Here is a 72,089-nt window from a genome sequence, read left to right as displayed (position 1 = left end):
CATTTTATTATGTTACTGAAGTGTGATTTGAAGCAAAAATAAAGAAAATCTGAGAATAGTTATGTTTTTGACATTAATGATTGGGTTTATGGTGGTGTAATTAATTATCAGAAAACTCAAGAAATAAGTTTCATTTGTGAAATGGGAAAAATAAGACTTACCTTTGAGTTTGTTCATTTTTAACATGCCTGTACAACAAGAAGTTTATAACCCCATAAGAAGAGTATAAACATAAAGCTGGGGAAAAGATTTCCCATGAGGAGAATATGATGAAAAAAAGAGAACTGGGCCAAGGTTTTGGGCACTTGGGGATTTTCAATTACAGGTGGAAGAACAGAAATTCTCCGTGGAGACATGAATAAGTGATTAGAAATGTAGGAGGAAAGTCAGAGTCAGAGACGACAAAAGAGTCATAGGACCTGGAGTGGGAAGGAGTTGATAAGTGAGTGAGCATTTCTGTCATTCATATGAACATCTTTGTACCAGAAACAAACTTATTTCAACTAGCATAGGCTCTAAATACAAAAACTGAACCTGAAATTCTTGAGGAAAATGCAGAATACTTCTCTGATATCAGGGTAAGAAAGTACCCCAGAAAGTATAAACAATAAAGAAAGACAAATGAAAAAATAGACTGAATTAAAACCTCTGTAAAGATCTGGCAGTGTGCTTACGAGGTATTTTTGTCAAATAAATTTCAGTGACTTTAGTAGAAACCAGAAGAGGACACAGATTTGAGCTAGGTATTTTTGAAAGGGAAATGTATGAACATATTAATAGGACAAGAGGAAAAGTTCAAGAAAGAGAATTTGGGGATGGACATATTTTGAAATACTGTTTAAACACTAGAACTTCTACAAAGTTGGAAGTCATATTTCTTAAAGAAGAATTTCATGTGGCTTTACAAAGGCTTTTACGATCGTGCAGGGTTTTGTGGAATAGCCTGTTGCCAGATCTTGAGTCTATTAAGAGGAGTGATGGTTTAGAGGACAGCATTTTAGTTGGAGATTCCCAGAAGCAGACCAATCTCAGCCTATGATTTATGCATGTGTTAATCCTAGGAAGTATTGGTCTTATGGTGGGGAAAGGTGACAGAGAGCGAAGGAACCTGAAAGAGACACATCAGCTAGCCAGCAACTATTGTTCAACTCTACCTGAGAACTTTGGCAAACAGTATAAAAAGAGCTGTCATCACCCAGGATAAAGCAGTGGGGGTATTTACTGACCAAATCCCTTTCTATGACGCATTGGGGACCTTTTTCAGGGCATTAACTTTCTGGCACTCTCTGTGTGCCTACCTTGTTTGAAGGCTGAGAGTGATTCTGCGATTGGAAACAAACCTCCATTCAGGCTTAAGTGTTAGTGCTACTGTGTAGAGGTGCATCTCAGCAGGGTATGGATGAGGCATTGACAACATCTCTGAGTAAATGGTCCATTATGACCCTACAGTACAGCAATGACTGACATACATATGTACCACTATGTGGCCTCAGGCACATTCCTTCATCCTTCAGAATTAATCGACCAATTGATGATATCTCTGTTTATAAGGCTAACATGGCAAAATGTCACAAACTGGGTGGTCTCAATAGCAAAAACATTTCAAAGGCCAGAATTTCAAGAGTTCAAGATCTAGATGCTGTAAGATTTGGCTTTCTCAGAAGCTTTTCTCCTTGTCTTACAGATGGCCACCCTTGTCTTACCTCTCTGCTTATTTTCCCTATGTGCAGCCACACTCTCAGTGACTCTATGTATAAGAAGTTCCTTTTCTTAGAAGAACACCAGTCTGATGGGATCAGGCCCCAGCCTGTGGCCTCATTTGGTCTAGCTCTCAATATAGTCACATTTTGAGGTACTGAGTTTTAGGGATTTGACATACAAATCTTTGTGGAATAGAATTCAGTTCATAACAGGCAGGTTAGTTTGGTGATTCCTAAGGCATATTCTAATGACATGTTTCACTTCTTTTGTGTCTCCTTTATTCATTGCCTGCAACTATCTGACAATTTTGATCTTTAGGACTCTTCTCTTCTCACAAATGCTGTTTTCTTCTTTGTGTGATTTAATTTTCTAGTTTAGACATGACACTTAACTCTTAAATGTACAATCCCCTTTGATCTCATTTGTAAGAGATATTTTCTATCCCTTTCAGATATTCATCAAGCACATAGCCCACTGTCAAAAGACAGACTTTTTTAGTATTCTGAAATAAGACATCTGGGTTCTGATTTATGAGGGGAAGTTAGGCTAAAGCACTTGCATGAGTGGAACAAATGATTCAGCAGTTGAATTCTTAGCTGCTTAGAGTGTTCACCTCTGTGAAACTTTAGCTGAAGGAAAAAAGCAAACTCTGCCTCCCTGATTCCTCCTTGCATAGCTTCAGCTGCCTTAGGGGGCAGTGCTTGTTGCATGTGTCACATGAAAACTGCCAGGCATCTCTTTGAAAGCCTGAAGCAAATCATTTAACCTCTCTGTATCTCTGTATCCACATTAGAAAATGAAGGTAAATATTATCTCTCTAAGAGAAGTGTGATAAGGACAAATCAAAAGATTCTGTATGAAGTTTGAGTATGTAAGTATTATGGTAAGAAAAGTGCTATATTATGACTTTTCAGCTAACACCCTGGTGGTTTCTAACTGACAAAAGACAATTTTTACACTTGGATCATATCATACATAAAAGTTGCTGTCAGTATGCAGTATTCAGCACCTGAGAAGTAGTAGGAAGAAATATTCAAAGTAGTCAGAGAATCTCTCGGTGGAATAAGAATAATTTTCAGATTGAATAGATATGCTTTCCTCTCACACATACCCACATGTTAATATACATTTTCCAAATATATGTAAATACCATAGAGTCAAATAAAACTTTAAAAAGGAGCTAATGCATTAATAACTTATTTTTTTTTGTATCTTATGTATCACCACAATTATTAGGGTCAGTCACATGTTGTTGGTGATAAGAAGGGGCATTTATACATGAAAATCATAGTTCTACAATTTCATTTTTTCCATGAGAAATTAGTTTTGTTTAGCAAGCTACTATTTGCAAATGAAATGTAAAAGTGATCATTTCCAAAAAGGTTTCGTGTTCATAGTTCTCTTGCAATCAGTTTCAAATTCTTATTACTTTGGAGATTCTTCTAGGGGAATTTTCTTAAACTAGATTTGAGTCTCTCCTGCCTCAAGGGATTCTGATTTAATAAATATAGCATATGGAATGATTCTGGTATGTACCTGTGTTCTGTAGCCACTGTGAAAGACTGCTTGCTTATCAGTGAATCATTAAGTATTCACTTTTTGTTATAAGTCAAATGATGTACAAAGAAGACTTCTTCTTGTTCTTAATATGCATATATTATCCTTAGTTACTGGGTTTCTGTTCTCACGACTAAAAGGCTCAGGGGTCACTCCAGGTAAACTGGGCTAACTGGGCTGCACAAAATAACCACACAAGAGACACAAATACCTTTTTTCTTTGGGGTCTCTGTGACGGCTCCTCTGACTTTAAGGGTTCACAGGGGGGAGAGAGAGAGAGAGAGAGAGAGAGAGAGCGCGAGCGAGCGAACGAACTAGGGAGCACATGCTGACCCCTTTTATTAAGGAAAAGCTATTCAAATGAGGCAAGGGGTCAGGTTTCAGGGGGCTGAGTCTATCTTCATGATGTCCACTGTGAGCAGGTTGACTGACATCTGGGTAGGCCAATCCCACGGGCACAGTAAGAGAAGGGGACACACACAAGGCACTTCCATGGAAGATCCTATCCTAAATGGGGCAAGGGATTATATTACAAAGGAACAGGTGAGCATAGCTTCACCTATAGGGCTGTAGCAAGACACACCCATGCAGGAGACACCATCCCTCGAACCCAAGAAGGGTGGGGAAAGCTCTGCCACATTTCTGTAACTGAGCGCCTCAGCACCCGGCCTGGGAGTGTGACTCAGTCACATGTGAGGTTGGTCTCCCACACTTAGTGAAATAAAATGTTTTCTGGTTTAATTTTATTACTTTAAGTAAAGATTTATTCGTACTTCTAATGGTAAAGTGTTGTTATGTACTATAGCAAATAAAGAGGGAACTAATTCATGCTTTTGGCATTAAAGAGCCAACAGGCATGTTCCAAAATTATTTAGTCAAGTAAGAGTTCAAGTTTATGAGAATCAATGCTGACTATGGTTGACAGTTGGCATGACTAACAATTTATGTCCTCTTCCAAGCGCACAGGTTGCTACCTGTAAGTAGTCTATCAACACAAATTCAAAAAAAAAAAATTGTAAAAAGGGAAAGAACTTTATTTGGCATTTTGGGAATTATAATTACAAAAAATAGAGATTCAGATAGCTCTAAATGGATTCTTTAAGGAAGTTCAGAATTTGCTGGACTTTCAAAGGAAAGGAGAAATTTCACAAAGCAAATTCCACGTTGCATGAAAAGAAAAGTGATTTGTACAAAGATGTTATCCTAGCATAAGGTTAGGCTATTCATGATTGATTGCTAGAACTGTCTCTAAGTGAGGAGTCCATCTGTGGCAGTTGTAGCTGCAACATTGATTAAAAGATGTTAGTGGATTATGCAAGCTTGGCCCTGTTCAAAAGATGACATTCCTGTGCCCAAGTTTATTTCCCAGGCAACAGCCTAACAGGTTCATAATTCCTGGCTAGTTAATGGTCTTCAAGATTTTGAAATGTTCTTCAAATATTACTTTATGTCATGATTTTTTTTCTGAATTTCACAGTATTCTTGGGAAGACAGAATTCATTGTGGAGGTCTTTCCACAATGAATCAAGTCAGACATATGAGTAACTTTGGCTGAGTCAAGAGTGGCAAGCATGGTTTTTGCTTTAAAAACGGGTAGTAAAGCAAGATGACTATTCTCTATAAATAAATTGGTCATGATTATTTTCTGCTTCAATGTTTACATTGTTAGGGTCAAACCTAGTACTGATTAAATAAATGTTCTCCATGATAATATGTGTATGGAATAGGTTCCCAAATTTTTTCACAGGATGCCTTTGGTATGGCAATCTGGTTTCAAGTATGGAATTTATCTTAAAGCAACTCTGAAGAACTGTAATGGGCCTGAGAATATATCCCACTTGCAACTGAACAAATTAGCTTACTTCAGTTTGATGGACACTGGAAGAAGCAGCAAGATACTTGCTACAAGATAGAGAGTTTTGTTGTTCATTATACAGCAAGTCACGTGAGATGCATATTTGTGTCATTTTCCCTTGTCACACAATCTCATGGGGTGATTGGAAAGGGCTAAGATGTATGATAGGTTTCATCATAATTGAGGAAATGCAAGTTTAAGGAACTCAGATATGTATCTTATAATGGATTTCAAGCAAACTTGCCCTTGTCCCAAAGGGGAACCTTCTCGTTAATATACTGGGCAGTAAACTAACCTGTTCTTTACTCTAGAGGAAGATACTATGTCTATCTTCCAAGGTTGTTTACTACACAAATATCTTTGGAAAGACAGATAAGAGCTGAGATTGTCAGTGTTCTCAGGAATGTAGAAAACCCCACTTCCCGTGGAGACCCATAGAGAAATTCAATAGCTATATTTTCTAAAACACATAATACTGATTCAATAATTTCGTTAACTTGGATTTTATTGTATATGAATCAATTTTCTAAAGAGACTTAGACATATGTAGCATTTTCTAAGGATTCCTTCATAGCAAAAAAAGTTAGACATTGCTAAAGTGCTTGGAGTTTCTTATATATTCATGTTCTGAAGGTCAGTTTGGGCAGTGTGATTGGTGCTGGAGGCATATACAGGGAAGAAAGAGGCCTTTTGTCAATTTGCTCTGCCTTAAATAAAGGAAACATAGTAAAATAGAATTTTTCTATGAAGTTTTGGAAAAGGATATCCAATTTAATGTCATATTTTAGGAAAGGCATGTTTGGGACAGATGCATTTTTAATGTCTTGAAGGATATATGTTGTCTAGGCAAGAGATGTGAAGAATAATAAAGGAAAAGGGGACTAATGTGTTCAGAGAAATGGGCAGAGAAGGAGGCAAATGGAAATTCAAGGCTTATCAAGCCATTCTGAACTGCTGACATGTAAGGTGTATGGGGGTGAGTGGGAGGTGGTGAGACTACACAGCTGGCACACCTGGGGATATATGGAGAACTGTGTGTAAAGAGAAGGAGTTTTGAAAATATAGTCAGGCTAGGTTATTTATAAGATTGGTCATCTAATATAATTTGAAATTTGAAATGGTTCTATTTATAGCTGTGGAGAGTAGGCTTTGCCCTGCTCTGAGTTATTCCATATTCCACGTTCTGTTATTCCATTACAGAACAGCCGTATCTAGCCCTAAGTTACTGCATTTTATAAAGTAGCAGTTTGCCATAAACTGTTAATCCATTTTGAGTAAAATACCAAGACAGAATGACTTGGTAACTTGTCTGGATAAACAGATAAGTATCAATGTTGCATATATTGAACTTATCAAAAAGAGGAACCCCCATTTGCACAGCACAATCATAAGGCAAAGGTGGATAAACAAATTGATTTTGCTAATAAAATTTGGCCACCAGTGAACTTATTAATCAAATTAAAAGCACTTGGATGTATGGGTAAATCAAACTCATATTAGAAAAACCAAGCATATTAGCTGATCAAACACATCAGATCATCTAATGAGCCAACCCACTAACATAAGTGTAGAGGCACCTAAGGTGTCGGCACACACCCGCTCATCATCTTATCAAACCTTCCAGTGAAGATGTAAAAGGTCAACAGGGGATGATGAACTTTAGACTCTTCCTTGGGACTTCAGCTCAGTTTGATCTCCTTGCTTAGCATGGCCTGCTTCTGCAACTCCCAGCTATTCAGACCTTGACCTTGAACAATTTCTGCTCTCAGAACAATCCTGTATCCTAAACAAGTTCTTGAGTTGTTCATATTCTTAACTTAACACCTGCAGTGACTTTCTTGCATCTGTATCAGCCTCTGCCTTTGCTTTCAGTTCTGCCTTTGGAATGTTTGTGGCAACTGTTAACACTTCCTTAACTTTTCTGTGATATATATTAATTGTTGCATGAAGTAAATTGTGCAACTTGAGTGCTGTAGATATTGGTAATTGAAATTGGGATGGAATAAAAGAATCTATGATTACCCTGCTCATGGCTACCAAGTAATCCATGAGTATTTGATGATATAATGCTGATAAAAGTATTTAGCTTGTGAATATATTGTTATTCAATAAATTCTGACATTGTAGAAAGACATGGATGTGTCTGGTCTATGTTAATGGCATAGCTCTCTCATGATAACAGCTTTAAGGAGAATTGATTAGGGGAGCACTAGAGATCAGAAGATTAGAAGAAAAGAAAAACCTTAGAATGTCATTTTAGCAATCAAGATCTAAATTAAGGGTGTTTCAAAGAGAATGGTGGAAAATGAGTTAAAGGGATATTTGAGGTACAGTATCAATAGGATTTGGTGACTGATTCAGTGTTGGGATTTAGAAAGTCTAACTTTCTGACTTTATTGTTTGTAATAGGTAACTGCTGAAGAAACAATATTGGGAGAAAAGCAAGTTTCTGTGTGCACATGGGGGGTGATAGGGAGATTGGGAGTTCATTTTGGACATATTGAGTTTGTGCTGGATGGAATTTAAATAAGGTCAGTGCAGAGTGATAGAAATAGAAGGTCAGGAATAGAATCTTGGATAACTCCAACACTTTAAGAAGAGCTGCTGCTGTTAAAAATTGGGTATATTTCTAATTCTTAAAATTTACATATTGTATCTATAAAAATATAATTTCTTTTAAAAATCAAAAGAATAAAACAAATAGTAAAGCTTTTGAACAACAAGGATAATTAAGGATTTTTTTTTCTCTTTATTTTTGAAGTGATACCCTTGAGATTGTGACATTATACATAGATAGCATTTTCAGTGTGTCATCTCCAACCTTGCCAAAACTGGATAAAGTCTTAGAAATTCATAAAATGGGGAATTAGATAGGTTTTTTAGAGGAAGCTATTAGAAAAGTATTTCCTTTTATGTAATGGCTATGTTAAAAAAATAGTGGTCTTTCAGAAAACCATATAATAGAACTGTTTGCTAAAAGGTTGTATTGAAAGCATTTATTTTGTGCCCCTATGAAAAAATGCAATTTCTTTTCAAAATATGGTTATGTGACCTTCAAAGAAATCTACTCTAATACTGATTATTTTACTATTTATTTTTATAGACATTCATTTAAAGGTTTTTCATTATTATGGTAAAATTGATTTAGTATGTAAGAAAAGCATTCTTTTAATAGAGCTATTCATCTGGATGGGTTAGCATTCCATTAGATTTTATCACGCTCTGTGACACATTCTTTTAGCTACATTATTTTAACCAGATTTTAATTTAAACAATTTAAGCAAATAATAAAGTAACTTCTTAAATTTGCAAAGAGAATTACTGTACTCTTTAGAGAATCCTAATATTAATGTTATCTCTTGGTCAATGAATTTAGAATAAGATGATGTCTTATGTTATTTCCAATCAATGGAATTAAAAATATCTATCATTCCTGTTGTATTCCACTCCTATAAGGAAATTGAAAACAAAATTGAGTGTAGTTCTGTATGGGTGTGGAAATCAACCCTCTTGCTTTTGGCTAATAGGAATGTGCATTCTTTCTGGAGTGTGATTAGCCAATAAGTATCAAAAGGTGAAATTAGAGTGTTACATTAGGTATATAAATTGTACTTCTAGAAAATAGTTCTAATAGAAACATTGGAAGACTATTACATTTTGTACATAAAAATTTTCACTGTATATACTTTTTGAAAATTGAAAACCACTTATAATGTGGCAAATTAATTCTTTATATGAATATAGTGGCACATGATGTAACTTTAAAATCCTGGTAAGTGTTATGCTCATGGATTCCTGATGTCAACATGGTATTGTGAGCTAGAGAAATGAAGGTTTCAGAATGATGTGTGATGTGAAAAGAAGGGCCTGATTCCTTCTATTTTTTGAGATCTGGTTGTTGAAAGTAAGAATTCCAATAGAAAAATTGTAATTTAATTCTAAATATTTAAGAGAGATATGGAATGCCTATTCTTAATGCACAGAAAATTGTCCTCAGGGCCTCTTCTTTATATCTTGCCACTCTTCAGCTAAATGGTACCTGGTCACTGGTCTTGGATGTTTACTCTTTCCAGTCTCAGATGCTTGGTCCTTCTCTGCAAGAAATCACTGTCTTTTTATTCCCGTGCTTCTCTCTACTCATTTCCTTAATTCTGTGTCATAAAAGTCCAGAAAAGATGTTATGTTTAACATCTGTGATAGCAAACAAAGACTTTGTCAGTTTTGGTAGCATGCAGAATAAAGAATGAGCTATGATTTCTCCGAAGTGAAGAAATATATACAAACATACGCTATTTAAAAACTATGTATATTGTTGAGAGCCACAGCCAGTCGGAATGGCCCCTGGCACTTTGCCAGAAGTAATGGTTGAGAGGCGAGCCATTAAGATGGTGCTGGATTGATTCAATTGTATATTAGACCTTTACTGTCCGGTAATAGGATGGCTCTTGCTGCCTCTGACACCCGCTACTTTGGAGTTCCCGTTGCGTTTTCGCGGGGTTCTGAGAGTGAGTGTGCGCGCAGCCCAGGGGAGGGATTTCCGGTTGGTGGTTCCTGGAGGAGCCCTGTGGCATCCGTGAGAGTTTCCAGGGAGCGTGTGTGGAGTGTGCTGGTGGAGTTAAGAAATAAAGTTTGTTCCTGCTTGAGTGGCTCGTGATTTGTGCCCATCCAGACTATGGCAGTATATGTAAACATACACTACACATATGGTCTGGAAAGATATGTGTCAAGACACTAAAAGTTGTATTGCAGAGGGGTAAGATTGTAAGTAGTCTCTATTTTCTATATGCTTTTCTGTAAGTTTTGAATTTCTTACACTAAACAGATATTGCTGTTTTAATCAAAAGATAAAATAATGTTGTTTCAAATGGCTTATTACAAATTCATGAAGGATTATTTATGTTGAAATTGGATTGATATTACCTTTTTGTTCAATACTGAGAGCATGTATCAGGTCTCAAATGTCAGATCAACACTTCTGTGATAGTTGTTATTACTGAAAATTGTCACTTTGAATTTGGACATTTGGCAGTTTCAGTAAAAAAAAAATGTATTAAGTATATCTTCCCTATTAAAAATGGTTTTGGCACAGGAAAACCCCACATAGTTTATTTTTTACCTGAAAATTTTACTTTGTACAATTTGATTTATTTGTCTTTCAGGAAAGGAGGTACAATAATGATTCTCAAAGAAAACAGAAAACAAATGAAAGCTTTAAATTTCTCTTTTTAGTGCAAAACAAGATGAATCCTACTGACTCCTCATTTTGTAATGACACAAATGTGACAGTTGTTTTTTAATCACATGGTGGAAATATTTAGTGATATGACTCATTTGAACTGAAATTGTCCCGTTTGAAACCAGTGAATGGATAACAAAAGAAAAAAAGTATGAGCAATGGAGATCTTTCATAGAAATACTTATTTTTACTCCCTCCCCCCAGTGGTCTGAATTGAACCCAGTACAGGTTCATGTTAGGCTATTCAAATCATTTTATTAGGCTGTGGAGAATCCAATGATAGATCCCCTGCCTCGCATACACACAGTACTGAGTTCAATACTGTGTACTGAAAAAAAAGTAAGTATTATTATGAAAGATTCCCATTACCCATACTTCTTTTGCAATACTAGAATAGAAAATTTACATTTCATCTGAAGACTAGAGGAGAAATAAATATGGTATATGCAAGCTATTTGTTTCTAAAACCTAGTTATTAAAACTTCTTTCAGGTCTAGGAGATGTTAAGGCAAGGATTCCCCCTTAGTTTAGGGGCAAAAAATTAAAAAAAAAAAAAACAGGAGTAAATTAAATGTTAAGCTGATCTTTGAATTTACATCCATTTTTTTTTTCAGACCCTGGGAAACTTAGCTCTTGTGTCAGTTCATGGCTTTGAAGAAATTTACATGAAATTCAGAGTTAGCCATTGTTTCACCTTATCCTGACTGACTAGTATCCTCAATGTAAGCTTATTCCTTGCATTGAAAGTGATACTATTTTTGAAAAACATTTATGTGCTTTATTTCCATTTCGTTGTTCCTGGTGTCCCCCTCTTTAGCTAACAGCATCAATTTAACTGGAAGCTAAATAGAATTATATTGCCAAGCATGCTAAATAAAGTCAATATTTTCAGCCTTTAACATCCAGAGTAATGTTTTGAATCCTCAAATCATTATAAAAATTAGCTGAGTTGGGGAGAAGAGTTTTTTCTAAATTAATTTAACTTCTCTGGATATATCAAGAATTACTGATATAATTCAAAAGAATCCCTGTATGGTTTCTTCATAAAATTCTGAAATAAACCAGCTGTGGCAAAAACTGAGAATATGACTCTGAGATTTTGGTCTCACAGGATAGATAAGAAACCCACCTGTTTTGCTCTGAGGGCATTGTTTGAGGCAATGTAGGGAGGCACAGTGAAGGGGTCAGGAGTTAATCTCTTTGCTTTCTTCTTCTCAGGAGAAAGTTGAAGGCATATTCCTTAGCATGTCTGGGAGAGATTTCAGAGGTCTAGGAGTGGATCAATGAGATGCACACTCCCATAAGGTGCAAGAGTGGGAACAAAACATCAGGGAGTGAAAATGATTTAGTTAGTTGAGGTTAAATGAATTCCAAGCAGGAGTTCTGCTTCTGCAGTGTGGCTGTATATGTCATGATGAGCTCAATTTTTCCTTGTGCCTTGGTGTGGCCACACAGAAGACCTGGGAGAATCTGCAGGTCATTTCTGCTAAGTATCAAGATAAAGAGGTCAAACTTCAACTCAAGAGGGTGGACTGCCAGAAGTATAGCCTCACATGATCAGAAGAGACCATCTACTCTGCAGCTGAGAACTGTCCATGATTCAGAAAACAAAACATGGACTAAATGAACACTTAATTCCTGTATCTATAATGACATGGTGTCTTACAGTCCAAGATACCAACTTATATCATTCAAGAGAATACAGGGAAAGAAGAAGACTAAAGGATTAATAATAAACTGTACAGTGGATGAAAAATGACTATTTAAACCTGAAAAGACTGAGATGCTGTGTTAGGCAACTTTTCATCATTGTGACCAAAATACTGACAAGAACAACTTTAGAGGAAGAAAAGTTTATTTAGGCTCATAGTTTTAGAGACCTCAGTCTATGGTTAGCCAATTCCATTATTTGGGGCCTGAAGTGAGGAACAACATCACACAGAAGGGCACGGCAGAGGAAAGCCGCTCAGCTCCTGGCAATCAGGAAAAATAGCAGTGAGGCTGCGTATAGTTCAAGGCCTACCCTCCTTTCTCACAGTTACCATCCAATAGTTCTTTCAACTATCAATGGAGAAATCCAGCAAAGGACCAATTCACTGATAAGGCCAGAGCCCTAATCACTGCCTAAACCCCCACCTCTCAACCTTGCTATATTGGGGACAATGTTTTTAACACATGGGGTCATTCTAGATTCAAGCCATATTATATGATATCCAGAAAATTAAGATTATACTTTCACGTGTGTTGTGTGTCCTCCTACTCCATTGTACATTAGTCCCAGGAAGAAAATTAGAGGAGTCAGTGAGAAACAAAGATTCTATATGTTCATCAAAAATCTGTGTGTAGTATATCCAAGTTTTTGGACCCTTACATTCGTCTCATGTATGGTTGTGCAGGGTGGAGGGTGTGCTCTGCAGTATCAAGCCTTGCATTGATTATTAGAGGAAGAGATATTAAGATCTATATGGACCCCTATAGTCAGAGGTAGGTTTTTTTTTCTTTTTTGTTAAGAAAGAGTGAGAGAGTGAGAGAGAGAGAGAGAGAGAGAGAGAGAGAGAGAGAGAGAGAGAGAGAATTTTTTTAAATATTTTTTTTTTTTAGTTTTCAGCGGACACAACATCTTTGTTTGTATGTGGTGCTGAGGATCGAACCCGGGCCACACGCATGCCAGGTGAGCGCGCTACCACTTGAGCCACATCCCTAGCCCGGTAGGTTTTGACTTTCTATATGATAAATCCACCTTCTAATACTGCAGCCAACTAGGAACTGCTAAAGATTATGTTAGAAACTTTAGGACCATTGGTGTATACCTGATTGCCATACTAGATGCATGTTGTTAATGTAGATAAATAAGACCCAGAGTAACTTAAGGATAATGATTGAACAAAATCGTCAGGAAGCTCTGAGTTCTAGATATTGGCAGCCATGGACTTGGTCTAGGAGACTGTAAAAAAATTTAACTTCTCTTTGAATATTTTCTCTTTGATATAATTGTTGTAAAATGGATGTCAGTGCGACTGGAGCAGATGATATCTGGAGTCTTTTTTATCATTTTATAATTCTTTGATCTGGATTTGTTATTTGAAAACACTTAGTTATGTCTCATAGTTTCCCATATGGAACATTACATCAGTTTAAGCAGTTGAGAGCAAAAGAACAGTCAAGGACAAGAAAATGATGTGGTGAAGGTTGTGGACTCTGGGGCATGGCTGCCTGATTCAGACTGCTACTTCATCCCTGAAAGCTATGTGACCTTACCTAACTGCCTCAAGCCTCAAGTCTTCATATGTAAATTAGAGATAATAATGGCACCTATCTTCTCATTATCCTCTTCCTATCCTTTAGGATGTCAATGAAATCTTTCTCTTAAGATTGATAATAAGTTAGAAAACCCGCAGTCAATTAATTTTTGATAAATGTTCTAAGACAACATAGTGGGAGAAAGGACATTCTCTTCAATAAGTGATATTGGGAAAATGAAAATATACCCAAGGGAGAATAAATATTAATCATTATCACATTCCTTATACAAAAATCAACTATGATATATTAAAGACTTAAACATAATGGAAACTATAAACCTACTAGAGGAAAGAGGGGAAAGCTCCATGAGCAGAGAATTCTTGAATATGACCCCAAAAGCATGGAAGGAAAGCAAAAATAAACAAATGGGAATATATCAAATTAAAAAGCCTCTGAATAACAACTGAAGCAATAAGAGAATGAGGAGGCAGCCCATATAGTTAAAGAAAATATTTACAAATCATGCATCAGATATTCCAAAATATAGAAAGATTTCCAACTAATCCAATAAGAAAACTATTTAAAAATAGACAAAAGTTTTGAATAGAGTTTTCTCAAAAATAATATACAAGTAGCCAACAGATATGTGACAAAACATGCTCAACATATCTAATCATTAGAGAAATGCAAATTAAAGTCATAATGACTGCTTAAAAATAAGCAAAATGGGACATCACCTCATACCCATTAGATTTGCCGTTATCAAACAGATGAAAGGTAACAAGTGTTGGTGAGAATGTGGAGAAATGAGAACACTCACACACTGTTGGTGGTATTATAGATTAGTATAACCATTTGGAAAACAGTATAAAAGCTCCTCAAAAAACAAAAGTAAAATTAACACATAATCTAGCAATTCTACTCTCAGGTATATAATTAAAGAAATTTAAATCAGTTTATCTAAGAGATGTTTTTTTCTCCCATGTTCATGAAGTATGACTGATAATAGCCAAGATATGGAAGAGCCTGTGTACATCAAAAGATGGATGGTTTTATACATGTGGTATATATACACTTACTGGAATATTATTTGGCCTTAACAAAGGAAATTCTATCTTTTTGATAACATGGATGAAATGGAGAACTTTGTATTAAGTGGAATAAACCAAGCACAGAAAGACAGATACTATACAATCTCACTTACATGCAGAATCTATGAAAGTCAACTCATAGAAGTAAAGATTAGAATGATGGTTACCAGAGGTGGAGGTTAGGGAGGGACAGGGAAAGGGAGGATGTTGGTCAACGGATACAAAGTTACAGTTGAGATAGGAAAAATAAGTTCTGATGATCTATGACACAGCAGTGAGTGTAGCTAATACACTCACTACAAAGAAATGATATATATTTGAGGTGATGGATATGCTAATTAGTCTGATTTAATCATTCTATAATGTATATGTCTATTGAAATATCATGTTTTACTCAATAAATATACATAATTATTGTCATTTAAAAATGTATAATGTAGAGATATGTATTTCAGAAAAGCATTCAAACCATACTTATCAGCACCTACTATGGGCCAAACATAGTTCGTCTTTTTTCCCCACTGAGAATGTAGGGGATGAAATTTTGGAGAGTAAAAATGCTTCCAGGATCATGTCCAAGTTTTTGAAGATGGGAGGATACTTGCAATGAGGAAGAGGGAACTCCTTTTCCTCTTAACAAACATAATTACAGTTATTGGCTTATTACAATTGTAATTTTATTCACTTATTTCTTATATCAAAGGTATAGCATTGAGCTAATTTTGTGGTAATTTTGTAAAGTGTTGGAGTCCAAACATGAAGGGGACATATAGGGCTATATCAGAGCAACCATATTCTACCTCATTGTGAATTGTATGCAGAAGAGTGATTAAGTTATCTTCAATTCCCAGCCCTCCTATCTGTATAATAATCTTTACTTCTAGTAAAGAAAATATGTCCCATTATGAAGTAACTTTATAATAAAAAATAACATCAAATTTTACATACATTATTTAAAAAGTAAATTATTCACAAATTATTTGTCTGATACGTTATTAGTGGTACATTATATGACTAAATTTAAGAAAAATTTTTTAGAGATTTTGAAAAATTTAATACCTTGAATTAATCTTTTGCTGAAAAATTTTAAGCTAGGAAATCTGGGATTCAATTTCCTATTCTTCTACTTACAAATTAGGTAATAATTTATTAATTCTGTGTCAATTTCTATAAGATCCAGTTTATTCATAGTATGAAATACAAATGTGTCTAACTTTAAAGAAATGTTGTAAGTCTCAAATAAGATCATATACAATAAGGCTTACTATACAAACATTATTTATAATTTAATTTTTTTGGAGATCTTTTTGGAATATTATTGCCCTTTTTGCATCTTTTAAGGCCACTATTATCTTCTGTTTTATTCTAATTTAACCTGGAAACTTCTTTTTCTTTAAGTGCCTTTTATAATTTATTAAAGAGAATTTGGTTAGTATAATTCATGGGAGGATTTTAATCTCAGATTTTCTTTAGTTCTTGAATCTACTTTTTTTCCCCAAATTATATCATCTTTTCTATTGAAAGAGGGTGCAGAATGATGGAAACCTTTCTAAAAGCTATATAATGTATATGATTACATTTACTTTTTCTGAATATGTTTTCAGGTTATTAATCAAATTGCTTATACTACTTTATTTAATATGACAAATTCAAAGCAAAACATTTTTTCATGAAGGAAAATAAAAATAACTATATGTAGATTATTGTGCAAGTTGGAATTTATTATTCCATATTCTCTAGTATGAAGGAGTTTGCTAGGACATACTGCAAAGTGGCTGTTGTGTTTATTTGCATTAAGTTCAGTATTGACACATAGCCAATGCCTGAGAGCTGCTCATCAGAAAATGGTTCTCAGTGTGTTTGTTATGAATACCTATTTAAAGAAAACTGCTTAAAAATGTTCCATGCCTGTACTTTAGACAACCAAATCAGAATCTCTGAATATGAAGTCAGCAAACTATATTCTTACTAGGGACCTTGTTGATTTTTATAGATACTAAGGTTTATAGAGGATTTGTCTTTCATTGAAATTCTTGTCAATTAGGTTAAGTCAATAGTTCACCAAGAAACAAGTATGAAAACATAGGTCAGAGGAAGATAGCAAAATCTAATCAGGTTTTAATAATATTTAATCCTCTGATTTAAAGGGGGAAATGATAAATAGTAAATTTGGGTCAAGGCTAAAACTAACATTTTGTTTCTATTAATGATCAGTAGATTACTGATTTTACTCTTTTTTTTTTCTTCAAACTGTTTTGTGACTCTAATTTATACAGCCAAATTTTGACTCTCAAGACAGATATTTTAACATTATCATTATAGGCAATCAATTTAATAACTCTTTGATTGTATCTATTTTTTCATTGAGTGAGGGCTTCTTTTATGAGATGAACAACAGTACTTTCACTGGAAATGTAGTCCCCAAATGGCTAGACTCCTTATTCTTCCTTGAGAAGAACACACTTAAGCAAATATTTAAGGGGCAAAGCACAGGGCTGGGTTTCTTAGGAGATGAATAAGATATGCTTTCTATCCTGTGGGAATTTAATAAATTAAAAAATCTATTCTTCATCAAATATCATTCAATTTCCTGACATTTGATGATCACCCACCTTGCATGATACTATCTGTCAATCAAAAGATTGGTAAGGGCATTTATGAGGCAATTTATATTCTGATGGATGATTTGATATGTCAAATTCCTATATATCTTACCTCTATTGAATGAAGACTAGAGCAGGACAAATTCCTAAAGAGAGAATGAACTATACATTGCTTCCTGACCACTAATAAAGATACTTCTTCATCCTTTAAAATATAAATGTGAAATAGCATGAAATTTTTTATGACTTTTAGTTAAAAAATGAATCAGTTTTATTTGGAAAATCATTGTGAGTGTTTCACAATAAAACTTGGAAAATTGCCTAAGTATAATTTTTCTTTACTCATTCACTGGATGTAATGACATTATTAATTCATACCTTTGGTGGTATTGCCATTTGAACTGATGGCATGAGTCCTACAAGTAACTTTGGCATGAGTCCTACAAGAAAAGTTAAGTGTTAATAAAATACTCTGGAAACTCAGATAAAGGAGATTAGTAAGAGAGAAGCTACAATTCTTTTATTACAGTCTTTTCAACTTGGGAGTATAATGTCTTTGCCTGTGATTGACATTTTATCAGAATCAAAAAGAAATATTTCCTAGCCACATCTAGTTAAGAGTGTTTTCAGTAGACTAATAAAAGTAAATTGATGGCTATGATCAAAGTTATGTCTATATCCATATAACCATCCATGTGTGTACTATTAAGTTGTATTAAAATGAAATCATATATGTAATCAATAATGTGGGCTAAATTCTGATTTATTAACCATTTGCTTGTTTATATAAAGTAAAGAGCCTTTCTGATTCCAGTAGGGTTTTTTTTTTACCTAGTAGAACTGACTAATATATATATTTTTAAAATCTTAGTGCTCATTCTGGACATAAGAAACAGAAAATAGTACCTCATAAGATGTTCCTTTCAGATATGGGGTCATTTTTACACTGATTGATTCTAAATGTCCAATTTCTAGTGATATCTTTACTCTGCTTTCACTTCCATGCCAATAAATTTTATCTCCAAATTAACTTTTCACACTTTGAGAAATTCCAGAAAATATTTTAAATGAAACTGTTTTAAAATTGCTCCTCTCCAAATCAGGCCTCTTGTCCCTTGTTAGGCTCTTGTTTCTTGTTCAGAAACATGTCCTTTTCTGTCATTACAGATCCCCTGTTCCTTAACTTTTTGTGATTCTTTGCACAGTGGTTGTAGATGGTATTGTGATTGCCTTCCTATAAGTGTTATGTATTTGTATTTCTGAAGACTCTGTCCATCCCTCTTCTGTCTGTTAACCAAATTATAAGGACCCTGGAGGGCAGAAATCAAGTCATGCCACTTCCATTTCTAACTCTGTGGAATGCCTGAACATGATAGAAATTGGATCAAAGGCAAATGTTAACCAGGTATTAAAGCCTTGTCTTTGATAGAACATAATATACAATTTGGGAAGTGTTTAATTTATTGCTACTGTCATTTCAGTAAATGGTTTGTTACTAGTGATGCTGAAGGGAAGCATGGCCTGTTTGGCGTTTCATAAGAGATTAAAATCCTAAGAATGATTTTGGCAGTAAGCCGGCAAAAAAGCATAAATTGGCTTCCCTAAATAAAAGGTGTGCTGAACAGATATCCTTGGTGAGTTAACTGAATAAAATTGATAGTGCTAACTCTCTTGTAGCTGGTTGTTTTCACTGAATTTGCTGGCAGACTAATCAGTTTCACTAATGTGGCCACATTTCTTGTGTAGGAATATATCACATACCAGACCCCAAGCAACGTGATGATACTGAGAGGTCTGTTTTATTATATGAGTAAGCCATAGCAATGAAAAATATAATAACTTCAACAATAGGATTCCTCCACACACCTCAAATTGCATTTATTGATCATACAGTGCAACAGAGAGAGTGATCTATGATGTTTAATTACATCTGTTAGAAGAGGCATCCTTAAGTTGGGGCTTATATCCATAGATGGGTTTCAGGAAATCTTCAAACTTCATGAAATTATGTTAACAAACTTGGATATGAGTGTGTCTTTCTGGGAAGAGAGAGAAAGATGACATCTCAACATTTTTAAAATGAGTATTAGTTGGATATACTGGTCCCCGATGCCACAGGTCAATGATTAATTTTACACCTTTCCTTCCCACCAATAAATAAATGAACTCTTTGGTAGGAAAAAAAAGAAAGTTGAAGGGTCCAGGCTGAGAGTTGCAGATTAGGATATAGTTTCCTAGCTACATTAATGATAGTGAGAGTTGGGCACCTAAATTGCTTGTGTTGAACACTTGTGTTGAACATACTCACCAAAGTGCCACAATGTTTATGTACTGGAAGATTTTTTGTTTGTTTTGTTGTTTGTTGGAGCTATTCTGAATATGTAAAGCCATCATTTATTCTCATTTTTCTTTACTGAAGGTCTGCACCCCTGAGGCTTGCCCCCTACCACTCCAGTTTCTTTGATGACTAAGTTCACCTGGTGCTTGGATACTCTCCAGGGGATGCATAGTAAGTGTGGGCTTCATTGTTTATTTATTGCTGAGTGCTGTGATGGCTTTTCTTTTGATATTTACAGAAGATCCCTTGCAGTCAGGAATACCGAAGGTGACCCGGCTCTCTCAATCCTTGCTGCCGAGCCTCAATAGGAAGAACATTTTTATTTTCACTGCAAATGGAATATTGGGGAAATAAATATGTGCTCCCAGCAGAATCTGTACTAGTAGACATGGCCTCCAAATACTATACAAGTGACTTGTTAAAAAAACAATTCACCTCAAGCAGGAAGAAAAAAAAATCAAAATTTCCCCCTGTACATATTTGTCTGTATTGATCTAAAATTTCCTGAATTGCATCCAAATATTCCTTTTTACCTTCATCTCTCTTTTCATCCCTTCCTCCCTTTCCATTTAACTATGCCCTTGCTTTTAAATGAGCTTTCATTTAAAATATGAAATATATGCAAGTGTGTTTAGTTTTTAAAGCACTCTGCCTTGAATATGGTGAGTTTTTGAAGACTATTAATATGATTTCTCCTCACAACTAACCTTTTTAAATTTCCTTCAAAATTATGCCTTTAAACACTTGAATTTAAGTTTACTCCACACTTGAAATTCTAATTATCTCAGTAATTAAGTAATTGTTTTAGCAAATAAACATTTCTCAGTATTACTTTAGGTTTTGGGTGCATTCATTAGTCATTCAGATTCCAATGTCAGCTGTACTTGCTCTAACAAAGAGCTTTGCGGTCAAGTATGTTGAAGCATATACTGGGAGAGCAGCAGAGGCTGGAGTCTGACTCTCAGCTTTATAGTTGGGAAACACTCTGACCTTAAGAGTAGGACTTGCTGAGGTTACAGATGAGAAAGTGAGAAAGGAGAGTTCAGTGAAGATATGAGATACCATTACCATAACGTGACCAAAGTAACAAGAAAACAAAATAATAGTTAGCTCTGTGGTCATAGCAGGATATCATGCTCCCCTCCCCCATCTTAATTTAATTTCAAATAGAAGGGTATCAAATTCATAAGGTATGTAAAAGCATGGAAAATATGTGACAGGCTGATGCCCTCTCCTATCATAGATTCAGGCTATGATTTCTTAGCCAAAATCAAAGATGCAAATGTTTCACAATCTCAGATAGACTGAACACCTCTTATATAAGATGATGCTTTCTCCAATTCATTTCCATGTGGTTCAGATTTTTTACTATAATAACTGCATCCAGTAGTAAGTCCAGCCATTTTTAAGTGACACAGAAAGTGGTCATTTACATCAATTTTCTTCCAGGTCCTTGTGCTTCTCTCATGAGCCTTGGGCATCTCATGATCTAATTGTACTATTTGTTATTGAGAGTAAATTTTAGATATTACACAAGCTTGTACCAAAGCATCACAATTATTTGTTATTAATCTTTGCTAAGTACATTTCTAAACCCCTGCCCTGCATGCCTAATGACAAAATTACATGTAATCACTTGAGTTTTCTCTTGTTCTAGATAGCAGGATTAGCCAAAGTTTCCAGGTGTCTGGCTAGGTATTTTTATTTAGTCAAATACTTTTTTTCTCACCTGAACATTGTATTTAATCTTGTATTCCTTCTCTTAGTTTGGAGGAGTCTGAAGATGTATCTGTAGCTTCTACCCATTTAAAAAAAGTATCAAAATTTAGAATTTTAAAAGTAAAGAGGCAACAAAATTACTATAAGATGCTTTACCTTTATTGTGATCCTGGGGAGCTGTATAACAAGGGCGTTTTAACCCTCTAAAAGGAGATATATTTATTTGAATTAGTATTTAATATTGAATAAGACCTTTCACAAACTCTGTAAGAATAGATGTCTTATAAAAACGAATGTTAAGATGAAAATATTTCATTGTGAAGAGATACAAATTATTTCTGCTCCATAAATAATGTAATTCTATTAAAAAATAACAAGGGTAAATGGCAGAAAGATCAGTAGAGAAAAAGGGTGAGGATGGGGGAGGGGAAGGAGAGATACTTGGGCCTGAATTAGAAGAAGGTATATTTCATGCTTTTATACTTATGTCAAAATGTATCCTAGTGTCATGTATAATTACATGGAACCAATAAAATAAAGAATGTAATTCTAAATGTTGGTTTTCATTGTTTATTAAGATAATGTTAATTTGTTTTATTGTTTAGCAATTTTATTTCTAAATTCTCTATTTCATCTTCATTGTCTCTGTGCATATGAGTTTCTATAGCATCCTTTGAAACAATGGTATCATGTATTTTGACACAGTCTCCCTTGATGCCATGAAGTCTTTCATGACATTGAGACTCTTTGCCTTAAACCAGGCTGTAGGGTACAACTTACAGCCATTCCTTCTGACTTTGTGACTTGTATCAGAATCTTGTCAAATATGTGCTTCATGAGTCCTTGCTGGTCTCACAAAGCCACCACAGACCTCTTTCCAGTTCTTTCTCCTTGCTTCCAGAAGCCTTCTTGGAGATGTGCTTGTGTATGTGTGCATGCATGAATACACGAGTTTATCTCATCAAAAGATTTTTTTTTAAAGACAGCAGTCATCTTTGACTGCAGGTTCTTTATATTGTGTATCACTCCATGTGTCTGAGACAAAGGTTTACAAAATATGAAATAAGGTAGAGTCTGAGAGTCAGGAATAAACTTATCCATAAAATTTTCTGTCAAGGTTCTGTAGCCTACAATAATCTGTAAAGCAAGTGCTGAATTTAAAAATCAATTTTTGATTCTTTGTATTGTTCAAGGTTTTTTTCCCATGCATTTGTTTTCATTTTGCTTATTTTTCAGAATGACTTTATCACAGGTGACCAAGGAAGATTTCAGATCTTTCTTCTCTCTTACAAACTATGTTGATAGTCACATATGACTCATTGTTGTAATTTCAAGTGATTGTGTTAATGTAGACATGCAATCATTCCATTCAGGCATTTTTAAATTTCCAAAGAATTGGTGGTCATTTTATATATATGTGTGTATGTGTGTGTGTGTGTGTGTGTGTGTGTGTGTGTGTGTGTGTAAAGTTTGGTCTTAGTTAATATGAGTGAGGAATTTAATACTTGTGAAAAGATCCTTGTCTTTAGTTTTAGTATGTTGTAATATTGATATAGTGAGAGATGATGCTGAAATATTCATATGTGTGCCTTTGTTTCCCATAGCTCTTCAAAACACCTTTGCATTTAGCAGGCAAAGAAAATAAATTCCTTGAAGAACATGAGTTGCAGAAATGAGAAACAACAGAAATTTAGGATTATTACTTGTGAAATACCCTAGCATTGAAGGACATATCAAATAAAAGGATTTCTAAAATGCTTAAACTATATTCTGTTTAGCTAATATCTATAAGATATTATGATTTTAGTATAAAATCTGTATAAAACTTTCAATTATATAAAAAAGTATCAAAATTTTCTTTCATCCCAACTCTTTAAAAGCAAGTGTGTGTTCTATCCTTAGAACATATCTCAGTTGAAATTAGTCACATGTTTTTTATTTGTTCTTTTAGTTACACATGATAGCAGAATATATTTTGGCTGATTTTACATACATATAGTATAATTTATTCTATTTAGGATCCAACTGTTGTGGTTGTACATGATGTGGAATTACCCTGGTTATGTATACAAATACAAGGCTAGGAAAGTTATGTCTGATTACTAATTAGCCACATTTCAATGTTCATTCACTGAGGTGATTTATGTACTTGGTGTTAAGAACTGTTCCCCCACCCCCCACGAATAGACTGAAATAGCTGGTATTTTGACTGGTATGTGGCTAGCAGTCTGTATTGCATGGTACAGGTCTAGCTTGAGCCACATACCAGGAATTGTGGGTTCCATTTGATTCCAGATTTGAACCTGTCCTTACAGTTAGCTTTGTCTCGAGGATAAGGTAAATATCAGATAGCCCTTACCATTTATGTGGAGACTGTCCACATTCTATCCTGTGGTGTTATGCAGACTCTGCTAAGGTTGTCAAATCCAAAAATCAAAATCATATTCTGATAGTTAAGGCAAATATATTTGTACCATAATGATTTATGCCAAGAAAAGAAAAAGCGGGCTGGGATTGTGGCTCAGCCGTAGAGTGCTCACCTAGCATGTGTGAGGCCCTGGGCTCAATCCTCAACTCCACATAGAAATAAATAAATAAAGATGTTGTGTCCAACTACAACTAAAAAATAAATATTAAAAAAAGAGAAAAATCAGCCTCCCATATTACTTTCAGCAGAAAAAGAAGATAGAGATCCAGTTAACTTCAAGGTGTTCTAAGTACACAAAAGGTTACCACAACATCATACTCCTGATCACTGTTCAGCACTAGATATGTTACTTTGTCTCAGCCAGGCTTTCTGTCAGTGATTTTGAAACCAAATTTCAATGTAACCAAAAAAAAAAATATGCCTCATTAGTTGCCTATATACCACCATAGTAGAATTGCGAATTAAATAGGGTTATTAGTGTTGAAAATTGGCAAGTAAAAATTATTCCTCTTTTTTGAAAGTCTTTTTATTTATGGAAAGATACTGCCATTTTATTTTAGTATTTATTTTACTTTTTATTTTGAAACTGGTGGATAAAATTGTGTCATTATTATATAAAATATCATATATTGAAGTGAATTTACACTGTGAAATGGTTAGATTTTGCTATTTAACATAGGCACTGCCTCCTATAGTTATCATTTTTGTGGTGAGAACAATTACATTCATTCTTAGCATTTTTCAAGAATACAATATATCATCATTAGTTATAGTCACAAGTCTATATAATAGATCTATAATGTATTTCTCCTAACTGTAATTTTGTATTTAAAAGAGAATAATTTTGAAAGCAAAGCTTTTATTATGAACCTGCCTACCTTTCTACTCCAACCAGCTTTCTTCTGCTGTTTCATATTGTACCCACAGTATTTCTTAGTGTGTAGTTTACCTATTATAGTGATTGTAGAATTATGAATCAGGAATGTTGTTTTGTTCATGAATATAGCCCTAATATGTAAAATAATGCCTTGGATGGAGATGTTGCCATTCCACGTGACTCCTGAGCTAGATCCTTAAAGAAGATACGATGTCCACCTGTCTTTTAGGATGTGTCTCAGGAGGACTGATCCATTATTAAGTCAGCCTACTGTTGAAACCATCATGTCAGAGAGACTATGGGATATAGAGAGAAGGAGCCCCAGCTGAATGAGTATTCCCAACACTCTGCCAGAATGTAGAAACCTTTGAGATGACCCTGGTCTCAGCCACCATTTGATTATAAGATCATGAGAAACACCCCAGTCAAGAATTGCCTAGCCAGCCAATCTGCTCATTAATTCCTGAATAATGGAAACAATGGTAAATACAATTTTTTGTTTTGTTTTGAGTTGCTAAATTTTGGAATAATTTGTTATGCAGGGATAGTAGCTAGAAAAGACACTCAAAAAGTCAAGGGAGAGTCAAATGTTTCACTCATTAATTTATTCATATCACCCACCGGGGTACCAGTAATTATATGAGGTGATTTATATTATCAAAAAACTACATTCTCAAGGAAATCATTCTAACCGCAATATGTCTGTGTGTGCAGTTGGGTGATTACAGGAATGGGAACACAGACATGGTAAATTTACTTTCAACCTTTTTGGGGGTTAAATAATATCTGATTATTTGAACACTTCTTTATGCTTTTGGACAGTTTTCTGTGGTGAGATATGAAAGAGGCAGACAAAAGTACACATTTCTCCTGATTCCAGTTGTATTATTTAGTGTATACCAGCCACACTTGTTTAATATATATTAACCACAAAGGCAAATATTTAAAACATGGAAATGAAAAGTCTGAGTCTTGATATTATCCTGTAAATAATTAGAGTTACCTTTGCTCTCAATTTGCTTTCTTTACTACTAGTATATAATATTATAAAGGTTCCCTGGAAGATAGTAATATCTGAATGTAAATGTTGGTCTTTGTGTGAAAGGATAGCAAATTTAATTCTATAAATTTTTTTAAATTATGATGAAAATACTATCATCCACAGCTATTGAATTATAATCAGCCAAAATTAGAGGAGAGATATATGCTAACAATAATGCCCGGCATCAGCAATTAATTGTATCAGTCAAGACCAGTTTCTAGAGCAAAACAACTGAGTGATGTGTGATAAAAGATTTATTAACCAATTGTGGGAGGAGCTGAAAAAATAATGCTCTAGACAGAGGAACTTGGAGATCAGAGAGAAGCTACTAATCTATCTCCTAAGACACTGGCAAAAGTGGACCAATAGAAATTTTAAGATATTTGCCAAGCATATTGCTGTGTAGGGACAAGAAAGAAGGAACTGGTTCATGGTCAGCTGCTGCTTCTGAAGTTAACCCATCTGTGGCTGAACAGGAAGGCAGCTCATGGTGGGCTGAGGCTATTATTGGTCAGTTTGGTTAGTAGCAGGAAAGAAAAAACAGGGTACAAAGTGGAGGAAAGTGATAACAAGATGGATTCATCTGGGATCCTCTGTCCATTACAGTATTAGACCTTGAAGTCCTTCAGAACATGATGACCATTTGCAATGGATTGAATGCTAACTGCCCACCCCCCTTTAAATGATTAACTCATAATCACCATAGTGATAGTGTTAACCCATTTAGGTGGAACCTTTGTGGATGAGATTTGTGCAATAAAAGAGACTTTAGAGAGATTCACATTCCTTCTTCCTGGTGAAGTCACAAGGAAAAGATGGCAATCTATGTGGGAGTGGGTCCTCATCAGACATCAAATATGTTGATACATTAATCTTGGACTTTTCAAACTCTCAAACTGTAACACGTTTATATTGTTTGTGAGCTATCCATGGTATTTTGTTAAAGCATTCTAAATGAATTTCTTGAATCTGATACAGCATCCTCTTTTGCCCAGCTCTAACCAGGAACATATAGGGAAAGAAATTCTGAAACACATAATTCCCAGCTCTGTGAAGTTGATAGCAGAATGACCTACCACAACCAACCAGAGTACTATTTTACTTTGTAGACCTTATCCACAGCTACAAAACTTTTCAATAACTTGTACTTTCTAATCTAAAGGGTTTTTATGTGTGCATAACTGCAGGTATGTGGTTAATTCCTATTTATCATTTGCTTCCTCACAGTTTGTGGAAAATACTATGGTATTTTAAGAGGGGTTCTTCTTAAAATCTTAAGATATGATCTTTCTTCTTAGTCGCTGTGGTCAAAGTTGGGGACAGTAGAAAATCAGTTCAGTAACCATGGGGTAAGCCACACATGCAGGGCTTGCAACCATTTCATTTCTTGTTTGGATGGATATGTGGGAAATCTCACACCTCCTCCTCCCTGATCCAGGACAAGGAAGAAGAGGTTTTTTGTTGTTGTTGTTGTTTTTGGTGTGTGTGTGTGTGTGTGTGTGTGTGTGTGTGTGTGTGTTAGGAAACTTCATGATGGTCTCAAAAGATTTTGGTAAAAATTCTACTGTGAAATCTCAGTGCTCTTGATTCAATTCAACTCAGTTAGGTTAAATTTATTTCAACTCTACCAGTGTTTTCTCAGCATTTGCTCTCTGTCAGGCACTGTCCTAAATACTATTGTTAGAGATGAACAAGAGAGAGATTTTTTCCTTCTTCATAGAATTACAGTCTAAAAAGGAAGATACAAATTACATGTAAATGTAGTAAAGTGTAATGAACATTCTTTCAAGAAAATGCTTCAGTAGATTCTTATTTATCTAGCTATTCTTGCAAAACAAGTGAAAATTTTTAAGTTGAAAAGTTGCAGGCTTTTGAAGTTGTGTGTGTGTGTGTGTGTGTGTGTGTGTATTCAAGTTTTTAGGGTAATTAACTAAAATACCATCCAATCTACTCTAATAACCCATGATGACAACCACAAGAACATTTGGAGATACATAAATGAAATCTGTTATAATACTCACATAAATAAATGTTCTTCTGAATTCTGTTTCTCTTCTCAAAAAAGGTTTTCTTCAAATAAACTGTATTCAAGATAAATAAAAATATTTTATCAGTAATGTTTCAATAATATTATGCTTCTTCTCCCACTCTGAGAATACATTTAGGATACAATTGTCCTTTAAACTTACATAATTACTTCTCAGTTATAGAAACTATGACAATCATGTCCAAATTAAATGATAGTATAAAACTTTCAGTAAGTTAGTATAAAATATTCAGTAATATGAAAGCACATTAAAAAGATTCTAATTTTTTCATCCTGGGGAGCATGTAAAGTTTTTTTTCTTTTTTTAATTATAGAATTATTGGCAATTTCTGCTATCAAAAGTTCTAGGCAAAAACTACTTTTTTCATGTATTCTTGTATAGGACATTAGTTTTCAATCCAACATGTAAAGTTATTTGAGTTTGTCCAAATAATGTCTTCTGAGAATAGTTTATTATGTCTTTGTGCAATGATGAAACTCATCTCTACTCTGAAACATCAGTATATTGGTTTTCTAAATGGTGAAAAATGCACATATATATTTGCACATCCTTATAACTATCTTTTGCTGTCCAACCATCATCTAAAATACTGATTTTATTCCTCATGTGGCTGATATCTGACTCATTTCAGTCTTCTTTGAATTAACTACACGGTATCAGACATGAATTGATCAAATTCTGCCATATGTTTTTAAGTTGGAAGAATTCAACAAAGAATGTTTACATGAATGATGGAAGACTGGGATACCATCTAGTGATCTGCATCGCTTGGACATTACTTCTACTTCCAGGGCTATCCAAAGCCCAGAAAAAGAAATGAGATCATGTTACCAGAACCCAGCAATTAGAGTCTTCTAGCCTGTGCGATTCTAGCATGCCTGTTTGGGGCTAGACTCACACAGAAATACTCTTCCAGGAGACGGGAAGCCACAGAAGAGACAAGACCAGGATTCTCAATGTAGCCCCAGGTAAGGAACAGGAGTTTTGTAGAATACAGATGGTAGTGGTGGTGGTGGCAGGAATACCTTAATCTTTCTTGCTTCTGCTCTCCAAAGTCCTACTAGTATTTCCCATTGACTAAATAAACCCATCTGGAAGCCAGATAATATTACAGCCTAGAAAACCACACAGATATTCTCCCACTTCCCACCTACTGAAGGAAAGAGGAAAGCTGACTAGGGCAAATATCTAAAGTCCTATCAGACATATATTAATACAGTCAGTGTATGGTACAGTATTGTACAGTACAGTATGATATAAAATAGTGGGCCCCAAACATGACTACCTAAATCAGGATTTGATTTAGAAGTTTTGATTTAGACCAATGAAATTTTTGTTTTTTATAAGCACTCCTGGAATTTCTGGTATATAGCAAGTTATTTGGAACAAGTAAAATAAGGATCACATTATAGTGTAATTCTTCTTAGTACTTACTGTAGTGGATTATATGAGCAATCAATAGTAGGTAGTTTTTTGTTGCTTATTTCTTCAAATTAAGACATAAAATGATTGTATAATTTAGTACATGGTGATGAACCCTTCTCCCCATTCTCTCCAATACTTCGTTTTCATCTTTAAATTGAGAATGGTCACACATGCTTGCTGAAGAAAGCACCATGTATTACGCAGTTGAATTTTGCTTCCCACAATTAACTGCTCTGTCTTTTATTAGTTGTCAGGAACAATTACATAGTGGTAATTTTTGTCTTCTTGTTTTGACTGTGAAGAAACTCAGTAAGAATATATGGTCTATATTTTTTATACAACTATTTTCTCCTTCACTTCTTCACCTCTTCCTCTTTTATTCAAGTGGTAAACATACCTTTTTAATTTTTCCAGCACTTTTTCTTTGTGGGAGTGTCCTGTAATTTTTCTGTTTTAACCACTCAAATGTACAGTAAAGTGTTCCCTTTATCACAGGGTGGGAAAGTGGCTCATCTTGATCTGATCAATCCTGCATCCCCTTGGACAAGGGCTGAGGGAGCCCATAACTAGAGTTAACCAGGTGACACAACTAAACACTAAAAAATGCAATAGTAAAAGTAGTAACAACAAAATTTAATAATAAGAGACATCACAGACTAAGAGAGTCTCCTTAGCCCTATTCCAAATCTTCATTTCTTGATAAGGTCTTTGATGTACCTTGTTTAGGTAAAGGGTATACCTGTAGATCAATAAACTGCATGCTTGTCTGCTATGTGTATCCTGTTTGCCTGAGGGCTCTCAATACAAATATATTCCAATACAAATCTTGCTTCACTTTTAATAATGCATAAATATTTCTGGGCTCTGGATCTCCAAATTTTCCAAAAGCATGGAGTTTTTTTCATTGTTCTTGATTAATCTTTACCCATTCTAAAAGCATCTATAATTAATGTAGTTATCAAAGTTTATGTTTCTCTGAGGTAAATAGTAGGATATTTGATATAATAATTGTCACTCATTCTTTAATCTCAGGCTCAGCTTTCTCTTTTCTGAGCTTCCTTCCCTGTGCTCCTTCATATTGCGTTTGTATATTCATAGGTCTGATTCTCACCTCTCCTTCAGGTGGACCAGTAGGGAGGAAAGAGTGTCTGTCTTGTATAATGGTCATAGATCTTGCTACTCAATATGGTTTGGTCTCATGGGTGGTCTTGGCATAGGTCTTTGAGCATGTTTATCTTGGGGCAGTTGTGTGTCTGTTTGGACACCACTCACAATATATATAAACTTAGTCTCCTTTCTAGGTTGTTCTTTTCCTCTGATCGATTGAGTAACCACCCAAATGGTACTCTGGCTCTATGCTTCCTCCCTTGGAATAATAGTTATCCTTCAGAAATTACCAGAGGAAAAGCAAGCTCCTGTATCTGTGTTCAAGTCCATTTCATCCATCAATTGACATATATCTTATGTTCCCTATTTATTCTCCAGAGAGATGAAAAGAAGGAAAATAAAGAGCCATATTTCTAGCTTCATGTATGCTTTTTTTTTCCTCTCAAAATATCCCCCTGTCTTTTGTATCTCATAATATTAAAAAGAAATGTCTGTTTAGTCTCTGGAGAACCCAGATATGTGCTGTGTGTGTCAGTAATAAGTGGGCATCCTTGAACCCTGTCATAGGAAATATAATCACTTTATTTTTGACAGTTTTGTGTCTTTGTGCTAGACAGTATACAAACAATGAAGTCCCTGCATTACAGGGTGTATAGCTCTGACAAGGATCAGCAAGGAAAGGAATTGAATAAAAATGATTTTTTTAGTATTTTATGTATTTTTTGTTACATATGATTTATCAACTTTTTGCAAGCCGGCTAGATATTAATTGTTAATAAATAAAAATGATAACAAAAACAAAAACATATATTTCTATCTATTTCTTATTGATAGTATAACCTTAGTCATTTTAAAATTTAAATGAAAATAAAAATAACTTTGTAGTTATTTTATGGTTTTACTTCATATATACATATAATATAACTTTGGCTTTATTATGAGTTTCATATCTTTATGAATTGATACGAGGGCATAGAACCATTTACAAAAATGCTATATAAAAATACATATTCTTTTTTTTCTCTTGTATGTTTTACAAGTCATTAGTATATGGGAAAGTAACTGATTCATAATATTGTATCCTGGATTGTATTTATAATTATAAATCATTTTATTTATTTTTTAGTAGGATCTCTTGGCACTTCTTTCCTTCTAAAATCTTAGCATCCTTCTTTTGCAGAAAATTTTCCAATCTCACAAGGTCATTTTAATTTTATTCCTATTCTATATCCTTCTTTGGAAAATGACTCTGCTAACTTATTTATTCACTGTGTACTCTGTTTCTACTTTGAAGCCGGGCCTGTTTTTATAATGTGACTTTATTTCCTGAAACATAAAAACTTTAGAGTTAAAATCTGGCATGTTAATCTCAATGTAATTTTTCTTTTATTTGTCCATTAACAATAACAATGCTAGTAAAAATGATTAGTAGAAAAAGGCAGCCTTTGTGAGTTCTGATGTGGAGGGTATTTGCAAAATCTATCCAGTTGTATGAAACTCCTTGGCTTATAACTGCTATTATAAATCACAGGGTCATGTGGTTAATCTTCTAAGCGCTTCAATAAAAACGATCCAACTTTGCAGCCTCCCACGGCTTTCAATTTCAGTCATATCTGAATCCTGCCTATAAACTCAGGGTCAATAAACAGGTTAGAGATAAACAGAAGAGAAATTTTTGATTAAAAATAATATGAAATGCTGAGGAAAGGTTAGCTAATTCAGTAAGAGATAAAGGTCTAGCAGTGTGGATGATTTAGAGGCAGAACACCTATAGATAGCTGTGCTGAATCTGGGCAATGATGTCCACTTGAAATCCCCCATTGAATAGCTGCTGATTGATCTTTGTAGCTCAGTCTCCACTTCTAATGAGCACATCAATAGGGTGTACATTGACTTTCTAATGCATTGGTTTTATTAAAGAGGGAGCTGTTTCCAGTTTTATAAGTGGAGAGACTCTGTAACAATTGCTACATTTCAATTCTGAGCATTACTTATGAAAGTCATTTAGAAGTGCTTTCTCAAAACCATTATGTTTTCATTTAATTTTTTATGTGCTATAAATTTTAAAAAATGTGTATCTTGAAGATACACTGTAGTGAAAAGGGTTGTTGAATAGAAATTAAGAGTCCAGTGCTTTACTTTTCTTTCTGCTATTAATTAGCTTTGTGAGTTTGGACAAATCACTGTGAATCTAAGTTTATCATAGTTAAAAGGAAGAGGAACATGAAGCATATGCATTTTCTTCCTTTCTCATCCACGTCACATAGAAACAACAGAGAAAATAACCATCTTCACATACTCTATCTACTGTGGTCATGTGTTTGTATCTGTCAGTCAGTCCATCTAGAGTAACCTATAAGAATAAACCCAGAAACAAGACAAGGTACTACTAAAATAACAGGATATTTAAAGAAGTTTAAACAATTTTACCCAAAGGCATTGCAATAATTGAGCAAGCAGAGCACAGAAAACAGTTATAAGCAGCAGCTATCCTTCTGAGTTAGCTCTTAGAAAGTATACTACCTTGAAGAATTCTGCTGCTTCATAGAGAACCTGAGAGGGAGAAAACAATGAAAAGAGTGATGGGACATGTGTAATAGGAAAATGCTAACAATAAGATATGAGAATACTATTAAGTCAAACAATATGTATTTTATTTTATATATTTCTAAATGATACAAAAGAATTGTATACAGTTTTTAAAAGTTTCAATCTCCCAAGATATAGGATTCATAAGCTTTTATGCAGTAGAATCATCATCATAGGGATATATAATATTAACAAAACAAAAAAGCACTGTCAAAACAGCAGTCATGTTATATTTTAACATACCCACTTCAGAAATTGATAGATAAAAAATAAGTATTGTGACAAACACAAGTTTTAAGATGGAGTATATTAAAAAATTAAAATATATGTATATATGTGTGTGTGTGCATGTTAGTTTATTTTTCTCTCTTGTGTCTTATTTTCTCCTGTTCCTTGCAAATACTCAAGATACATTGTGAACCGAAAGTTTTCCTTCCTAAAAGTTTTTGCCCAAAAAAAGCTAAAAGCAGAAATTGCCAGCAAGATATTTCCCTTTTTAGAGGTTTTCCTTATTTAACTAAAGCCTGAAGTGTTAAAGAGAATATAATGAGCATAGGGATTAAAAATGGAGGGGAGTCAGTGCCTTTGGGAAAGTGTGACACCTCCAGCAGACATTAGCTAAGACTGGGCAGAGGCAGAAGTTTGGGTGAAGAGAGGGGAACATGTATAAAAAGCTTTTGTTGTATCAGCCTTTTTACTTATTATTTCTGATTCTTGTCTTTTGTCTCCATTGATTTAAATTATTATGTGGGGTTATTTTTTAGTTATTGAATTCATCAATGCAGCTTTGCTCTCAGTCACTCTCTTTGTATGGTGCTGGCGAATATGTCTAACTTTTATTTGTTACTGACAACAATACATGTGTATCACTTTAAATGATTGCTTTTTAAATTAGTTAAGAAATACATATCATATTGCATTTTGAAATTAAATATGTACCTCTATTGCTACTTTGTGGGAGCATGTGTGGCTTACAAGTTGCTGTCTGATGTCACTGGCTTTCAGCCTATAAAATATGCTTATATATTTCTTATAAGGCAGATGATGCTAGCAGCAAATTCTGTTCGTTTGTATTTCTGTATGAAAAGTATTTCCTTCTATTGCTAAACACAGCTATATTGAATATAGGATTAGGTTTAGCAGTGTTTTCTTTGAATGCTTTGACTATTTTATCCCACTGCCTTTTGGTCTCCATTGTTCGTGATGAAAATTTGGCAGGTAATCTGACTGGTGTTAGCTTGTAAGAGCTAAGTCATGTTTTGCTTGCTGCATTAAGAACTTCTTGTCTTTGGATTTCAGTATTTTTACTGTGATCTAAAAAAGAGTTTATCGACATTTCTAGATGTATAAATTAATAGTTTTCTATGAATTTCTTGTGCTGCTTGTGTATATATAATGTTTTGAAGAGATTGGTGATATTTTTGTCAATTATTATTTAAAATATTTTTTTTATGTTTCCTTTTCTGTTTCCTTCTCTTTTGGTACTCCCAGTAAATGTATGTTGGTGTGCTTCCTGTTTCTTCCACATTTGTTCGAAGCTATGTTTATTTGACTTCATTGCTTTTTATCTCTGTTTTTTAGATCGGATGATTTCTAAAGATATGTTATCTTAGATTTTGCTAATTCTTTCTTCTGCCAGTGCATATATCTAGTAAATTTTTCATTTCAACTATTCTCTTTTCAATTACAGAATTTCCATTTGAATCTTTTATGATTTATATTTTGGCTGATAATCTCTATTTGATATACCACTCTTGTCATAAATATCTTTATTTCTTCACTCGTGATTTTATTTTTAAAAATTTTATGGTCTGTTAAATATAACATCTGGTTGCTGTAACAAGCAATTTCTGTTGCAAGCTTTCCCCCTCCTCCCCAGTTCATTGGTCACACTTTCCTGTTTCTTATAATTTTGATCAGAAATGAAATATTTTTGATACTATATAGTATCAACTCTGGGTATTGGTACCACATTCCACCCTAATTTCCCACTTTGTTATTATTTTGATCTTATTTACCTGTTTAGTAACTGACTGGATTATTTTAGTAAAATCTATTTTTTTCCTGCAAGATGAACCCTTTTATGAGTCTTGCCAAGGGGCATAGCCTTGGATATGTCCACAGTGATCCTGGTGTTGTGGTTTGGGCTGTCTTTGTCTCTTTTCCAAACAACACTCTGCTGTTAAACTCCACATATTATTTGCTGATGCTTTATTGTTTTTCATAATGTATTGTTGATTAAATTGCATTATAGGCAAATCCAATTCAATTTGCTCTCTTTTGATAGAATAATTAACTTTCAGGTCAACTTTTTAGATTTGTTCTGACCTCAAGAGAGCTCTTTTCCACTGACACTTTCTCTAATTCTTCCTGGTAAACCAGCCAACTTATATTTTATACTGTATCTCAAAGCAAATCTACTGATTACCTCCCAATTACCCTTCACCATATCCTACACCTGTTATTGTACTCTCTCAGAACAACCTCTACAAAAGGTAGCTGATAGCAGGATGGGAAATGCTGATATCCTGCCACTCCCAGAAATCCAGCACCGAAAAATGAGGAAAGAGAAAGCTTCAGGGTCTTGGATGTAATGGTCAAGTGGAATTTCCATATTGGGAGTGGGAAGGGGGCAAGGGACTTGGTTAGACTACTGTAAATTCTCATGTTTTTTTACCATATTTTAACAAATTTTCTCAGGTGAGTGTTTCTTCATCTGTTATCTATTTATTGAGCCATTTCCAATAATGTTAAATGGTTAGATTTTAAAACAATTTTCATTAGCTCCTCTTGAGATCAGATTCATGGAGTTTTCATGCTCTTGTGCAAGAAATACAATTCTTTCAGAGTCTTTTGAAGTGAAAAAACAACCCATCACATAGTCTAAGATAAGCTTTAAACTAGCGAACAGAACAGGGAGCCATGGAGATAAAAGCAGAGAGCTGACAAAGTCAACCATCCTCAGAGCAGAATTTGCCTGGAAATGTGAATATTTATGAATTTTCTTTATAACAACCTAGTTGAATAAATGATAATCTAGAAATGTTCCCCTTTGTGCCAAAATGAAATATATTTGGAGCTAAAACACTGGGTTTTCTTTTCAAGTTGACACCATTTTTTTAGTTTGGTTTGTGAAACATATGGGATGAGTATTAAAAGATTGTATGTCGGTTTTTGTTCTGGAGTTGGACTTTTCAACTCCAACCCAACTCCCAAGCTTTCAGAGCCAGAGAAAAAAGAACAGGTTATATGATTGTGAACATAAATTGATTGAACTGTAAGGATCTGTGACAATAACTGGTTGATAATTCTGAAGCAACAAGAGACTAGAGCCATGATCAAACTCATGTGAGCCAAGGTGATCAGAACTTCCTGGGGGAATGAATGTGACCACGAACTCCAGCCATTCTCAAGTCAGAAAATAATGTCCTGTTGCCCATCATGATCTACTCTATAGAGAGCCAGGAGTCCTTTTTTAAGAAGACTTTTTTTTTTTTTTTTTTTTTAAAGAGAGAGTGAGAAAGGGAGAGAGAGAGAGAGAGAGAGAGAGAGAGAGAATTTTAATATTTATTTTTTAGTTATCGGCAGACACAACATCTTTGTTTGTATGTGGTGCTGAGGATCGAACCCGGGCCGCACACATGCCAGGCAAGCGCGCTACTGCTTGAGCCACATCCCCAGCCCTTTAAGAAGACTTTATAAAGGACTATTCTACTCTGCCAATTTCATTGATCCAGGTAAAAAGTAAGGTGCTGAAAATCACTTATTCCCATCCATGGCTGGGAAGCAGGAAGCCATGGACTATGTGGTTATCTAATATTACTTAGTCAAGCAATAGAAGATGTCCTTTTGTGCCTCCAAAGCTGAGATACTATTAATGACCTCAGTGAGAGGACTCTGTACAACATTTTCTAATTGACCTGAACAGTGTACATAACAACACAAAGTGCACACATGAGTAGACAGTCAATAATGCTACCAGGAACTACTCCCATAAGACTTATGTAGGAAAGCATATTCTAAGGAAGAAGTATTATTTTTTAATACTTGGATGTCTGTTATTAACAACCCATATGTGCATATTACAATGTTAGGAAGCAGACAGGTGAAGGACTTGTTTTTGCCAAAGAAATTATGTTCTGAGAACATACACACAGAGGTAATAGGGTAGAATCATTGACCATCACCATGGTCATTCAGCTTAAAGCCCCTTCTTTTTTTTTTTTTTTTTTTTAATTAATTTTTATTGTAGGTTGTTCAAAACATTACATAGTTCTTGATATATCATATTTCACACTTTGATTCAAGTGGGATATGAACTCCCATTTTTACCCCATATACAGATTGCAGAATCACTTCAGTTGCACAACCATTGATTTACATATTGCCATTCTGGAGTCTGTTGTATTCTGCTGCCTTTCCTATCCTCTACTATCCCCCATCCCCCCTCCCCTCCCCTCTTCTCTCTCTACCCCCTCTACTGTAATTCATTTCTTCCCCTTATATTTTCCCTCCTTTCCCCTCACTTCCTCTTGTATGTAATTTTGTATACCCCTGAGGGTCTCCTTCCATTTACATGCAATTTCCCTTCTCTCTCCCTTTCCCTCCCACCTCTCATCCCTGTTTAATGTTAATCTTCTTCTCATGCTCTTCTTCCCTACTGTGTTCTTAGTTACTCTCCTTATATCAAAGAAGACATTTGGCATTTGTTTTTAAGGGATTGGCTGGCTTCACTTAGCATAATCTGCTCTAATGCCATCCATTTCCCTCCAAATTCTATGATTTTGTCATTTCTTAATGCAGAGTAATACTCCATTGTGTATAAATGCCACATTTTTTTTATCCATTCGTCTATTGAAGGGCATCTAGGTTGGTTCCACAGTCTTGCTATTGTGAATTGTGCTGCTATGAACATGGATGTAGCAGTGTCCCTATAGTGTGCTCTTTTTAGGTCTTTAGGGAATAGACCGAGTAGTGGAATAACTGGATCAAATGGTGGTTCCATTCCGAGCTTTCCAAGAAATCTCCATACTGCTTTCCAAATTGGCCGCACCAATTTGCAGTCCCACCAGCAATGTACAAGAGTACCCTTTTCCCCACATCCTCGCCAGCACTTGTTGCTGTTTGACTTCCTAATGGCTGCCAATATTACTGGAGTGAGATGGTATCTTAGGGTGGTTTTGATTTGCATTTCTCTGACTGCTAGAGATGGTGAGCATTTTTTCATATACTTGTTGATTGATTGTATGTCCTCCTCTGAGAAATTTCTGTTCAGGTCCTTGGCCCATTTGTTGATTGGGTTATTCGTTATCTCATTGTCTAATTTTTTTAGTTCTTTGTATATTCTGGATATTAGGGCTCTGTCTGAAGTGTGAGGAGTAAAGATTTGTTCCCAGGACGTAGGCTCCCTATTTACCTCTCTTATTGTTTCTTTTGCTGAGAAAAAACTTTTTAGTTTGAGTAAGTCCCATTTGTTGATTCTAGTTATTAACTGTTGTGCTATGGGTGTCCTATTGAGGAATTTGGAGCCTGACCCCACAGTATGTAGATCATAGCCAACTTTTTCTTCTATCAGACGCCATGTCTCTGATTTGATATCAAGTTCCTTGATCCACTTTGAGTTAACTTTTGTGCATGGCGAGAGAAAGGGATTCAGTTTCATTTTGTTGCATATGGATTTCCAGTTTTCCCAACACCATTTGTTGAAGATGCTATCCTTCTTCCATTTCATGCTTTTAGCCCCTTTATCAAATATAAGATAGTTGTAGTTTTGTGGATTGGTTTCTGTGTCCTCTATTCTGTACCATTGGTCCACCTGCCTGTTTTGGTACCAGTACCATGCTGTTTTTGTTACTATTGCTCTATAGTATAGTTTGAAGTCTGGTATAGCTATACCGCCTGATTCACATTTCCTGCTTAGAATTGTTTTTGCTATTCTGGGTCTTTTATTTTTCCATATGAATTTCATGATTGCTTTCTCTATTTCTACAAGAAATGCCGTTGGGATTTTGATTGGCATTGCATTAAACCTATAGAGAACTTTTGGTAATATCGCCATTTTGATGATGTTACTTCTACCTATCCATGAACAGGGTATATTTTTCCATCTTCTAAGATCTTCTTCTATTTCTCTCTTTAGGGTTCTGTAGTTTTCATTGTATAAGTCTTTCACCTCTTTTGTTAGGTTGATTCCCAAGTATTTTATTTTCTTTGAGGATATTGTGAATGGGGTGGTTGTCCTCATTTCCATTTCAGAGGATTTGTTGCTGATATACAGGAATGCCTTTGATTTATGCGTGTTGATTTTATAGCCTGCCACTTTGCTGAATTCATTTATTAGCTCTAATAGTTTCTTTGTAGACCCTTTTGGGTCTGCTAGGTATAGAATCATGTCATCTGCAAATAGTGATAATTTGAGTTCTTCTTTTCCTATTTTTATGCCTTTAATTTCTTTCGTCTGTCTAATTGCTCTGGCCAGTGATTCGAGAACTATGTTGAACAGAAGTGGTGAGAGAGGGCATCCCTGTCTTGTTCCAGATTTTAGAGGGAATGCCTTCAGTTTTTCTCCATTCAGAATGATGCTAGCCTGAGGCTTAGCATAGATTGCTTAAAGCCCCTTCTGAAGAGAAGAATTCTGCATTGGAATATTGGAATTGAAGAGTTTGTGTAGGACTCAAGTAAGCATGGAGAGGAGACTGTCACTATTAAGATCAAAATAGTACTAGTGGCAGAAACTATGCCTCTCTCACAGATTCATGCTGCTCTGCTCCTACCTTTGACAAGAGCAAGTTGACATCTAGGGAGGAATTTTGCTTCTGTGATGTCAATATCTAGTTGTGGCAAAGCTTTGGCTCAGATAAATAAATTTGGGGTGCCTGAGGTATCATAAAATTTCATGGTGAGAGAAATTTTGTTGGTATTCAGTGGCTTAGCAATCAGATGTTTCTCTGGAGTTGGGATTAGGTGACATAGTCAAAATGTTGTCAAATTCAGGGCAATGGGAACTGCCTGGGGTAGGTAAATCAACAAATTCGGATAAGGCAGAATCGTACGTGTTATTATACAGGATAAAGTGAGGTTAGATTTTTTTTTCTCTTTCTTCCCATAAGCTCAAGCACCTTATGTTTGAAGGTCTTCTTGTCCTATCAGTTAGAGACCTCCCCACATTGACTGTAATGTGGGCAGTTGGTCCATCCTGTAGCATCTGCAACATGGCACCCTTAATCTATCCCCTGGGGTGATGCATGGGAGACTTCTGGTTTGATCCTCTTATGGTTCAATAAATGTTTCTTTTCTATATAATGATATTGATCCTCTGCAGCTTGGAACAAATCAGCAGGGGTACCTTAAAGAAAATGCTGAACTAGAGATCTCAAATAGATGGTCATTATTTCTGAGGCAAAAATCCATCCTCTGCATCCAGGTGGTAAATGGAGAATTAAGCTACTGTCTTCTACTCCTTGTTTAATAGTCATTCTAATCCCTCATTTACTTGAGCCTTCAAAAGAAGTTGATTGGGATGTAAAGCCTTATAGGCTCCTCCCCAGAGACTGAGCTATTAATAATTGTTAAAAAAATGTGTAATTGAAAGATGAAGTTGGACAATTTGATAAAATTTATAGTGCAAATGAGAAGTATCCTTTAAAGGAATTGCTGCATTGAAGTTTGGAGGTCTCTCGGGAAATGTCCAGATGGGCTTATCTTTATTCCTGCCATCAGTTAAGCCTATGTTTGAATTGTCCATTAAGATACTCAGTCAGTTGTACAGCTTGGGAGTGATAGGGAACATGAAATATCAATTGTTTGTCCTGTGAATTGGGCCCACTGATGTATAACTTGGGCTATAATCTGGAGCCATTATCAACTAATATGCACTCAAGAAACTTGATTGAGAAACAAAGTTTGTCTGATGTGATCTGGACAATGTGGCTCTAGTCATGAAGTGCATAACCTAAAGAAAATTTAGGCAAACCTAAAGAAAATTTCAAACACAGTCAGGATCTTATGGGGATCTCTTCATGGGGTGAGAAACACAAGGTAATTTATTTGTCAAGAAATTTTTTGGCCAACTGGATTGAGAGAGAGAGATTTGCCCCTGGGCAGCAATGTTAGCTTTGACCATGGTCTAAGAGGTGGGAAATTTTTCATAATGTTTTACTATGTCAAGAGAGGCAATCTCTGCACATAGCCTAGCATAAGATGAGTATAGATTTCTCATGGACCCAGAAGGCAATATGTCGAACATCTGCTTGTTCTAGATTAGAAGATAATTCAGTCTCTGAGTTTAGCTGACAAATATAATCTGATCATTGATTATATTTCCCTTTTTCAGCATGAAAAACTTTCTGGTGATTATTTATATAGGTAATAAAAAGCAATCAGGGGCCAAGCTAATTTTTACTCAAATGTCTCAAACCCACTGAAGATCTTGATTATATGGCTGTCTGGAGCTTGCCAGTGGCCCAACCTAAGGGTCAAGCCACTGTTTGTAGCCCATAAGTCAGTGCAAATATAGCAGACCTCCCTTGCTGTGGTAGCATAGGTAACCATACCACATGAGGTGTTGCTCATTGTGTTGAGCATCTTTTATTGTGCTCATTAAAGGAAAGGTCTCTCAAGTTGAATGACGTCTGTACCTTATTCCATCTTTGTAGAAATTAACTAGTAAGGGGCATGAGTAAACCAGGTCCAGGAGGTTTGGGCCAGAAGGTTTCTTTGTCTGTGTTTCTACTGATCAATGGTGACAGTGGTGCTTTGACCAGTATCTCAGGGGAAGAGGGGTATTTTTGAGACAGTTTCATGTGACCCCAGTTTGCACAGATTTCACCTATTTTTGTATGTAATTAGGTATCATCACATAGGATTTCTAAGCTTTCCTCACCTGGAAATTGAAGGACTATTTGAACCTGTGACATAATTGGGATTTCTAATTGTAAGACTATTTCCCAGTCATGGGCCATGTTCTTAGTATCCACTAAGGCCAATAAATAAATGGTCTCTTTTTGTAGACATTTTGGACTTGAGAAGATAATGGATACAAAAACTCAAATGTGTGCTTCTGATCTGTGGAAGAATTCTTCTGCCATAGGTTCAAGTGACAAACTCAAAATTGTTAGAACCTGTAATTCAAACAGCAAATGTGAATTAGTAGGACCTGGGAGAGGTAAGTAACTTGAAGGGACTATTCAAAGCCCTTCTAAATGCACCCTGTTGGTTCAGGTCCCCTATCCTCCTTTTTGTATTTGTTGCAGTATACAGGACTAAATGCTTGATATTTGTTTTCCTATGGCATGGGGGCATTGTTCTTTGTAGATTTTACCCAGAAATTTTACTTGAATGCTAGATCCTTATATCTCATCTATGATAATGGTCACATTCTCACATGTAGGTTTAAAGGATACCCAGTTCTTGTTAGGAGGTGGCTTTTTTTGGGCCCACAGATGTCATCAATATCATGGAAGGCTTGAGAATGGAACTTCTTCCACGTTATGGCCTATCTTTTGATAGTAGATAGCCTGAGAATTTAGGTACCCTGATTGAAAAAAAAAACAGTAAAGAATATTGTAACTCATTCTACAAAAATGCAAATTGATCTTGATGATCTGGGTTGAGGAGATGCTGTAAAGGGTATCTGTGACATCAATTCCTACGCACCAAGGTCTTCTAACTTGAGTTTTAGCCTCTATGATGTTCAGTGTCTTGTTCCATTAGTACCAAAAGTGGCCAGATGGTATTGAGCTTCCAGTGGTCAAAGGTGTATTTCTAGGTACTCAAACCTTTGGTGCTACTGAATGGAGAAAGAATCTCACGAAGAACATTTGATTAGTAAATTTGGCAATAAGTGTGGTTAGTTCTAGGGGTGGGCAAACTAGGTTCTGGTGGTTGTTCTGGTGGTGGTTCCCAGTCTTCCACATGTTTCACTAAAATGGTCCTTACTGCATCGATTCCTGTTAGTGCTGTGGACAAAGTTGGTAAGTGTGCTCACATATAATACATCAATACCAATAATAAATTCAGCTCTGTGAGTCGTAGCAAAGGAGGCTTGGAGGGATCTGAAATGACCCATCCATAGTCTAGTTGAGGTTCCTGGCAGTGGTGATCTCAGACCCAATTTTGGAGAGCAGTATTTGTTCCCTCCTCCTCCCATTGTCAGGGGTTTTGAAGTACAATTTCTGTCCATCTTTCCATGTAATTGTGTAACTTTGGAATAGAGCCTCTGGTTCTTTTTTGAGGACAAAAGGACCCCCAGTCCAACCCTTAGTCTTGTTTATCTTTTGGAAGATGGGTAAGGCTGAATGTGATTGTTGATCCATCTACAAGACAACAGAAAAGGGCAAAGGGAAAAACAATGAACTCAGTCACAGGGGCCACCACCACTGTTACCACAATGGGGTCTCCTGTTGGTCTTGCCATGAGTTCCTTCCTGGGAAGTAAGATCAAATCTCCTCCTTTAATATTCCATTACTGAGTAACCAAATTCAGTGATCTTTTCTAGAAGGACCTTGTGAAGATTTTCCAGCAGAGGATGTCTATTCACCCCTACCCATGTTCCTCTTTTGTCTAGTCAGTTTTTCATCTAGTATCTGGGCATTTGTGATTTTTTTCCATGCTCCAGGATTTGATAGTAAGATTAATACTGTGTTGTGATTTCATGAAGCTATTTAACTGGGCTGAATAACCCATAGGGGAAATATTAACACATCTAGAAATCTGAGTCTGGTAATAATATCGTGTACTGTTCCTATTCCCTCATTGTAGATCCAATAGTAGCTTTTAGGGTGTTCCAGACATGTTTTTGAATGGCAAGAAATTCATAAAAGATGGGCTAAATATACAGGATCTCAAATGGTACCTGCAGAAGATAGAGAGACTTTCAGTTATTGTTACTTTTATTCTTCTACCCTTTTTCTTCTCCTCTTTAGCAAAGTTGTTTCTGTTAGAGCAGCCTGACTCGGGGTGGGGGTGGGGTTATCTATATTGATGACCCCTAAGGAACCACTATCCTTTACTCCTTCAATTGTTTAGTAAAATTACCTCTTTTATCATGGAAGGCAACCATCCAAATCTCTAAGGTCTTTTCGGGTTGCTAGATGAAGGGCTTCACACTCTTTTTCCTTGAGACCACAAGTCTCAGTGACTCGCTGTGTCACAGGTTATCTATCTAGACCAGGGACCTACTTAGGGCCAATAATAGTCATTAAATATAATTTAGTTTGAGTGATTCTCAGGAGATATTTGGTTTCACTATTTGAATACTATAAGCAGTAGTCATGGAATTGCTTTCTAGCTTTCTTAAAGCCCTTGTGCTGGATCTCTAATTTGAGCAGATCACCTTTGCTGGATGTTATGGGCTTGGGATAAGGGGCTTTGGTCCCCATTTGGTATAGCAAAATGTTTGTGAACAATCCACTATCACTATCCACATATGTCTGTAGTGTCTGCTGGTGATTCTTTGAGACCCATTGGCATGACTAAGTGCCGTGTGGGAGACTTAGGCTCTTGCAAACAATCTACTTGCATTACCTGAGGATGCCCTGTGGATTCTGCTAACATTTCCCAAAAGTGACATTTGGGGTCTTTGGGCATTTGCTCTTCCAGAATGTCATTATCACTAATTTACCACCTTGTTTGTTCTGCCAATGTGTGGAGAGCTTGCACTTTTTTTTTTTTAATATTTATTTATTTATTTATTTATAGTTATCGGCAGACACAACATCTTTGTTTTTTTTTTTCTTTTTTTTTTTTTAATTAATTTTTATTGTAGGTTGTTCAAAACATTACATAGTTCTTGATATATCATATTTCACACTTTGATTCAAGTGGGATATGAACTCCCATTTTTATCCCATATACAGATTGCAGAATCACTTCAGTTGCACAACCATTGATTTACATATTGCCATTCTGGAGTCTGTTGTATTCTGCTGCCTTTCCTATCCTCTACTATCCCCCCTCCCCCCTCCCCTCCCCTCTTCTCTCTCTACCCCCTCTACTGTAATTCATTTCTCCCCCTTATATTTTCCCTCCTTTCCCCTCACTTCCTCTTGTATGTAATTTTGTATACCCCTGAGGGTCTCCTTCCATTTACATGCAATTTCCATTCTCTCTCCCTTTCCCTCCCACCTCTCATCCCTGTTTAATGTTAATCTTCTTCTCATGCTCTTCTTCCCTACTCTGTTCTTAGTTACTCTCCTTATATCAAAGAAGACATTTGGCATTTGTTTTTAAGGGATTGGCTAGCTTCACTTAGCATAATCTGCTCTAATGCCATCCATTTCCCTCCAAATTCTATGATTTTGTCATTTCTTAATGCAGAGTAATACTCCATTGTGTATAAATGCCACATTTTTTTTATCCATTCGTCTATTGAAGGGCATCTAGGTTGGTTCCACAGTCTTGCTATTGTGAATTGTGCTGCTATGAACATGGATGTAGCAGTGTCCCTATAGTGTGCTCTTTTTAGGTCTTTAGGGAATAGACCGAGTAGTGGAATAGCTGGATCAAATGGTGGTTCCATTCCGAGCTTTCCAAGAAATCTCCATACTGCTTTCCAAATTGGCCGCACCAATTTGCAGTCCCACCAGCAATGTACAAGAGTACCCTTTTCCCCACATCCTCGCCAGCACTTGTTGCTGTTTGACTTCCTAATGGCTGCCAATCTTACTGGAGTGAGATGGTATCTTAGGGTGGTTTTGATTTGCATTTCTCTGACTGCTAGAGATGGTGAGCATTTTTTCATATACTTGTTGATTGATTGTATGTCCTCCTCTGAGAAATTTCTGTTCAGGTCCTTGGCCCATTTGTTGATTGGGTTATTCGTTATCTCATTGTCTAATTTTTTTAGTTCTTTGTATATTCTGGATATTAGGGCTCTGTCTGAAGTGTGAGGAGTAAAGATTTGTTCCCAGGACGTAGGCTCCCTATTTACCTCTCTTATTGTTTCTTTTGCTGAGAAAAAACTTTTTAGTTTGAGTAAGTCCCATTTGTTGATTCTAGTTATTAACTGTTGTGCTATGGGTGTCCTATTGAGGAATTTGGAGCCTGACCCCACAGTATGTAGATCATAGCCAACTTTTTCTTCTATCAGACGCCATGTCTCTGATTTGATATCAAGTTCCTTGATCCACTTTGAGTTAACTTTTGTGCATGGCGAGAGAAAGGGATTCAGTTTCATTTTGTTGCATATGGATTTCCAGTTTTCCCAACACCATTTGTTGAAGATGCTATCCTTCTTCCATTTCATGCTTTTAGCCCCTTTATCAAATATAAGATAGTTGTAGTTTTGTGGATTGGTTTCTGTGTCCTCTATTCTGTACCATTGGTCCACCTGCCTGTTTTGGTACCAGTACCATGCTGTTTTTGTTACTATTGCTCTGTAGTATAGTTTGAAGTCTGGTATAGCTATACCGCCTGATTCAAATTTCCTGCTTAGAATTGTTTTTGCTATTCTGGGTCTTTTATTTTTCCATATGAATTTCATGATTGCTTTCTCTATTTCTACAAGAAATGCCGTTGGGATTTTGATTGGCATTGCATTAAACCTATAGAGAACTTTTGGTAATATCGCCATTTTGATGATGTTACTTCTACCTATCCATGAACAGGGTATATTTTTCCATCTTCTAAGATCTTCTTCTATTTCTCTCTTTAGGGTTCTGTAGTTTTCATTGTATAAGTCTTTCACCTCTTTTGTTAGGTTGATTCCCAAGTATTTTATTTTCTTTGAGGATATTGTGAATGGGGTGGTTGTCCTCATTTCCATTTCAGAGGATTTGTTGCTGATATACAGGAATGCCTTTGATTTATGCGTGTTGATTTTATAGCCTGCCACTTTGCTGAATTCATTTATTAGCTCTAATAGTTTCTTTGTAGACCCTTTTGGGTCTGCTAGGTATAGAATCATGTCATCTGCAAATAGTGATAATTTGAGTTCTTCTTTTCCTATTTTTATGCCTTTAATTTCTTTCATCTGTCTAATTGCTCTGGCCAGTGATTCGAGAACTATGTTGAACAGAAGTGGTGAGAGAGGGCATCCCTGTCTTGTTCCAGATTTTAGAGGGAATGCCTTCAGTTTTTCTCCATTCAGAATGATGCTAGCCTGAGGCTTAGCATAGATTGCTTTTACAATGTTGAGGTATGTTCCTGTTATCCCTAGTTTTTCTAGAGTTTTGAACATAAAGGGATGCTGTACTTTGTCGAATGCTTTTTCCGCATCTATCGAGATGACCATATGGTTCTTATTTTTAAGCCTGTTGATGTGGTGAATAACATTTATTGATTTCCGTATATTGAACCAACCTTGCATCCCAGGGATAAATCCTACCTGATCATGGTGCACAATTTTTTTGATATGTTTTTGTATCCGGTTCGCCAGAAGTTTATTGAGGATTTTTGCATCTAGGTTCATTAGAGATATTGGTCTGTAGTTTTCTTTCTTTGAAGTGTCTTTGTCTGGTTTAGGAATCAGGGTGATGTTGGCCTCATAGAATGAATTTGGAAGTTCTCCCTCTTTTTCTATTTCCTGAAATAGCTTGAAAAGTATTGGTGTTAATTCCTCTTTAAAGGTTTTGAAAAACTCTGCTGTATACCCATCCGGTCCTGGGCTTTTCTTAGTTGGTAGTCTTTTGATGGTATCTTCTATTTCCTCAATTGATATTGGTCTGTTTAGGTTGTCAATATCCTCCTGACTCAATCTGGGCAAATCATATGACTTAAGAAATTTATCGATGCCTTCACTATCTTCTATTTTATTGGAGTATAAGGATTCAAAATAATTTCTGATACTCTTCTGTATTTCTGAAGTGTCTGTTGTGATATTGCCTTTTTCATCCCGTATGCTGGTAATTTGAGTTCTCTCTCTTCTTCTCTTTGTTAGCGTGGCTAAGGGTCTGTCGATTTTATTTATTTTTTCAAAGAACCAACTTTTAGTTTTGTCAATTTTTTCAATTGTTTCTTTCGTTTCGATTTCATTAATTTCAGCTCTGATTTTAATTATTTCTTGTCTTCTACTTCTTTTGCTGTTGTTTTGCTCTTCTTTTTCTAGGATTTTGAGTTGAAGTATTAGATCATTTATTTGTTGGTTTTTTCTTTTTTTAAGGAATGAACTCCAAGCAATAAATTTTCCTCTTAGAACTGCTTTCAATGTGTCCCATAGATTCCGATATGTTGTGTCTGTGTTTTCATTTATCTCTAAGAATTTTTTAATTTCCTCCTTGATGTCTTCTATAACCCATTGATCATTCAGTAACCTATTGTTCATTCTCCAAGTGATGCATGATTTTTCCTTACTTCTTTTATCGTTGATTTTCAATTTCATTCCATTATGATCAGATAAGATGCTTGCACTTTTAAAGATGGTCAATTAGAATGAGTCAAACTTAAAGCAACAATTAAACTTTTAATCAATGTGAATAAAGCAAGAGACCAAGTAGAGAAGGTTGCTGGCTTTGCTCAGTGTTCCATTTTCATGCATGGAAGATCCCCAGCAAGGGTTGAATGGATCAATGCAGTGAGATGATTTTTGTCTCATTGAGCCAAAACGGCTCTGACAGGGAGCCTTTTATGGGTCTTCAGGGATTGGGGAAGGAAGAGTAACAAGCAGCAGAAGGGAAATTACTGTTTCAAAGTGGGCATAAGGCCCCTCCATAAGGAAGTTCCAGGAGAAACACCTGGAAAATACTGCAGAGGCCCATAATAAAGAGACATATAATGGAGATGCCTATGCTAATAATGGAGATAGGGTATGAGTATGGCTGGCATGGGTCAGCCTGAAACCCTCATGGAAACTCCCTCTAGATATTGTAGTGCACTAGCTGTGCACTGAATCTGACGTGAGGAGGAAAGCTATCCCTCCCTGGTGCCTATGGGTTAAGTCTCTGGTAGGGTCTGAAAGACTAGCCAAAAGGTTTTCACAGGGAACTTCACTGGCCACAGAATTTTGACCTGGAGTTGAATTCTTCTGTTGAAATTTATATAGAAAGAGAAGTAGCCCAAATTTGGAATATAAAATTGAGTGTGGAAAATGATAAATAAGTGGTTGGTTTGCAGGGGCAAAAGGCTACTGGGTCACAGAAGGGCCTCTGGCTCAATGAGTTCTGATAAAGAAACATGAAGACTTACCTACTATGGAGACTATGAAGTATGAAAATATTTGTTTTACTATGAAGTATGAAAATATTTGTTTTATATGTTAATAGTCTTCAGATAACATCTATCAGAAAAGGAGGTCTGTAGGTAGACAACATGATTCAGTTCAATTACACATCTAGCATTTGTCATTGGCTACCCCAATGTGTTGGATTGTTGGCACCCTGGATAATTGAGTTAAATAGATACTGTCAGAAATGAAAGGCATACCTGTGTCCCAGATTATGGGATTCCACTTACCATGTTTGATTAGGCCTTGGTCTAAATTTTAATAATAAAGATCAAATTCGAGCACCTAATATGACACAATTCCTCAAAAAGAATAGTCAGCCACTTGGTTTCTGCTGGTAACATTGGGTGATAATCATCATGATCAATATCATTTGCATATTAGAATACACCTTTGCTAGAACTGATACATATTTTGTGTAGGAATTTTCTTTTCTTGACTGAAACACTAGTCAACACTACTGTTTTTTGAGGACTTATGGAATTTTAGAGCTCTATGATCTTATTTCAGCATAAAGGAGATGTGGGAGTGAATACATAAACATGGGATCCACTGGTTTATTCATCTTTTACAACACTCAGAATCTACTTATAGAAGTGCATGGTGGTACACACCTGTAGTCCCAGTTATTCAGGAACTTGATACAGGAGGATTGCATGTCTGAAGCCAGCCTCAACAATTTAGCAAGGCACTAAGCAACTTAGCCAGACCTTGTCTTAAAATAGAAAGTAAAAATGGCTGGGGATGTGTCTGGATGGTTGAATACACCTGGATTAAATCCCTGAATTGCTGGTACAACTCCCCCCACTGCCAAAAAAAAAAAAAAAAAAAAAAACCACCCACTACTTATAAATTACTTATAAAGCTCTAGTTCAAGTGTAGCTAAGGTACAAGTTTGGAGGTGATACATTGAGAACATGGGTGTCATTTTACAGAATGGCATATATGTACTAAATCAATAACAATTTTATGGTACTTTGCCTCCAATGGCTGGAATAAATCAATCTGAAAACGAAGGAGAAAAGAAGAGGCTCCACTTACCTTAATTTCCAGTGACTGCCTCATAATATACATGCTTGTTGTCCCATAGTTCTTGGTTATAGAATTTTAGAAATTTAGAAGTTTAGAGGAGGAATGTTTTTATTTTGTAGCATTTTCTAGTGTTTTAAATTTTAAAGAATGAAGATCTTTGCCTCATGGGAGGAAGGTGTGAGTCACCTTGCCAGCAATGGTGATCATCAGAGGTGAGGCTGACACAGGAGGACTGCATGTCTGAAGCCAGCCTCAGCAATTTAGCAAGGGGCTAAGCAACTTAGCCAGAACTTGTCTTAAAATAAAAAGTAAAAATGGCTGGAATAAACAAGAGTAAGACACTGAGCATTTTTGCAGACGAGAGGGACTAAATAGTCCACTCCACTAATTTTCACTTCATTAATTCTCCTTAGTAAAAGATAAACACTGTATTGATTTGCTTCTAGAAATTATATAAGGCAGATGGTTATTATCAGCATGAAGGGGCAGATAGAAGCGGGAATGCCTGGGTTCACTGACCAAATTCCTACTCCCCCAAGTGCCAAAGCACTCCATTATCTCTGTTGCTAAGAGTTGGCAGCTGACATTTTTCAGCTAGATGCCTCTGTGGATGGAAGGGGGCTACATTGCTAAGTATATGCTCTTTCTCCAGGCAGGCAGCAATGGGTTGATCTAAGGCTATGAGGCTTAACCCATTTGCCCATGGAGGAACATCTTTAAAAGAGTGCCTGAGTGGTAGAGTGCTCACCTAGCATGTATGAGCCACTGGGTTCAATCCTCATCACCACATAAAAATAAAATAAAGATATGGTATCTACCTAAACCTAAGAAATAAATATTTTTTAAAAAGTGCCAGAGTTTCAGAGCCTCTTGTTGGGTTTGACTAAAGGCTTTGTTGTAACTTTGTTGCAAATTTAGCTTTACTTATTGCTCATATACAGACATTAATCCATGGAGTATCCTGCAACAAATTTTTATACACAAATCTTTTTAAATACTTATTTACAGATTTTTAGTAGCAGTCTAAATGTAAAAATTAATGTACATATTATTTTAACAAAATTTTTTATGCTCAAGACTACATGTTACAAAAATACTTGAATATATATTCTCAACATGTATGTCCAAGCATATTTATTGCAGCATGGATTTTAAGTTTGAAACATTTAATGTCTATCATTTTTTGGAGTAATTAAACAAATTATAGTATATCCACAAAACTGATTTCTACTTAGCCAATAAAAGAAATAAGTGAGAACTTAAAATATAAACATAGAAGAAATCTCTAAGGCTCATTGTTTTAATTAAGATATAGTTTTCTTCCACATTTTTATTGGTGCAATATAGTTGTACGTAATGGAGGGATTTGTTATTACATATTCATACAGGTATAAAATATAACAATATGATTTGGACAGTATCTTTCATCAATATTTCCTTTCTCCCCACTCATTCCAGTTCCTTTCTTCTATTCTTCTAATCTCCCTTTGCTTTTCCTGCAATCGATTCCCAGTGTTTTTTCCCCTTTTCTTCTATAGCTTTCACATATGAGAGAAAATAAATGACCCTTAACCTTCTGAGTTTGGGTTATTTTGCTTAACATAAAGCTCTTAAATTCCACGTATTTTCCTGTGAAAGAGATATTTGCATTTTTCTTTATGGCTTAGTAAAACTCAGTTTTTATATAAGTTGTGTATACACATCACATTTTCTTTATATATTCATCTATTGATGGACAATTTGGCTGGTTTCATAGTTTGGCTATTGTGAATTTTTCTGCTATAAATGTGGGTATGCATGTATCACTGTAGTATGATGAATTTAATTCTTTAGGATACATACTGAGGAGTGTAATAATAGCTGGGTCATATGGTGTTTCCAGGTGTAGTCTTTGGAGAAACCTCTGTACTGATTTCTATAGTGATTGTATTAATTTACAATACCACCAAGTATAAAACATTCCTCTTCTGTACATCCTCTCCATCATTTATTATTGTTTGTATTCTTTCTTTTGAGAGAGAGAGACAGAAAGAGAGACAGAATTTTTTAATGTTTATTTTTTAGTTTTCAGTGGACACAACATCTTTATTTTATTTTTATGTGGTGCTGAGGATCGAACCCAGCACCCCGTGCATGCTAGGCGAGTGCGCTACCACTTGAGCCACATACCAAACCCATGTTTGTATTCTTGATGGCTGAAATTCTGACTGGAATGAGAAAAAATCTCAGTGTAGTTTTGATTTACATTTCCCTAACTGCTAAGTATGTTGAACTTTTTTTCCTATATCTGTGGGCTATTTGTATTTTTTTCTTTTGAGATATGTCTGTTTAATTAATTTGCTCATTTATGAATGGTTATTTGGTTTTCTGGTGTTAACGTTTTTGAGCTTTTTACATATTGTAGATATTTAGAAAGCAAAATTCTACCATTATGTAGATTTTTTCTTCACATTCTATTTTTTTTTCCTTTGCTGCACAGATGCTTTTAAAATCTGATGTCATTCCATTTATTAACTCTTGGCATTATTTCCTAAATATTAGGAGTTCTAATGAGAAAGTCATTGCCTTTGTCTATATGGTGAATTGTCAATACTATGTTTATTTCTAGGAGTTGCACAGTTTCTGGTCTAATCCATGGCTTATTATTAAACAAATAGAAGAAATTACAAAATAAATGTATTTAGCAAAATTCCATTTTATGTCATCTGTATTTATAGGTTAATTTTTATTTAAATGACACATACTGATGTAACTTTCAAGTATTAAGCACAGAGATAATATCCACTGAGTTTTCAGAGATAAAAAAGTCACCTATAAGATAACCAGAAATTTATATTTAGACATTCATTTGTAATACTGTGCATTAGAAGTCCATGAAACAATATGTACATAATCTTGAGGAAAAAATACATATTCAGCACAGAAGTATGCACATAGGCAGTTTTTTATGACTTGGGGAAAGTTCTTATGATATTTAATTAGACATGCAATATTATGGAAAATATATACAGCATGAAGAAAACTGTGGGTAATCATTATATACCTAGATGTCATTGTATCGATTAGTAAGTTGCTCCATTGAATTGATGGGACTAGAGGTAATTGTTTTCTTTTCAACATTTTTTAACCTTTTATTCTCCAAGTTTATACAGAGCATATATTAAAAAATGTATTTTATGTCTATATTTCTTAGTGATTATCAGACTGCTTATTTTTGAATCATAAGATAAATAGAAGTATTGAAGTTCTATCTCAGGCCCATGGAATTGGAAACCTTGGACATGGAGTGTGGAATCATGTACTTCATACTAGTAGCTTTAAGTGACACTTACATAGATTAAAGTTTAAGAACCCTTGAGTGAGATAAAATGCAGAGAATTCTAAGCATAAAAGCATTGGCATGCAGTTTAGAGATTAGCATTTTCTTTCTGTTTTCTTAAAGATTGGGCACTATTTTGCAGAACCTCAGATATGAACAAAAATACATCAATGTCATCTCTCATCTTGTTTCAGAAACATCAATATTAAGTCTGCTTTCCTTTATCACTATACTATTCTAAACAGCTTATATTCTTTTTACACACCAGCATTAAATCCACTTTCCTATATCATTGCAATTCTATACAGTCTATATTCTGACCCCAACTACAGAAAGGGAAACTTGACTTAAGTACCTCTTAGAAAACTTATTACATGAAAATTATTTGTCTGTTTTTTTTTTAAGGATATTTTTTCCACCCAGTTCTGTAGATTTCTATGACATATTTGCTCAGGCTGTGTGTTTGTGTGCAAATAAAAGGCAGCAATAATTTCAAAGGCTTTCTGCCCTAAGATAGAACAAAACATTGGTAAGCAAGTTGAGATTGCAGTTGTATGCACTTTTGTTCCCAAGTTCCTCTGGTCTATTGCAGATGCTTTGTTGGGCTGTACCTACCTGGGACAGAAGAGAGAAGTTAAAATAAGTTTTAGTTTTAAAAATACCTATCTCATAAAATGTTTGATAAGATCGCTCTTAAGAGAAGTCATATTTATGAGCTATTAATTTCCCATTGTGTATGATCTATAATATGGATTCAGGAATCCAACTTTTAAGTCACTTAAAACTTTAAAACTTAATGAATTGAAACATTTGATCTGCTCTTTCTCCTAGAAGGGGTTGGGAAAAACATCACTTAGGATCTTTGTGCAGAAAATGTATTTTGTTTAATTAAAGATACATTAATTAAAATGCTGTTTAACTCATTAATGGTGCCTTTAAAATGCATTTTTCATCCCTTTTTTCTAAGAACAAATGAAGCAATTTTAAGCCAAACATTTCTTTAATGTAAGGTGCGACTAGGAAAATGTGTGATTCATAATCCAATAGACCTAATTTTGCATTAAAATCATTAGCCTGAATGACATTGAATTCATTATAGCCAGGACTGATTGTGACACAGGCAAATTAAATTTGTTGCCCCATTTCTGTCTCCTTTCTGTTGTTCTCTTCCTTTCAGTAGTATCATTCATAACATTCCCTACACCTCCCCCTGTACCCACCAAAACAATTTCCAGTGAAGCAGCAACATTCACTAGGTGATGTGGGTGTTTTTCTGAGTGAGGGACAAAGCTTTAGAAGAAATGTCATAGGGGCCATGGCAGGAATTGAGGATTTTCAACAAAAGCCTCCTTTTCATGCCTCACTCACCCAGATGAGCCATGCTTGGAGTTGGTTTCTCTGAGATTTTGTATGATAAAACTCTTCCCTAATGATAACACAATCAAACAAAACCAAAATGAAAACCTCCACTAATTCTAATAAATACTGTTCTATGCCGAAGATTTTTGGCCCATGGATTTGTATTCAATTCATGAGTCCAACAATCACTTCTTTAACAACCTTTCTGATATTAATTCCCCTTATGTGAAAGCTGTGAAGTAATTTTATTATTTTTTATTAATTTTTTATTTATATATGAAGTAATTTTAAAAGTATATATTCTTATGGAACTGTTGTAATGATTAGAAGAAAAACCACAAACAATTACAGTGCCTGACAGGGATATAAAAATATATTAGAGTGACCTTTTGTAACTCCTCCTTTCTCACTGTGTCTCCTAGATGTTTGTCATCTATCCTTTATTATATTGAGGTCTCATGTAATCTTTTACTTTTGCAAATTGCCATTAAGGCCATTGTCCTTGTGATGATTCAACTATGCTGTGTTGGAAGCTGGGATCCACAAGGTCATTTTGAAGGAGAACCATTTTCAGAGTAATTCTTCTAGTTATGCTTATTTGGGGGTTTGAAAGATTGAGGAAACTTGGCCTTTGTTTCCTAGAATGCAACAGAGCCTGTATGATTGAAAATCAGACAACAGCACTGAAGCAGCTTTCCCACTTGCTTTTCCTTTTTTTTCTAGTGTGATCCAGTCTCATTGAATAATGAGTAAGAGAAAACAGGGTGGGGACTCACTATCACCTGTATTCCGATGCTGAGGTCAGTGCCATAGAGTTCTGATTAGGATAATGGTCTAGAACTCTCTTAAAATGTGGCTTTTCTTATTATTCAGTCCCCTGGACTCTCTTGTGTTCACCCTGCTATATACTAATTAGCTCTGAATATTTTTTCACCCTGCAAAGTTACAAAAATACCCTATATTTTTATAGCACTATATAGTTTTCAAAGCATTTTCAAGTCCATTATTTCACATGAGCCTCATAGTCATCTCATAAAATCATATTTTGTTCTCATTCTTTACTGAAGATAAATAGGAACGTTTAGGAAATATAATTGACTCAGCAATTCTCTTCATTGCCCAAATGCTAGAAAATGTGCAGTTGCCCATTTTCTATTCCAAGTTGCCTGATATTTCAGCTGTGCTTCTTGGTAGTTGAGGGCTGCATTTTTATGCTTCCCTCTTGCCATACACCACTATCGTATATGGTTTGGCTCTTCCCAATTGTCTGTTCATCTGGATGCTGATGTATCTTTATTGTCCATTGCACTTATTTTGTAAAGTTTTTCTTTTTTTTTGATATCTGACTGTAAACAAAGCAACAACAACAAAAAAACTTTAAATTTACCAGAATAATGTTCTTTCTTTTTTCTTTAAAAGTCCTACAACCATTTTTAATAACACTAGTGCCTTTCATGGATACCTAATTAACACAAATTCAGTAAGTGTTAAAGATTTACTGTTCCCCATGGAACTGTGCAGAGTAAACTTTCCTCCATTTAATTATACAGTATCATTTATCTTGAGGTGATTTGGGTAACTAGAAAAAGAGATGGATTATTTATGTGTTTCTATATTCAATTTTAAAATGTAATACTCTAGCTATTGTTTTGGAGATAATTTTATTCTACTTTTTTAAAAATTCACACTGTGTACTAATTTGTGAGAGTTTATATATTTGGGTGCCAGATATCACATCCCTTCAAGATTACATGCTGTAGAAATAGTAACATAGAGAAACCATGCTTCAAAAACTTTAAATTTTAGTTTAATTGGAATATCTGAGCTTATTTATAATTACTTGCAACAAGGTGTTATTACTTCTCCTTTGAGAATGTCTTATCATCATTATAATCATCAAAAGCCATTGAAATTGGTTTCTGCAATTGCTTTTATGTTGGCTAGAATTTAGAATGTATTTAAAAGATTTATTTAATTTTGGGAAATTATATGACTCTAGAAATTTGTCGTTGCCTTCGATATTTTCTATTTTATTGGAGTACCGTTTTTCAAGATAATTTCTAATTATCTTCTGTATTTCTGTAGTGTCTGTTGTGATATTTTCTTTTTCATCACGTCGGTTAGTAATTTGATTTTTCTCTCTCCTTCTCTTCGTTAGCATGGCTAAAATTCTGTCAATTTTATTTACTTTTTCAAAGAACCAACTTTTTGTTTTGTCACAGTGTGGTAGGGAGGGAGAGTGTGGGAGGAATAGATAAACTCTAGATATAGCAGAGGGATGGGAGGGGAGGGAAGGGGGCATGGGGTTAGAAATGATGGTGGAATGTGATGGACATTATTATCCAAAGTACATGTATGAAGACACGAATTGTGTGGATACACTTTGTATACAACCAGAGATATGAAAAATTGTGCTCTATATGTGTAATATTAATTGTAATGCATTCTGCTGTCATATATAAATTTTAAAAATTAATATCCAAAAAGTAACAAAAAGATTTATTCAGTATGCATGATGTTAAAGTGTACACATGTATATTTACATACACACATATACGTAATTGTTTAGAGAGAATGACAATAGCCTCAATATGTCATTAGACTAGGTAGTTATGGTCATTTCTAGCAACAGAAACATGTTTGTATGCGTGCTTTCATATTCCCCAAATGGTTCCTAGTTTGACTAATAGGGATCTTTAGGGAGATAGCTGTTGCTCACCTGAGGGTTGACTTGGACCTAAGTTTAAATCTTACTACCCCTTCAACATTTACACAATGAAGTTAACATCTCAGATTTTCAGCCTCCTTGTTCTTGAAATGGAAGAAAATAAACTTTATAGTTTTTTTAAAGTATTAAATGAGATAATATATGAATTTTATGTAGTACAATGCCTGCCACAAATAAATAGTCAAGCTTTCTTTTTCTTTTCCATGAACTCTTTTTATTTTTAGGAGTTGACAACTGTCATTAAAGACAGAAACACAAAATTCATGGCTAATTTAGTAGTCTAGACATGCTCTTATATTCTTGTTATTTCGGCTTTTCGAATGAGCTAGTCAACCAGTCTTTCAAATAATATATGAGCCAGCCGCAGTAGTGCATGCCTATAGTTTTAGCTACTCAGCAGGCTAATTTAAGGTTGGCCTGACCAACTTATCAAGTCCTATCTCAAAATAAAAAATAAAAAAGGGTTATTGACATAGCTCAGTGGTAGAGTGCTCCTGGGCTCAAAATCCAGTACAGTCCAAAAGAAAAAGTAAAAAAAGAGAAATCCCTTAAATAATAAACTTTAGAGATGAATATTTTTATTTTTTCTGAACTGGTGGCAGTTTTCAGAGTTGGATAGAGCAACTGGTGGATTTTATAGTAGAAAGAATTGTGATTTCCATCTGAAGCTATTTCTAACTAAACAGTAAAGATATAGGAAACAGGCTGTAGTGGATTAGATAGGATCCAGAAAATCTTTATTTTATATGTAAATTACAAGTTTGAAAATGAGAAGCACCTGTGTTGCTATTCTATTTATATATAGATGCTAATAAATTTAGGAATTCTCCAAAAGAAAGATCATAAGTAAGGAGCATGGAGAGTAAGTGGTCTGAATTTTTATTGTTATTCAACTGTGGTTTTGCAAATTTTACTAGGTGGCGTTTTATCTTCTTTATTCTTAAAAATATCTATGTATTTTATGAAAACATCAGGCTCCCTTTTGTGCCAAGGTTAGTTTTTTTCTTGCCAAGAATTCTGATTGAAAAAGCTCTATATAGTGTATTTATTTGGAGAAATGAGAAAAAGTTCTGGATATTATTATGATTTTTATATTTTGATTCTGCAAAACATTTCAATTTATCACCAATAGAAATTTTATATTTGACAGAAAGTGATGTTTGTTCAATTATATAAATTTTTTCCCTTTGGGGACATAATGCTAAGAATTCCCTGGCAGTCCTGCTCCAGCAAGTACTTTATTACATTTCCTTATAGCTGTATATCACCTTTAGGCACAGATTATCTTTTATTCTATTTTTATTTTTAGGGCATACTAGGGATTGAACTCAGGGGCACTCGGCCACTGAGCTACATCCCCAGCTCTATTTTGTGTTTTTTTTAGAGACAGTCTCACTGAGTTGCTTAGCTCCTAGCTTTTGCTGAGGCTGGCTTTGAACTTGCTATCCTCCTGCCTCAACCTCTCTAGCTGCTGGGATTACAGGCATGAACCACTGTGCCCTACTGGACACAGATTATCTTTTAAAGAAAAATAACTGCTTTTAGATAAAATGGTAAGGCAGCTTTTGTTCCTGATTTTGCCACACAAATGATATAGCCTTACTTCACTGCTCAGACCATCCCATTTACCCAGCTGAAGTCTGCATTTAGTCTTTCTCTTGTGAATATATATTATCTTTAGGTATTTTTGATCACAGCATTTGCTCCCTTGTATGAGTATATGTCTCACCTGCCTTCTGCTATATTAGTGTCCCCTTAATAAAAGTAGCTAGTGGGCTGGAGCTGTAGCTCAGCGGTAGAGCACTTGTCTTGCATGTGGGAGGAACTGGATTTGATCCTCAGCACCACATAACAATAAACAAATAAAGATATTGTGTCCATCTACAACTAAAAAATATTTTAAAAAATAATAAAAGTAGCTAGTGTCATTCATTTTTTTGTTGCCAGAGAATCAAGTACAGTAGCTATTGTATACATAGAGGATGCTGCTGGACACATGTTTATTGATTAAATGAGTGATTTGCAATTCAGCAAAACCTCCCCCCTTAGAAGGGAAACACAGTAGTATTGAATACTTCACTCTTATACATATCTGCCAGTCCCTAGTTCTAATGTTTCCATTTTCAGCAATCAATACCTCCCAGTTGATAATCTTGAGATGAAAAGATAACTAGAAAAAACAACCTCATTACTTAAAATCAATATTTACATGTCTTCTCTTACTTCTTAATTAATATTTTAGGTTTCTGTTCATGGAAATTGGCCAAAACTGTCTTTGTAGCTTTATTTTCAATAGATAGATAAAATGGATAGATAAAATTGTGATAGATAAGTAGCTTGGTAGATATTATTACTAAAAGAGTATGATGTCAGAAATTCGGTTACAATTTAATATTGGGAAATAACTTTCCTTAGCATCCCAGAACACTGTTTTTCTCATCTAGCATTTTATGAATGTTAATGGTTGAATTACTATGAGATAACAAATAGGATCTGACTATCAAATAGCATTCACGTATTTGATAGTCAGCCCCTATCTGAGCCCCTCCACAGTACCAAGGGCATAGCATAAGGAGAGCAGGGAGTGGTCTTGGGGATACCATATGGCCCCCAGTGTTTCTTTCATGCATCAGACACTCTATGACCTATAATAAGAGTAAAGATTTAAAATTTCTCTATTTTAGATCCACATAATTAAAAGTTTTTCATGCCATTTTCCTGGCATGCAGACCTCAAATTTTATTTTATTTTATTTTTTACTCTAAGAATCCTAAGCCAGAAGAGTTGTGTAAAATGGATTCTTCTGCTCACAGATATTGTTAGTCTGTTACCAGACAGTTATTAGCAAGTTGCAAAATGCTCGACTAGAACATTTGCCTTTTTCTCTCTGGGAATATTCCTTCAGTATTGGTAGATATGGATTCCAAGACAGTTGCCTTAATTCCTCCCTCTTCTCTCTACCCGCTTACTTCAGTCAATTAAACCTTGTCACCCATTTCTCTGTTTTCTTTTTCATTTTTTCCCTACAAACTTTTTTGTAACATTTAATAAAAGTATTAAATGTACTGACACTCCAATAGCCCCCAGAATTTGAACCATGAAGTGAGGGTAGAAATCACCTTAAGAAAGCATATTAATGTTATACACAGCCCTTCAGGGATCTTCTTATATTCTCTTATCAACTCACTTACTCTTTTTGCTCCATCATATTAGCTATTTGAAACTTTTAATATGTCCCTCTGGAAAGTTTTAATTTACTGGTTAAGTTTTCAAAGGGAAAATGCACTTCTTTTTCTGACCAAACAATGTCCTAGGTATTACTTCAATAGAGAGTTCTAACTTGTTATTTCTGAATAGTGTTTACAATGTAAGTCATCATTTATATAAGCTTGCTTTTTATTTAATACTATTAATAACCTTACAAACGCTTTGTGATCTCACATAGTTGGGGTAAAGAAATGAAAGTTTTTGGAATGATAAACAAATATTTGAAATAGTCTCCATTCCTTTGCAATAGAAACAGCTTTTTCCAATGTACCCCATATTACCAGGGACTGGGATTGTGACTAGAGTATTTTTAGATTCAACAGGTTTGTGATTATAACTGTATCCCAAGTGTCATAGTACAGGGTTTCATGTGGATCAGTTTCCAAGTGTTGTTTTATAATCCCTCTATACTCCACAGAGACAACATCAATCATGCTGATAACAAAAATGTAAATACATACAAAACTAGAAATCATTCTTTTGTTTTCTGGTATTCATTACTTTTTCTGAGTTGATCCACTTTTAAAAAATATTTATTTAAATTTATGCTTTTGAAATCCAATGTATACCTAACATTTCCCTTCCTTACATCAAGTATAATTAACTGATTATACAAATTCATCAACTGTCTACTTTGTCAGCTCTCTGCCTTTAAGTTAGATAAGCATAAAATAGGTGACTCCACTCTGTATATTTTAGTCCTTCTACATCTGTTTACCATGTGGCCTATTTTTTCCTCATTGCTTGAAAGATTTCATTTTCTATTTACCCTTTGTGTCATAATATCAAGCAGTGTATCTTGTGTCATGGACTGTGATTGAAAATTTTCACTTGTAGTTTTACCATTTTTCATAACCTCAAGAACATAAAATCCATGCATATCTTTTACAGGTGGTGCTCTGGCATAGATAGCATTTTGCTTTCTGATGATTCCACTTAAAGTTTCATTAGAAGCATTAACTTGATGCTACATAGTATGTGTTATGTATTATTTAGATTTTCAGAAAACAAGCATTGCGATTTGCATAAGGATTTCACTATTTCTGATATACAGTTTGTCCTGTATTTTTCCTATTAAAAATAAATGTGGAAGCAGCAATTTTCACTAACACTGAAGAGAAATGAGTACATATAAACATCAAAAGACATGTACAAGATTGTATCATAGCAGTTTAGTTTATAATATCTAAAAAATAGAAATAATCCAAATGTCCATCAGAGAGTGAATAAATAAATTATAGTATATTATTATAATTAAGTTCCACATACACATGTACATGAAATGAAAACTCCTAGTGCATATAACAGATCTTAAAGGTCTTTTATATATCAGTTGATACTCCATTTCCATGGGTTTTACAACTAACTAAAGATTGAAAATATTTTTGAAAAATCGTGTCTACACTCAACATGCACACTTTCTCATTATTCCCTATATAATATGTCATAACAAATATTTACATTGTTTAGGCATTTTAAGTAATATGGAGATGAATTAAAGTCTAAAGGGAGTATAAGGGAGTATGGGTGTGGGTTATTATGCAAATAATACATCATTTTATATAAGGGGCTTGAGTATCTGCATATGTGGGACTCTATTGAGTGTGTTTCTTAGAACCAAACCCCCATGGGTCCTGAAGGATAATGTAATACAAAATTAAAGCTTCAGGCCCATAACATTACATATTAAGTTTATACAAAAATGCAGGAAAAGAACAAAATGAATCTGTGGTGATAGAAGTGAAAATAGTGGCTCTCTGGGGATGAGAAGTTGGAGCTATAGGTGTTGGTGCTGTTGACATTGTATTGAAGATGATGGACAATGTTGGGGTGCTGGGAGCATTCATCTTGATCTGAATACTGATTACGTAAGTACATACTTAAGTTGAAATTTGGCAAACTGTACCCTTAGGATATGTGACTTTTGTGGTATATATAATGTCTTCATTTAGAAATTAAAATTATATATAAGCACTACAATAAACACTTTTATCCATACAGGCATTTCGCCCCTTTTTCTGGGTAATTCCTTAATTCGTGTCAGAAAGGAAAAGGGATTTATATTCTTATTAGTATTTGAGATTATTAGAAAACATCAGATTTTCTAAGTCTCAGCCTTTTATTTATTTGAATCATTTAAATACAAATTCACTGCTTTATAATCTTTCTGTAAAAAAAAAAGTTGTACTATTAGTGGCATCATGGCTTTTATTATTTATTTTTAATTTTTTTGGTGGTATGGTTTTTACTTGGTTTTAAGATATTTGCCTGAGTATAACTGTCAGAGATATGGACATATGGCTTTTTGTTTTTCTTTAATTCTGTGATAACGTATATTGTCTTTGCCCTCTGAAGTACATGTTGAAATTTGTCATTGTGGCAAAAAAAAAAAGGAGGTGAGGACTTTGAGAGGTGATGGGTCACAAAACCTCTGACATCATGGGTGCAGGAATCCATTCATGCATTAACAGATTAGTTAGTTATCATGGGAGTGCCTTCATTCTAAAAGCAAACTCTCTGGGGCTAAATTACTCTGGTTCACCATTGACGCTTTTCACCATGTTATGGTACAGCAAGAAGCTGGTATGCAGATGCCAGAACCATGCCCTTAAACTTCCTGGCCTCCAGAACTATGAGACAAATGCATGTCCACTTTTTTGTAAGCTGTCTGGTCTCAGGTGTTTAGTTGTGGCAACAACAAAAAATGAATTAAGACAGCTGTTCATCCTATTGTATTTTAAAAGTGTTTCTGATTATCTCCTCCTTACTTCTAAAGATAAACAGAGAAAGTCAAGAATTTCTAATCATCTACATAACTGATCAAACAGTAGAATCACTCTCAATAGAGCATGAGTGATGTTTAGATTTCCTACTGATTCTTGACTGAACGATTTTAAATCTTTATATATTTTTTCTCTGAAAAGAACAGCATCCTTGTCAGTATTTTAAAATCAACATTGTTGTTTTAAAATATATGACTATGAGTTTCTTGAAATATTTCCATGCCATTATCTATCATTCGTACTAATTTTACTAATTTAATTGGCATATTACAAGACAGCATTGACATATGTCATGATTATCCTTTGTTATTCTTTGAATCTTGCTCTGTTTGACAAAGACCTTATTTTAAAAGTTTTATAAATTTGAGAGGCAATGCAATTTTGGAAAGAGCAGCAGTTAGGAATAAAGATATCTGAGTTCTATCACTGTTTTTTTTTTAATAAGGTTCAGAATCAGATGGTTGACAGATGAATTTTCTTTACTACAATAAAAAATTTAAAAAGAGCTGGATCAAGTAAATTTAATTTGCTCCAAACCCCACAAATTTTGTTACAGACATCAAGTAAATATTCTTCAAATTGAGACCAATAGTAAAGCTTATTGTAAACAAAATGTTGGAACCTACTGACTATTGCTACATATATGCTTTCAGCAAAAAACATATGAAATGTTACTGATAACAAATGTTCATATGAGACTCTTTGTTTCATGGCCTTAATCTTGACACCCAGATAGACCATCAATCTCTTTTGGCAACTGCTGGAGCTATTTCCAATGCTAATGTTGTTTCCATTTATAGGATATCTTCTTCTTGTTTTATCTCTGACAACTTGAACATATCCATTGAAAAGAGGGTGATAGGAAACAAAAAAAAAGCAATAATTTAGGGAAAGTGGAAAGATTTTACCTTTGTGTTAGAAGCAGGTAAGCTGAACATTGTAACATATCTAAGGTTAAATAAACTGAAATTGAACTGTTCTGAGCATCTGAACTATTCAAATAATACATTTCTTACTTCAGTTGGTTTTTGGCTTCATTCTCCATCTTTAAGAATAATGGGATTATTGTCAGTGTACATTGGTTCTGAATCAAATGTCAGCTACCTAGAATTCATGCACAGGGAGTACAGCTGATGTGGGAGAAGTATTTCAAGGTGACAGAATTCACTATTCTAAATGTGTCCCCAAGGGAGTTTTGAGGTGCTAATATTACACACTGCACAACCTTCTCTGCTAGGTGCCTGCATAATCACAGCATTGGAATTGACATATTTGTCATAGACAATCACATTGGCAACTTTCTGAAGCTATAAATAATGGCTAGGGCACCTATAATATTTTCCAGATGCAGAGACATGGCTCTTAATCTTGATGTAATCTACACAGGATGAAGCCCAGGGGCATTCATATTGAGTGCTCATGCCTGGGTTATTATATGACACTTAAAGCTTCTCAAATTCAGTAGCATCTTTGGGCTAGATGAAACCTTAAAAGCACATCTACTCAGGCTTCACTGGTTTAGACAAAGAGTCCTGATGAGATGATAATATTTTTTTAAAGATTTCCTGAGATAACTATTCATATATTTAAAAACATTAATTATTAATAATTAACACTTTTTTTCCATAAGCTTACATACAAACACTGTTTCAAGAACTTTATACACATAGTTTTAACTAATCCTTACAACATCTACATAGGAGACATACTAATTTTGATTATTATTTTATGAATAGGAAGTCTATGACACAAGAAATTAAGGGCTACTGTTAAATGTTATTCTCCAAAAGGAGTGGTTGCAGTTTGGTTTTTGAGCCCTATTTTTAAAAAGTAAAACCCCAGCTCTTTTATTTATTAGCAGTGTTACATTAGGCTTCAAATTCAAATTTCCTGTGCCTTAGTACTCTCTTTGGTAAAAGTGAACAATAATTGTGGTTATCCTAATAGTTGTGAGCATTAAGCAGATTTAGCTAAATAGTTAGTATCTGATTCATAATATAAGCTCAGTATGTTACAAATGTTCTATATTTAATCATTGTACTGAAATGAGAAACTTTTCACATCTTTCTCTACTATTAGGCTGTGTGCTCTTCAGTTATAAGGACATGGTTTAACCCATAGCAAGCGCCCAGCAAGATGGATGTTACATATAACATCACTGAACTAACACATTAATAAAGCATGATGCTTCTTTCCCAGTATGTCATGATGCAGTGAGGAAAGCAGACCTTCACAGTCACTGAGATACAACGCAGTTGTACAATATGCTCATGCCCTTTTCTGATTACTTTGGAGCTTCTCAAAATGATTGTTCTCTATCATTCATATGAGGGAGAGATATTTCTCCTTACAGCTCCTTTTCTGCTTTCTAATCTGAGACCTAAGCTGTTCAGGACCGTGCGGCAGTCACTCCATCTTCTTTGAAAATTCAACATATGAATTTTGGGCGCATAAAAATCGAGGTAGTGGTGCTCTGCCTAATGAACGTGTGTGCTGTGAGTTATTGTGGAAGTTGGAAGGGTGTTCTCAATACTGCAGCAACAGCTATTGCATAGTCCAATTGGACCTAAGAGGTGTGAGATGAGATGTGAATAAAGGCTCCAGATTACCCTTACTCAATGCATGGCCATGTGCAAAGCACTTGGCGTGAGTTGTGGTAATGTCAAACAGAGCCATCACACATTTTAATTCCCCTCTCTATATTGCCTTAGTAACTAATCCCTAGAAGAAGCTATCATAAACAATTACATAACTTTTACTTGAATTTTGTCACAACAAATAGTAAATGAAATTCTTGGGTTTGTATTTATATATCCTGGATTGAAGGGAGTCTAGTATACATCTCCATTAAGGCTCCTGAGGTCAGAAAACCATATTGCTACAAGAAAGACATATAGTAAATGTTGGATTATTTTGGTAAGTAATGTTTGGCAAATCCCCCATCTCATAAAGGTTCAGGGCTTTGTACAGGTATGTTAGTCTACTTGAACTGTTATACCAAAAACACCATAGGATGTGTGGTTTAAACTATAGATATTCATTTCTCAGATTTCTGGGAAATTCTACATCAGAATGCTGGTAGATTAGGTGTCTGGTGAAGGTTTATTTACTGGCTTGCAAATAGCTCTCTTCTCTGCATACCTTTAATGGTAGAGGAAGAAAGATCTCGCCCTACTCCCCCTATTTTCTTTTTATAACAGCACAAATTCCATCATGAGGGCTCTAACTTCTTGATCTCATCTAAACTTGATTACCTTCAAAAGGTCCCATCTGCAAATACTATCACATTGGGGGAATTCAACATATAAATTTTGGGAGTATAAAAACATTCCATCACAGCAATGCCCCTTTAAAAGCAGACAAACCATCACAGAATTACCTTCTTATAGAAACCAGCCTTCCTATTCTCAGAATTGGAAACACAGTACCCATAGATATTGCAGAAATAAAGAGGTCAATAAGGCATTCAGACCTGAATTAGCACATTATGACATGCAGGATTCTGCAACACTGTTTTCCACCACTTACTCCTCTTTAGTGTACAATCTGGGTTTTAAATTTGTTTCTTTGCTACTGCAGTTGGTTGAAACCTGCAATTGAGATCAGGGAGGTTAAAGGAGTTATCATTTCGACAATTGCCAGACAATCTGTCCAGAAAAACTCAAAATCTTTTTAGTTATTTTATCACAGGTAAAACATTTTCCAAAGGGCTTAGGTGAGTCTATTTTCAAATATAGTGTCTTCCAATTGACAGGTACCTGTTGCAGCTTAACCATGTTTTAAATGGTTCTGTTTTCTGTGACTGCTTGATAAAAATACTGCCTTTTCATAGGAAATCGGAATGTCTGGCAATAAAGGCAGAAAGATCACAAAAGCAAATACCAGCATGTACTATGAAGATTATAAAAAGTACTTTGAGAACAAAAGGTTTCAATTATAAGTTTTCTCATTATTTATGAAGTGTGTTATTTAATAGTAAAATATTCTAATGAGAATTTAACTATTATCTTAGAAACCGAAATAAGATTGTTAATGGAATAGTTAATGGACATGGAACAAAGACAGAAAACTTTAATTTAAAAATAGTACAAACACCTCTTGACTTTTAGGAATTTAAAGACAGAGAGTAACACCTGAAAATTCATGGAAAACAAAAACAATTGAATAGAAAACCTCAGTATTTAAACTATTCATTAGATCACCTTAGGTTGTCCTAGATTCAGAGACATTTGATTATATAGCTTCATAGTATAAATGCAAATGTTATCATGCTTCATTTTTACTGTATAAATTTAAGGTGTACAACATGATTGTTTTGATAAACATATCTGTTGTGAAATGTTTACTACATGTAGGCAGTTTAACATCCAATATCTGTTATCTTTTTTGTTGTCTTTTGTTGTGCTAATAATAAATTAATTTATTCTCTTAGAAAAAGTTAAATATACAATACCATATTATTAATGTAGTCCTCTAGACTTACACTTCTTATATGGCACTCTAACTATGGGTTCATTTATACTTCAGTCTGGATTCATTCTTTGAAGGTGAGAAATATGTCTTACTCATTTTTACATCCCTGTTCCTGGCATGTAGTATCCTATCATATAGTAAGCATGTAATGCATTTAAATAGAAGTCTGTTCATAGAGTGAAGCAGTTGCTAATGTTCATGGATACTGTTTATTTACTGACACAGCCTTTTGATGAACTATTTAGCATGGAAATTTTCTGTGTGATAGATGGGAAGCCTTCCAAACCCAGCTCTATTTTGTATGAAGTCCTCAAATTGTAGGGGGTTGGGTCTTTTCCCATTCTTTATTCTGCCTTTTTTCTATCTTGGATAATTGAACCTCTTTATTTGCACTGAAAAAAACTATTTGTTCTTTTTTTCTGCTTTGGTTTAAAGTTAAAGATATATATCCATAAACAAGGTATGATTAGTTTGTTGAAACTAGATGCCTATCTTCAGTGTGTGTCCTCCATAGTACACAGCACAGTGCCTCAGAGGTATGATGAGAAAGCTTGTTCAATTGAGTTATGCTGATAGTGATCACAAAGGCAGAGAAATAAGATGCTTTAGGAAAGATTAAAAGAACACAGACAGTTTATCTCAACAACAGATCAAATGCTATTCTTAGAATCTATGAATCAGTGAAATTTTTTATACCCTAAATGGGGAAAATCAGAGGAGAGAGTGGAGTAGGATGTTCACCAACTCTTCCCAGAGATATTTTTAATTTGTTGTTTTTATATATACATGGCAGTAGGGTATATTTTGACATATTATACATGTGTAGGGTACAACCTATTACAATTTTGATTCCATTCTTGTGGTTAAACATGATGTGGAGTTATACTGGTCATGTATTCATATATGAGCATAGAAAAGTTATGCCTGATTCATTCTACTATCTTTCCTATTCCAGAGATTTTTTTTTATGGGTTGAGGTAGAATAGCCAAGGACTTACCACATTACCTTTATATGAAACAGGTATTTTTTGACAATCATACTTTGTAGGTATTAGTAGGATAGAAAGAATTTGACCCTAAGTTTTATGTGAATTTATAATAAGGAAGCTATTGTTTTTACATATACAATTCCTTACTACATAGGGTTCTGATTTTTTCAGCAGTGTTTCCTTACAAATTAAACTTGTGTACTATTTTTGGCTGAAACATACACAAAACATTATCAACCTTACATAACAAAAATTTACTGTGCACTTACTATGAGTCAGGCCATCAGTGATATGCCAGAAATCTAAGAATGAATAAAATACAGGCCATGCTCTTGAAAAGCTAATAATCTGTTAAGATCGAATTAAAGTTAAAGTATACTTGAATGTAATAAGTGACATAGAGAAATAGATTCATTATGTTGTGGGAGCCCAAAGATGAGGAAGATATGATTTGTGTATGCCTATACTGTCAATATAATTGTAATAAGATCCACTTATGTAATTTCAAATTTTCTAGTAGTCATGTCAAAGAGTAGAAAAGAGGTGAATATAAATTCTATCATACATTTTATTTAACCCAATATACCCCAAATATTATCATTTTAATAGGTAATCATTAAAAATATTATTCATGAGTTCATACTCTTTTATTTTTTGAACTTTCAATATCTGGGGTGTGTTTTATATTTCCATTGCATCTCAGTTCAAATTAGCCACACTTAAAATGCTCAGCAACGGACTGTGGCTAGTGGTGATCATATTGCAAAACATATGTCCAGAAATTTGTAGGGAGACTGTTAGATGATTTAATAGTGATTTGAATTTTGGAGGTTGAAATGGAATTCCAAGATGTCATAGATAGGATTAGATATTTGTGCCATGTACATAGCATGTGAAAAGGCACAGACATATACATTAAAAGTGTTTACAAAAAGTTTCATATATGTAGGCATGACAGGAGATTAACCCAGGAAGGAAGTTTGAGAACAATCCCTTTCAATTATCCTAGAGACCAGGTTTAATTGTTAAGAATTTGTTGTACTATTAATGTTTTGTTGATTTATATAAATATTTATAGAACAATTATTACATGTCAGGTAATACTCTATATACTTTTATATAATGCTTTGTTTAATCATTGCAAAAACACTGCGGAAAATATATCACTGCCACCCATCTGCATGTGATGGACAAGGAAAAAAAAACCATAGGTCAAATAATTCACCCAATTACATAGCTGATAAGTAGAACAAACAGCATTTGACTCCAGAATCTTGCTCTTAATAGCTGTATTATATTAAGTCTATAAGTTACTCCCACTGCTATATTACATATAAAAAGTTTTCTGTATAGATCATGAGAGGTCAAAATCTAAGAAGAATAAAAAGTTGTAGAATGAACTAATGAGGCAAATGTATTTTCCAAAAATAAAAGTTAATTAAGAATGAAAAAACTCACTATTATAAACACCAATGTGATAGGGGTGTAATACATGTGATATGTGTAATCCTTAATGTATTTTATTAATAAGTAAGAAGAATAAATTGAAAATTACTTGATTCATGCATTTTCTATCAATTTCCTTAAAACATAATGGAAAAAAGATTATGTTGTATTTATGAGGCCCGTCTAAAAACCTAAACAGTTTGGAAGTAAACAAATGAAGTTTTATGATGCAAGCACCAATCAAATGGTGCAGCTATATTGATATTAGGGGAAAAAAAATACTAAAGATAAAGAACATTTCATAAAATGATTACAGATTAAGTTCGCCAGAAAAATATCATTTTCCAAAGTTTTACTTATCTAATTTCAAAGTCTAAGAATTTTTGAAATAATAATTGAAAGAATTATAAGAACAGCAGAAAAACCTATGATCATCATGAGGGCATTTATCCAACTCTTTCACAAAGTCACTGAAAAACAGACGTAAAAGCAATCAGAATGTAGAAAATTGGTTTACCACAATGAACAATTTTTACTTAATTGGCGTATGCAATTTTGCACCCCTGATTACAGACCACTCATTCCTTTATGTACACATAGAAATTTTGAAAAATTGATTACATTCTGGGTCAGAAATCATTTTCCATTAAATGAAAATGATTTAAATTATGATAATATTTGCTACCCACAGTAAATTTGAGTAATCAATAAAAAGAAGATTTTTTAAATCTTCATACATTTAGAAATGAATATATTCAAGAGGAAATAATAATTGAATTTAAAAATGGTTTTGAATTGACTATATTGAAAGCCAATATATTAAAACTGATAGAACACTAAAATGTTCAGAGTAGGATTTATTTCAGTGTATGCATGTTAGAAAAATGAACCTTTTTAAAATCCATAAGCTAAACCCCATTGTAGAAACTAGAATAATAGCAAATTAAACAAGAAGAAAGCAGAAGAAAAAATCTAACAAAGAAAATAATGAGTGACAATGAAAAGAAACATAATAAAACTACTAAAAATACTAAATGATGATTCTTTGAAAAGGTCTATAAAATTGACACACATCTATCTAGATTCTTCACATTAAATATCATAGCTGGTAGGAGAGTGCTTTCATTCTCTATCTTTTTCCCAGCCTCTGTTTCTGAAATGAGTAACTTATTTTTCAAGCTGAACTTTCTTTACTTTGTAAGTGTTAAAAAAAAAAAAAGGCTTGAGTTTGAGCCCTGTACAAAAATCAACACTTTCTCTTTATTTCCGGTGCTTGGATAAGTTATGCACATATTTAATATATCACACATTACTAGATTATTGCTATTGTTTTGTTTCTCCTGGATTTCTCTTGCTTTTTCTAGCAAGTAAGTGGGTTGTTGTAGCCTCTCTGGGGTCTTAGAGTGACAAAATTGAGAGAAGTCTGGCCAAAAGAATCTTAGGAAGTTTAACAGGCTTCACAATATTCTTAACACCATCAGAAATTGTGATATAGAACCTCAAATAGAGCTTAAAGAATAGATAAAACCCATTATCAAGTAGCAATATTTTCACAGATTTCTTTCAGTTCAGTCCTCTCTTATCCCCACATCAATTTTATAAGCCATAGCCAGGAATAAACATTTTTCCTGGAAATTGTGACATTTAGGGTTGCCAATGCGATTATCACCCAATATTG

This window comes from Callospermophilus lateralis, chromosome 2 (genome assembly GCF_048772815.1).
Source record: "Callospermophilus lateralis isolate mCalLat2 chromosome 2, mCalLat2.hap1, whole genome shotgun sequence".
Classification (NCBI taxonomy): Eukaryota; Metazoa; Chordata; class Mammalia; order Rodentia; family Sciuridae; genus Callospermophilus; species Callospermophilus lateralis.
Note: the sequence above shows the minus strand (reverse complement) of the source record.